The 72,089-nt window shown below is 36.4% G+C and overlaps 4 protein-coding genes across 6 annotated transcripts; 2 read left to right on the forward strand and 2 right to left on the reverse strand.

Annotated features, from left to right (window-relative positions):
- Nucleotides 1-26,917: 26,917 nt before the first annotated feature.
- On the reverse strand, nt 26,918-28,881 carry LOC109010507 (transcription factor MUTE). 2 transcript variants are annotated; one of them, XM_035692721.1, is made up of 3 exons: nt 28,734-28,881; nt 28,251-28,649; nt 26,918-27,056 (listed from the first exon to the last, which is right to left on the reverse strand). In XM_035692721.1, exons 1-3 carry the CDS (start codon nt 28,827-28,829, stop codon nt 26,985-26,987), a joined length of 567 nt encoding a protein of 188 aa, XP_035548614.1. In that variant the 5' UTR covers nt 28,830-28,881; the 3' UTR covers nt 26,918-26,984. The 2 variants fall into 2 exon arrangements, with proteins under 2 accessions (XP_035548614.1, XP_035548613.1); XM_035692720.1 differs by lacking the exon at nt 26,918-27,056 and having other exon boundaries at nt 28,111-28,649.
- Nucleotides 28,882-34,117: 5,236 nt separating this feature from the next.
- Nucleotides 34,118-38,204, reverse strand: LOC109010483 (dual specificity protein phosphatase 1-like). 2 transcript variants are annotated; one of them, XM_035692722.1, is made up of 7 exons: nt 38,024-38,139; nt 37,244-37,390; nt 36,979-37,114; nt 36,730-36,765; nt 36,322-36,442; nt 35,726-35,871; nt 34,118-34,346 (listed from the first exon to the last, which is right to left on the reverse strand). In XM_035692722.1, the coding sequence occupies exons 2-7, from the start codon at nt 37,349-37,351 to the stop codon at nt 34,327-34,329; spliced, it is 567 nt and encodes a 188-aa protein (XP_035548615.1). In that variant the 5' UTR covers nt 37,352-37,390; nt 38,024-38,139; the 3' UTR covers nt 34,118-34,326. The 2 variants fall into 2 exon arrangements, with proteins under 2 accessions (XP_035548615.1, XP_018846884.1); XM_018991339.2 differs by lacking the exon at nt 36,730-36,765 and having other exon boundaries at nt 38,024-38,204.
- A 9,450-nt stretch (nt 38,205-47,654) lies between these two features.
- Nucleotides 47,655-49,201, forward strand: LOC109010482 (probable aspartic proteinase GIP2). The gene has a single exon (XM_018991338.2). It carries the CDS (start codon nt 47,767-47,769, stop codon nt 49,060-49,062), a length of 1,296 nt encoding a protein of 431 aa, XP_018846883.2. The 5' UTR covers nt 47,655-47,766; the 3' UTR covers nt 49,063-49,201.
- Nucleotides 49,202-66,840: 17,639 nt separating this feature from the next.
- LOC109010500 (NDR1/HIN1-like protein 10) lies at nt 66,841-67,425 on the forward strand. Its single transcript, XM_018991358.1, has one exon. It carries the CDS (start codon nt 66,841-66,843, stop codon nt 67,423-67,425), a length of 585 nt encoding a protein of 194 aa, XP_018846903.1.
- Nucleotides 67,426-72,089: the final 4,664 nt, after the last annotated feature.

Raw genomic sequence — 72,089 nt, forward strand, 5'->3', positions numbered from 1 at the left:
GAATTGGAAGTGATGTTTTTAGAAAGAAAAAATCTTATTACAAGCAAGTTTGTGCATCAATTCGTGCACCAATATTGATATGTAATACATATGTTTAACGAAACGATGTGAATTAAAGATGAAAATAATTTTTATGATATAGGAGATTTTTTTCTTCTCTCAAAAAATTTTTTTTCATTTTTTTTAAATAAAAAAAATATCGGTACGCGATATGGTCCACAAACTCGCTTGTATCTAGCAAAACCCTTTTAGAAAAGGCATGGAAAACAAAGGGGAAAGTTCGGCTCTACCCAATTGAAGGTGGGTGAGACCCATAAAGAGAGAAATGTAATGAAAAAGACATTGTCCAAGTTTTTAAGGTCACTGTTTGTTAGGTCCATCTAACTATCTAAGTTCAGGCTGGCTTGTTTAATTTACTGGGTTTGGGCTTCACATCATTGGGTGAGGCACTATCCTCTCTCTCTCCTGTCTTTTGAATTCTTTTTTTTTTTGGAAAATTCCGTCTCGTTTGTTTTTTCTATACTTCTCATCTTATGATTTATATAATCATTATAATTTTTTTACAATTTTATACAAAATAAAATAAATAATTTAACTTTTTCAAATTCTAAAATAAAAATAATATTAAAAAATTTATTCTAATAATATTTTATTCAATTTTCAACTTTTATCTTAATTCATCTCATATGCGAAAGCAAACAACAGTGATCCCTAGTTTTGCTCTCTCTTTTTGTTCAATTGTTTATTTTATTTTATTTATTTATTTATTTTATTTTTTAATAGTTAAGAAAGTAACTATTAGTAAATTTATATTTTTTCTAAAAAAATTTAAAGATATTTAACAAATATTTAAAAGAAAAATGAAAAAAAATACAATTGCAATGGTGAAAATTTTAAAGGAGCAAAATAAGGAGCAATTCATCACCTTTTTTTTTTTTTCCTACATTATATGAGATTTGGTTGTGTTTGGTTGGCAAACATATCTCAAATTATCTCAAACTAATTATTGATGAGATTCATTATTTTTTTTAACTTTTTTTAAGCTAAACATATCTCAACTTAGTTCATATATTCAAATATAAAACTCCACATATTCACATTTAAAATATCTTAACAAGAGTCATAAAATACTAATATTCATAAATCAACTAAATAATCTAACGTCACCTTAACATCAAAATGCACGTCATTCCGTACGTAGGCCAAGTTCAGACAAAGTCTGATCGACATGATTAGTGGCTAGTGACGATTCATTAACCAGAAATGCTATATACAACCGTGTAGGGGAACCCTCGCGGCATCGTCTCCCACGTGGCAAATAAAAACGGCGTCATTTTATTTTTGCTTCATTTTCCTTCGTTCCCCCCTTTCCCATTCGATGTGGCTTATGGAAGGAGCCAACGTGCGACCTGGGGCAAAACTCCACCACTCACTGGAGCAAACGAGCCGCGACAGGGCTGGATGCGGCGAACGATGATGCTTGTGATGGCGGAGAGAGAGAGAGAGAGAGAGCAATGCGTGAAGGAGAGAGATGGAGAGCAACAATGGGGGAGTTCGGCGTGGGCTTACCGAGAGGGAAGGAGGTGTGTAGGGGCACTCAGGTGGTGCTGGGCGGCTGAGGTGAATACGCCAGCGAGCTGGACTTCACCTTGTCGAGGTTGGTAGCACCTAATGAAATCGGGAGCTAGGAGAATGGGGTGCTCTGTTTCGATATGGTGAAAATAGAGCCTTTGGCGTGATGACCAACGGTGGCTCTACTTGTGGATTTACGGTGGTGGCACCACGAGTGGTTGAGGGGCAGGGTGGGCAGTGAGGTTTGGTGGTTACGGCCAGGCGGCCAAGGGCTGCCGGTTGGACTCAAAAGAACTAACTTTCGGCGTTGGTGTTTCAACAACAATCGCTTGACGTTGCGATTCTGTGGGGGGGAAAAAGGCAGATGTTCTCTAGTGTAGCGGAGGCTTACCATATCGTGGAGGAGCTGTGAAATGTGGGTTGCTGCGGTGCCCTGTGGTGGTGTGGTTTCTCGGGTGCGGTGGTGGCATGAGGTGCCATGAATGCTATGCACGTATGTGCATGGAAGGCTCTTGGTGGAGGGTGGCAACGGTGTGGAGGAGCTAGGTCGCGACTTGGTTGCTGGAGCCCTTGAATGTGGGTTGCTGGACTCCACATAGGGGCAGTGATGACCTTGAGGAGGTATGGCGGCTCCAAGGTAGTTTTCAAGTGGGCGTGGTTTCTATGGTTTTTGGCTTCCAACGATGCAAAGCCGTGAGACATGGGTCATCGTGGTGGAAGATGATGCTGCGGCAAGGATGGATGGGTCGAGGCGAAGGGGAGAAGGGAAATGGTGGGCAAGGTGACAAATTATTTAGATCTGATCCATGAATTTTGGGAGGAGCACGAAGACGAAGAAGAGGAAGAGGAAGAAAGACAGAGTGAAGAAAAAAAGAAGAAGGAAAGATTGAAGAAATAGAGTACGATCCCTTCTACCTTCGAGCTCGTGGCAAACAACGACGTTCCCATAATGCCACATCTGATATGATGCCGTGGAAGTTCCCCTGCACGGTTGTATATAGCATTTTTATTCATTAATTAATATATATACATATATCAATTTCATGATGTCATTCCATACGTAGTTGACTCCAATAATCCATCTAATTAAATTCCATTTTTGTCATTATAAAATAAACAAAAACTTTATGTATAATAAAAAATATATCAGAATACTTGTATCCTAAACGCACCCTAAGATTCAAGCTGAGAAAATCATTGTCTCCTCTTTGGTAAGACTCTCATCGACTCCAGAGGTGGTGTAGAAAACATGTTTCTTCTGTGAAGTCTGGTTGAGTTCCACGGTGAGGAGGGGTGAGTGAGTGATGATGGAGGGTATTGAGGACATGTGGAGGCACCTCCGTTTGACGGAGGAGGAGGATTTTTATATAGATTTTCTTGCTGGGAATGGGGAGGAGGTTTAGAAAAAGGGTGAAAGGAGTCTAATTGGAAAGGTTTGTTCAAAGTGTTTCGTTGGAAATGCCATTATTGCTAACACAATAGTGAGTATATGGAGAATATGCAAGCGTGTCATTTTTCAAGAATCGGAGAATAATCTGTTCGTGATTACTTTCGCAACACATATTGACAAGCAAATATTCTTGAAGTAAAACCTTGGCTGTTTGACAATGTTTTGTTTTAGATCTCACCATACGACGAGGTTTTGCAACTGGGGAAGATTAAGTTTGAATATGAAGTTTTTTGGCTTTAAATTCATAATTTGCCTTTGGGACAGATGATGAAGGAGTGTGGTTGGCTGGTAGAAAGTTGGATGTGGAGGATGATGGGATTGGATGGGGGATCTTTTTGAGAGTGAAGGTGGAGATGCCTTTGTAGAAGGCCATTGAAAGGAGCAGATTCATTAACTTGCAGGGATTGAGGGTGTGGGTACATTTCAAATACGAAAAGCTACCTAAAATCTGCTTTAATTGTGGATGGTTATTGCATGGGGAGAAAGGATACACGTCTGGTAAGGGAGGATTGGTACTGAGGCAAACAAAAACTTACAATTTGGCTCATGGCTTCATGCAGACGGTAATGCGAAAATGTAGGTCATCTTCATTCATGTCAGATGCAAAATATAGTGATAATGGGGGGTGGAAGAACAAGACTGAGACTGGAAAGGAGGGAGGCGAGGCAGAGAGATCCATCGACAGTACGGCTCAAGGGTGGTTGGTGAAGAATTCTGATCAGGGGCAAAAATGGAATAATGGTTGTGATTCAAATGAAGGAAATACTGAGAATCAAGGGATAATTTCAAAGCTTTTGAGAGTGGGATGAGAGTTGTAGAGTTAGAGGGCAAAACAAGTGGTTTCATTTCAAATGGGGATAGAGAGGAGATCATGGAGAGGATTTCAAAAGGTTCAAAAGTTAACTTCCCAAATAATGAGTTTTCAAAGGAAACGTTAGAGGATAGTGGGTGGGAAGGTAGAGATGACATAATGGGTCATGATGGGCTAGGGGAAGGGGATGGGTCCATTGAGGGCCAGGTGCTTCTTAATGGGCCTATTGTTTTTCTCAGCTAATCGATAGTTGAACCAACGATTAATTTGAAGGAAGTGGAAGCAACATTGGACATTTTACTATCGACATCACCTCAGATTTTAAAGCAGTAGAAAGGAGGTGGCAGGTGAAAGCGACGAGCTCGTGAAAAATATGTGTCCCCTTCTGATCAATCTTTGAGTTTATCTGGTAAAAATAGGTGCTTGGAGGGTAGTGTTGAGGTGTTTTCATCCACAGAGAGAATTAAGAAGACTCGTAATAAGGAAGTGCAGAGACATGATGATTTGTCTTTGGATTTTGCAGTGGCTGTTGGTCAGCCCCGCCAAACACTATGAAAATATTAAGGTAGAACTGTCGGGGGCTTGGGAACCCTCGAATAGTTCAAACCTTTGTTGTTTAGTGAAGGAAAAAATGCCCGATGTGATCTTCTTAATGGAGACTAAGTTGTCAATGTTTGTGCTCAAGCGGTTGCAAGAAGACTTAGGTTTGAAAGGTGTATTGTGGTGGAAGCTGTGGGGAGAAATGGGGGTTTGATGCTGTCGTGGAAACAATAAAATCAAGTTGAGTTGGTTAACTACTCACGGAGACACATTAATGTGATGGTTAAGGATGAGGAGTGCTGCTCTAACTGGCTGTTAAACATGTTTTTATGGCCAACCCGGGGCTAATTTGAGAAGAGAGGCATGGATTTTGTTGGGTTCTTTTAGGCCAGAAGTGAGGGGATGGTGTGTGATTGGAGACTTCAATGAAGTCTTGAGAAATGATGAGAAAATGGGTGGAAGGCCAAGAAGTGAGAAGCTGATGGGTATGTTTAGAAGAGTTTTGGAAGATGAGAATTTATTTGATCTGGGATGGAGAGGGGATAAATTCACCTGGTGCAATCGTCATGAGTATGTCTCGTTTACTAATGAGAGGTTAGATAGAGTTGTGGCAGACTCTTTATGGATAACTATCTATGCTGAGTATATTGTGGAAACATTGATTACATTATACTCAGATCATTAACCTATTGTGTTTGATTGTTTGCATGAGAGAAGAACTATTAGAACAAGTCAGTTTCGTTTTAAATATGAGGCCAATTGGATTAAGGAGGAAGGTTGCAATGCTATTGTCGAAACTGAGTAGCAGAAAGGGGTTGTTAGACATAATTGGCTAGAAAGGGTGCAAGGAAAGTTACAAGGATGTAGAAGGGGCCTTTAGAAATGGAGTAAAAATTTTGTACAAGAGAGAGCAATTGCAATTAGAGAGAAGACAAAGTTGTTGAGTCAACTCCAAAGGAATGAGGGCCCAGAAAACATGGCAGAACAGGAAAGGCTACAAAATGATCTTGGTTTTTTGTTGGATCAAGAAAATACCAGATGGAAGCAAAGAGCCAAAAGGCATTGGTTAGAAGGAGGGGATATGAATACTAAATTTTATTATACTTGTATGAACCAAAGAAGGAAGAAGAACACAATAAAAAGGGCAGTAAATGTTGAGGGGAAGGTTTTGACAGAGAAGGGTGAAATTGCAGTTGGCTTTTGGAACCATTTCTCAAACGTGTTCAAATCTACTAATCTTTTAGTAAGGTGCATTGATCAGTGCCTTTATGGGGTAGAAGAGAGGATTACAGATGACATGAGAGAGATTTTAGACAGAGAATTTTCAATTGACGAAGTAGCAACATCAATTCAGCAGATGTCCCCCTTTAAATCTCCTGGGCCTGATGGTTTTTGTGCAGGGTTCTATCAAGATCATTAGGAGACAGTGGGAAGTGAAGTTACAAAAGCAGTTGTGGATTTTTTGAAGAATGGGAAGATGCCAAGGGATATGAATCATACTCATATTGCTTTGATTCCTAAGGTAAATTCATCCAACCCTATTCATGAATATCGACCCATTAGTTTATGCAATGTTTTCTACAAACTGATTTCTAAAGTTATGGACAATCAAATGAAGGGTGCTTTGACTAAGGTTATTTCTTGGAATCAAAGTGGTTTTATACCTGGTAAGGTGACTCAATCTAAAAAAGTTTAGAAAATCAATCCCAAGTAATATTAGGGAAGTCCCAAAGTCATTTCCTCAAGGAACGGTTGGCTTAAATCCCAAACTCGACTACTATAAAAAATTAAAAAAGGTTATATCCTATAACTATTTATAATCACATTCACAATGAAAATTGGTTTTTCCTTCGACATAATCTGAAAATGTTTTTGTTCTTTTTTGGTATGAAATAGTGAAATAACATCGAGTATATTAAAGAAAATCTAAATGAAAGTATGAAGTTGAACTTAATTCAAGGAAGACAACGAGTTAACAATGAAGAAATTATCACTCCAATGCACCTTGGCACCAACGTCACTCTTTTCCGTAAATTGAATGAATTCACTGACGTGCATTGAATGAATTATGGTTATCCTTGCTTAAGAAGCTAAACCACAATCATCAATGTCATCTAGTCCAACAATTCCAGACAATAAATCGAAAGTTATGATGGCTACGCTCTAAGGGGCATTTTATCAAACACCTCATGTGTAAACCATCTAGTTTTCATTCCATCAGATTTTAGAACTACCCAGTAATATTACTCTAATAAGGAATTACAACCAATAATAAGTATAGAAGAATGAAACCAACGAATCTTAAAATAAGTCTCAACAGAATCACAATTATAAATCCAACGTAAATGAAGAAGAATATAGAAATTCAAAGCTGTTATATTAGAAATGATAAATTGCTTAAGACGCAAGAATGAGTCACAAATCTAGCCAACAGGTCTTTGGATTCAAACCCAAACTATAAAGATGGGAATGGTGTTGAATTCGGGCGTTTAAGAGTTCGACTGGGAGTAGTCTGCGAACCAAGCAAAGCTGACCCAATTTTTCCCTTCTGATTTCCTTTTCTTTCACTCACCAGGATTCCTTCCAACCATTTGGGACACATGGCTTCTTCGTATTTGCTGCCTAGCCTGGATTCGCAACTTCTACTCATGCTTGAGCTCGGGCACTTGATCGATTGATTCCCAATTTTCTTGAGATTTGTTGGAACTGCATCATGCAGTTTGTTGGAGGAAACTGTTCCATTTTAGGACCTGGAGTGCAGAAGGGATATGGCATTTCATTGAGGAGTGATGGGCTGCTATTAGTTGGACTTAGATAGCTGCTTTTGAGCTTGGAGGAAATCTTCTGCCACTTAAAAGTGAAAAAAAAAAAAAAACTGAGTTTCAAGATCACAAAAGTGCTAAGCATTTTAAAACCTGTTCAAACTACAACAAAAATGGAAAATTAAGAGAAAATACAGTAGTCTCGTAAGACGCAATATTTAAACATGTTTTTGCCTCAAGATGCAATTTAGTTCAAGTCGATTTTCCACGGCCTAATTTCATCAATTACTAGTGAGAAAAATGTGATTGACGTGAATTAAAGTGCAAAACAATTACAATATTATGGCTCAATCACACCCCCAACTAGCATTTTGCTAGTCTTTTAGTAAAATAGTGAAAACGAATTGAACAGAATATTGCAATCAAATAATATTTCACACATAAGCACACCAAACATCCAACTTGAATTCTCAATCATAGTGATGTTCCTTCTCACAAATTCAAGTCAATTTAAGCAACTTCAAGGGATTACTCGGTATCTTTTCCACATTAGATTAAGCTAGGAAGTTCACAATCCTATACCTTAATTCCCTAATTATTATTATTATTATTATTATTATTTTACACCATTGAGCATCTTAAAGATCTTCCACTTAAAAATTGATCATTACTGATCCTCACTACCTTAAACCTAAAGGGTCTAACAGTTTTCATGCTAACTCTGTGTAAAAGCCGTTCATTCATTTATTTATTGACTTCCCGACTCCCAAAGTTTGGGCAACTATTTCTAGCCATTTACTTAGGAAATTTCACTAAGTTGCATTTACTTGCCTCTTGCTGTTGTCTCTTTTTTATTTATTTATTATTATTATTTTTTCAATAATACGAATTCGCACAATGGGGAATCGAACTAGGACCGTGCGCCTAACCCACACATTCCCAAGTTCGCCCTTACCCTTGAGACAGACCCGTGATAGGCTTCCTTCTTCTCATGTTAATTATTTTTATAGCACAACTCAGTAGTCCTGCAGTGTACTTCTTTCTATTCTAATCAGGTGGTAAGTAAATGAAAACAACTATGAGATTTAAGGTAAAAGAATAGCTCTCTCCTATAATGCTTTGCCCTTCATCCCATGAGAATTAATTCTAGAGTCATTCTCAACATACTTCCAAAACTAGTAATTAGAGAAGTTCTATCACCATCCATGATTCATCAATGTCAAAACTGAAATCGCATGAAGGAAAGGTTGTCTATCATGCATTCATAAAGTTCAATAACAATCACTATCAAACTATGAATCAACAATTTACTCAGTCAGCCTAATCACATTAAGGCTCTAAGCATGACAACACATGATTGAAAAATGCAATTCCCTCCCACCAACAGAACAATGTAGTGTCCTCAACGCTAACAGAGAAGAACAGCAATGTAAAGAGAAACATAAAATGCAAGGAATTAAACAAAGAGAACAAAAAAAATTAAAATAATAATAAAGAGAATCAATAAAAGAAACAACACTCAAAAGTCACAAGGTGTCTGGACAAAAAGAGTTTCATCACCTAGATCATAAATGGAAATAAAAGGCTTAAGGCCTTGACCATTAATAGTGAAAGAGTTACCACTCTTAGGATTATGAATTTCTATCACCCCATTTGAATGAATTTTAGTTATAACATAGGGACCATTCCAATGAGATTTCAATTTACTAGGAAATATTTGAAAGCGAGAGTTGTAAAAAAGAACTTCCTGGCCAAGTGTGAAATACTTGGGATGAAATTTTTTATCAAGTAAGATTTTCATGCGTTCCTTCGCCAGCTGAGCGTTGTCATAGGCATCTCGACGAGCTTTATCCAATTCAATGATCTGCAATTTTCTCAACCCTGAAGTTTCATCAAGTGACATGTTAACATGTTTTACAGCCCAAAGAGCTCGATGCTGAATATCAACAGGTAAATGACAAGCTCTACTATAAACTAATCGATAAGGGGACATCCCTATATTAGTTTTAAAAGCTGTCCTATAAGCCCACAGAGCATCAAGAAACTTAACTAACCAATATTTCCTATTAAAATTGACACTTTTCTCTAAAATGGTTTTGATTTCTCTATTTTTCAATACAGTTTGCCTATTTGTTTGGGGGTGATAGGGGGTGGAAATCCAGTGTGTGATACCATATTTCTTCATGAGTGTAGAAAATGATTTGTTGCAAAAATGAGAACCCCCATCACTAATGATAACTTTGGGCATACTAAAGCGAGCAAATAGAGATTGTAAAAATTTTAGGACAACATGATGGTAATTTATTTTGCAAGCGATGGCCTCAACCCATTTTGAAACATAGTCTACAGCCAATAAAATATGTGTTTTCAAATAAAACTAGAAAATGTCTCATGAAGTCTATTCCCCAACAGTCAAAGATTTCTAAAGTAAGAATAATGGAAAGAGGCTTTATGTCTCTTTTACTAATAGATCTCGATTTTTGACAAGATTCACAAGCCTTATAAAAATTGTAAGCATTTTTAAACATGGAAGGCTAGTAAAAGCCGCTTTACAAAATTTTAGCAACTGTTTTCTTTGCTGAAAAATGACCACCACATACACCCATATGACAAAATCTCAACACAGAAGAAAACTCATCATCATGAGTGCATCTTCGAATCAATTGGTCTGAATAATATTTGAAAAGGTACAGATCATCAAAGTAAAAGTGTCATACCTCAGAGAAAAATCGACGCTTATCTTGGATGGACCATTTAGAGGGCATTTGCTCAATCACCAAATAGTTGACTATGTCAGCAAACTATGGAGCTTTTTGAATCGCAAATAGCTGCTCATTCGAGAAACTATTATCAAGAGGAATGATGATGTTTAAAGCGGAGGATGGTGGCAATCTAGAGAGATGGTCAGCCACCACATTTTCGACTCATTTCTTGTCTTTAATGGTATGTTGAACTCTTGAAGTAGTAGAATCCAGAGGATCAAATGCAGTTTTGCATTTTTTTTAGCCAACAAATACTTAAGCATAAAGTGGTCAATGAAAATAGTAACAGGGAACTAAGAATGTAAGCTCGAAATTTATCAAGTACAAAAACCACTATAAGCAATTCATTTTCAGTAGTAGTGTAATTTTTCTGGACATCATTTAAGGTCATACTGGCATAGTAAATCAAAGAGGGCATGTTTTTCACACGCTGACCCAAAACAGCCCCTAAGGCATATTCGCTTGCATTAGTCATGATTTCGAAGGGAAGATCCCATTATAGTAAATCACAGAAGCCATGTTATTCACACGCTGACCCAAAACAGCCCCTAAGGCATAGTCGCTTGCATTAGTCATGATTTCGAAAGGAAGATCCCATTATAGTAAATCACAGAAGACATGTTATTCAGATGTTGACCCAAAACAACCTGTAAGGCAGAGTCGCTTGCATTAGTCATGATTTCGAAAGGAAGATCTCATTATAGGGGTTGCATAATGGGGGCAGTGGTAAGCGATTCCTTAAGCGTATCAAAAGCTTTTTAGCACTCATCAAACCAAACAAATTCAACATGATTTTGTCAAAAAATGCACAAAGGTTTTACAATAAATTTGAATCCTGAATAAATCGCCTATAAAAACCAACAAGACCAAGAAAAGAACGAATATATTTAACTGTCATAGGGATAGAAAGTTTAGATATTAATTCAATTTTTGCCTTGTCGACTTTTATACCTTCAGAAGAAACAATATGACCTAAAATAATGCCATGAATAACTATAAATTGACATTTTTTCCTATTAAGCAAAATATTTTTTTCTTTGCATCTTTGAAAAACACAAGCTAGATTATGTAAACAACTAAAAACAGAGAAATTATCTATGAATAGTTCACAAATATCCTCAATTATGTCAGAAAAATACTCATCATGCATAGTTGAAAAGTAGCTGGAGCATTACACAAACAAAAAGGCACTCTGGTAAAAGTGAAGTGCCAAAAGGAAAGGTGAATGTGGTCTTCTCCTGGTCTTCAAGTGCTACAACAATTTGGTAATAACTAGAAAATCCATCCAAGAAACAGTAAAATGCATTATCAGTCACACGTTCTAAAATTTGATCAAAAAATAGTAAAGGAAAGTGATATTTCTTACTGGTTGAATTAAGTTTTCTATAATCAATACGCATCCTCCAGCCAGTGACCATTCTAACTGGAATCAATTCATTTTTCTCATTTTTTGACAACAGTAAGACCAGATTTTTTTGGTATTACTTGAGTTGGACTTACCCACTTACTGTCTGAGATGTGGTAAATGATATCCACTGCGAGCACTTCTTTTTTGAAAACATCGTTCATAGTCAGGTTGAGCCTACGTTGAGCATCTTGAACTAGTCTAGCATCGTCTTCAAGATGGATTTTGTGGGTACAAACAGTAGGATCAATACCTTTGATGTCGGCTATTTTCCAACCAATTGCCCCTCGATGCTTTCTTAAGATTTCACTCAACTGGACCTCATCTTTCTGATTTGACTTTGAAGAAATCACCACAGGGAAAGACATATTTTAAATCTTTAGGAAGTGGTTTCAATTCCAGTTGGGGAACTTCTTCCACCGAAGATTTAAGTATGTTTGGTGGTGGTAGAGTTTCAAACTGGGTTTGCCATTTTACACCTGCAAATTATACTTCAAGTGGTAGGGAAGAATATGCAAAACAGTCCAAAACTTCAAGGATATTTTCATCAACATGGTCAGTTTTTTCATTAAGTAAAAATAAAGATGTCTGAAAAATAAACTCATCATTAGAAAAAAGAAAATTTGAGCAAATAAATTTTGTTGGTGTCAAACCCTCTACAACATTCAAATCATATGTGTCATCAAAATGATTCGGCATTTGCAAGCATTGAAAACGTTAAACTCAAGTGCCATGTTCCCAAAAGTAAGTTTCAGAACTCCACTTCTATAGTTAATCAAAGCATTTGACGTAGCGAGAAATAGTTTTCCAAGGATGACAAGAGCTTGAGAGTTGTTGACATTCAATTGCTGCATATCCAAGATTACAAAGTCAATTGGATAGTAAAATCTGTCAACTTGCACAAGCACATCTTTCACAACTCCCCTCCGTCTCTTGATTGACCTATTGGCTAACTACAACATGAGTGTAGTTGCCTTTAACTCTCCTTGCCCAAGTTGCTCATAAAGTGAGTATGGCAACAACTTCACACTGCTGCCCAAATCCAGCAAGCCTTTGGCAATTCAGGATTCACCAATCATGATGGAGATTGTAGGAGAGCCCGGATCTCTATACTTTGGAGGAGTCTCACGCTGAATGATCGCACTGACTTGTTTTGTTAAAAAGCCCTTCTTCTTCACAATCAATTGTCTCTTCATTGTACAAGTCTTTCAAAAACTTGGCATATGAGGAAATTTACTGGATGGCTTCCAACGGCGGAATATTAATTTTTACTTGCTTTAACATCTCCAAAATCTCTCTTTGCTGAGTAGTCTTGGTAGCTGACAACAATCTCTAAGGGTATGGTGCTGCAGGGATATACTCCTTCCTCAACTCTTCAACTTGCTTACCACTTCGAAGTGTGATAACAACTTTCACTGGTTTAATGTCTTCATTCTACATTGAATGCACTTGTGATTGCTTGTACACTTGCGGGTTGGGTTGAGCTTGAGCCGGAGATTTACCCTTCTTCAAATTGTTCAGAGTGGTGGTCATTTTGCTCAGTGTGCCTTTGATTTCACTAATGGCCTGAGAATTCTGACTGTTGGTTGCAGTTTAGCTTGCCATAAATTGCTGAAAGGTGGCAACCATCTGAGCAACTGTATCATCCAGTGATTTCTTAGGAGGTTGAAAAGATTGCTGATATTGAGCCATGGGAATTTGTTGAAAATTACTCTGAGGAGAAGCAACTGGTTGACTTGATTTCCTTGATCATTTCTCCCTGAGAAATTAGGGTGAATCCGCCATGTTGGAGTATAAGAGTTTGACATTGGTGGATTCTGAGGTCGACCCACCCAATTTACACTCTAAGGTTGCTCTATACCATTCTCCAGATACATCGACAAAGTGGGACATTCTAAAGTTTTATGACTTGTATCAGCACACAAAGCACACACTTCTTGACCTTTACTTTCTCCAAGTCCATAACATCCAACCTTCTAGACATGCCTGAATATCAATGTCATCTTTCAGTTTATATCACCCTCCACCACTTATTGCTCTCAATGGTTGAGCTGCAGTTGATTTTCTATCAATCCTTGTAGTCCACTGCTGAGCATTTTTGGCTAAGTAATCAAGAAAACCGAGTGCTTCCTTTGGCTCCTTATTGAAGAAATCCTCAGTACACATTGTATGAAAAAATTGCTTCGATTCAGGCATTAAAGCAATGTAGAAATAATTCACCATTCGCCATGACTCAAACTCATGATGAGGGCACATGCTGACTAGCTCTTTAAATCTTTCCCAACTTGCACGGAAAGTCTCATTAGCTCTCTGCATGAATTGGCTGATTTGTTCCTGTAATGATTGAGTTCTCTGTACGGGAAAAAACTTGTGCAAAAACTCTGTTTGCATTTCAGACAAGCTAGCAATAGAATTGGGCCTAAGAGAATTAAACCACACTTTAGCTTTGTCTTTCAATGAAAAAGGAAAAAGACGCAATCTAATCATCTCATCATTGATAGCACTATGCATGAATGTAGTGCAGACAAGTTTAAAATCAGTTAAGTGCTGATATGGATTTTCAAATTCCATCTCATGAAATTGAGGTATCACTGACATCATACCATGCTTGATGTTAAAATTCTGTGCATGCTTAGGCAATATGATGCAAGATGGTTGTGTGGGTTGTAGATAATCCCTAAGTGTCCTCGGAGCTTGTTCAGCCATGATGTTAATAAAAAGAAATTTCTAAATCAGTCACAAAACAAAAATCAAGGCTAGAATCCAATTCAACACTTGGTACAGTACTACTTGGACTATGATTCACGCGATACAACCTATTTGTGTCGTCCCTAGCCCATGACATCAAACATTGCCAAGAATATAAAACAATTCCAAGACAACTAAAGAAAGATAAATTGCAATATCATAAAAATAATATCAAGACAAACAAAGGTACCAAACAAAAAATTTAACGCTAATGTAACCAATAAGCAAGAATAAGAGAAGAATCACAAGGCAAAATATCATGCCCTAAATGAGTGCAAAGGGGGGAAAAACTAAAGAAAGGAATCTAAAGAAAATATAATAGAAGAATTTGAATTAAACTAGCCATTCTCTGGCAACGGCGGCAAAAGCTTGACTCAATCTAAAAACGTCTGGAAAATTACTCCCAAGTATAAGAGTTGCACCAAGTAATATTAGGGAAGTCCCTAAGTCATTTCCTCAAGGAACGGTTTGCTTAAGTCCCAAATTTGATTACTATAAAAAAAAGAAAAGAAAGAAGGTTATATCCTATAACTATTTATAATGACATTCACAATGAAGATTGGTTTTTCCTGTGACATAATCTAAAAATGTTTTTGTTCTATTTTTTTGTTTTGTTTTATGAAATAGTGAAATAACATTGAGTATGTTAAAGAAAATCTAAATGAAAGTATGAAGTTGAACTTAATTCAGAGATGGAAAACAACTAGTTAACAATCAAGAAATTATCAATCCAATGCACCTTGTCATCAACATCACTCTTTTCCATAAATTGAATGAATTCATTGACGTAGATTAATGAATTATGGTTATCCTTGCTTAAGAAGCTAAACCATAACCATCAATCTCATCTAGTCCAACAATTCCAGACAATAAACCGAAAGTTATGATGGCTACGCTCTAAGGGGTATTTTATCAAACACCTCGTGTGTAGTGTGTAAACCAACTAGTTTTCATTCCATGAGGATTCAGAACTACCGACAACATTACTCTAATAAGGAATTATAACCAATAATAAGCATAGAAGAATGAAACCAATGAATCTTAAAAAAATTCTCAACAGAATCACAATTATAAACCCAACATAAATGAAAAAGAACACATAAATTCAAAGTTGTTGTATTAGAAATGATAAATTGCTCAAGACGTAAGAATGAGTCTCGAATCCAGCCAACAGGTCTTTGGATTCAAACCCAAACTATAAAGATGGGAATGATATAGAATTTTGGGCGTTTGAGAGTTTGGCTGGGAATAGTCTACAAACCAAGCAAAGCCGACCCAATTTCTCCTTTTGATTTCCTTTTGTTCCACTCGCTGGGATTCCTTCCAACTGTTTGGGACACATGGCTTCTTCGTATTTGCTATCTGGCCTGGATTTGACTTCTGCTCATGCTTGAGCTTGGGCACTTGATTGACTGATTCCCATTTTTTCTGAGATTTTTTGGAACTGCACCACGCGGTTTGTTGGAGGAAACTATTGTGTTTTAGGACCTGGAGTGTAGAAGGGAATACAACATTTCGTTGAGGAGTGATGGGCTGCTACTAGTTGGAATTAGATAGCTACTTTTGGGATTGGAGGAAATCTTCTGCAACTTAAAAGTGAATAAAAAAATAAACTGAGTTTCAAGATCATAAAAGTGCTAAGCATTTTACAACCAGTTCAAACTCCAACAAAAATGGAAAATTAAGAGAAAACACTGTAGTCTCATAAGATGCAATATTTAAACATGGTTTTGCCTCAAGATACGATTAAGTTCCAATCGATTTTCCACTTCCTAATTTAATCAATTACTAGTGAGAAGAATGTGATTGACATGAATTAAAGTGCAAAACAATTACAATATTATGGCTCAATCAGTAGGCTAATTATTGATAACATAATGGTAGCCTATGAATTACTCCATACAATGCAAACTAAACAGATGGGAAAAGAAGGTAGCGTGGCCATGAAGTTGGACATGTCAAAGGCCTATAATAGGGTAGAATAGGACAACCTAGAGGCCATATTGTTAAAGCTTGGCTTTAGATTGAACTGGACAAGATTGGTGATGGAGTGTGTTAGATCAATAAGTTATTCTGTTATTGTTAATGGGGTATCAAGAGAGACTATTTTACCTACTAGAGGGTTGAGACAAGGTGATTCTTTGTCTCCATATCTATTTGTTATCTATATTGAGGGCTTTAGTTCTTTGTTTCAAAAAGTTGAATCCAGAGGGGCCATTAAAGGGGCAATAGTTTCAGGGAAGGTATAAGGATTAATTATTTACTATTTGTTGATGATTGTGTGATATTTTGTAGAGTTAAACAAGAGGAATGGTGTATGTTAATAATCTTTTGGCTCATTATGAAAATGCTTCAGGCCAAACTTTAAACAAGCAGAAAACTAGCATTCTCCTTAGTTCTAATACAAAGGTTGCAACCATGGATTTCATTTTGCAATAGGCTAATGGGGTGATGTGCAATAATTATAACGAGTACTTGAGGCTTCCAATAGTTGTGGGGAGGTGAAAGTATAATTCCTTTCAAGGACTGAAGGAGAAAATATGGAAGAGAATTAACAGCTGGAAGACTGAGCTACTATCCACTGCAAGGAAAGAAATACTTCTTAAAATTATTTTGCAAGCTATACCTACATATACTATGAGGGTGTTTAGATTACCAAGGAATTTATTTAAGGAAATTGAAGCAATGTTGTCTCAATTTTGGTGGAGTCATAAGAGATCAGAGAGAGGCATTCACTAGAGAAGTTGGGAAGAGCGTGTTGAAAGGAAAGGAAGGCTTAGGCTTCAGAGATCTCAACTATTTTAATAGAGTTTTGCTTGCTAAGTAAGGGTGGAGGCTCTTAAAGGAACCTTCTTCAATGTTGGCTTGCATTTTTAAGGATAAGTATTTTTAGCATGGCGAGTTGTTGGAGGTAAAACTGAGATCTTGTCCTTCATTCATATGGAGGAGCCTTTAGTCAAGCTTGGACTTGGTTAAGAGAGGTCTTGTGTGGTGGGTGGGGAATGGCAAATGTATAAGAATTTGGAAAGATGAGTGGTTGTCTAGGCCATTGGTACAAACACCAATTAATACTCTTGATTCTGAAGCAAGAGTGATGTATTAATTGATGGTGATAAGAAGATGTGAAGAAAAGAAGAAATTGCATCTGTTTTTAATGAGGAGGAAGCAAAAGTAATCTGTGCTATTCCAATAAGAAGAAGGGAAGCAGATGACATGTTTATTTTGGAAGGGTTTAGCTAGGGGACTGTTTACTATAAAGAGTGCGTATTATGAAGATTTCATGCAGAACAGACAGAAGCAAGGAGAGTCTTCAAGCTGCATGAAGGATGAAGAACATTGGAAAAAGATATGGTAGATGAGGGTTTTAGGGAAGATAAAACAATTGGTGTAGAAAGCTCTAAACAATATTTTACTTACTAAAGGTAATCCGTTTAAAAGATAAGTGATTGATGGCAGTTTATGCCCAATTTGCAGCAGCAGATGTGTGGGGGTGGAGATGTAAGCCTTGTTAAGAAATGTCAAAGGAATTTTGCTAATTTTGAGATGCTGTGGTATGCATTATGCAAGAGGTTAGACTTGGAACAATTGGAGTTGGTCTCAGTCATTCTTCACATATTATGGTCAAAGAGAGATGCTTTTGTTTTTGGAAACAAATTTAAACACCCTGCAACAATTTTTGAATTGGCTATGGCTGATTTGTGTTCTTACAAGCAAGTGCCTCAAAAACAGGCTGGTATAACAGTAAAAGATTAGATAGGGGAAGGATGACAGATGTGGAGGCCATCAACTTCGCGTTATTTTAAAGTCAATTTTGATGCTGCTTATGATAAGGGGAATGAAAGGATGGGTATGAGTGTTGTTATAAGAGATAGTGAAGGGAATTTGCATGTTGTTCTCTCTGCTCTAAGGGATTGTGTATCCTCAGCTTTTCTAGCTGAAAGTCATGCCTTATTTAGAGCTATGGAATTGTGCAATGAATTGGGTTTTAGTCAGGTCGAATTAGAAGGTGATGCCAAGACAATTATTGGTGCTGTTAACTCAAATCTAGATGATAACTCCTGGATGGGACAAGTAATAGCTAATATAAAGTAGATGATGGATTTGTTTCCTTGATGCAGACTTTCTTTTATCTATAGATCTGGTAATAAGATTGCTCATATGGTAGCACAATTGGTTATGAAAGCAGATTGTGAGAGGATGTGGTTAGATGATGTGAGATCCCTAATTTTCATGTGTTTTAGTTATTTATTATTTATTTGTTTGTGTTATTTTATTAATGTTATTTTTAATTTATTTTATTTTTTGGTTGGGCTGTGTGTGTGTGAAGAGAAAGGCCCAATCGTGTGACTGAGGGCCCAACTCATGCTTGAAGAAAGGAGCCCAACTCCAGCTGTGTGAAACGACGCCGTTCTGGGAGAACCTGGTAGGACCCCATTCTTTGTGGCCCATGGCCAAGCCACTAGCCAACATCCATGCTAGCCATGCCCATGGCCCATGCCATGGGCCAGCCTAGCCCACCCATGAGCTCATGCATGTCATGGGTTAACTTGGCCCATGCCAACTATGTTATTTTTTATTTAATTATTTATTTTTCAAGGGACCTATTGGGGGTTTTCAACTTTTAATCCTTATAAATAGAACCCTTAGGTTTTGCATTTACATCTTTTGGCAAATTCCCTAGTGGGTAGACAATTTTGTTCTTGAGATCACCATTCGGTGCTAAGGCACTTGGGCTCTTTGGGGTGCAATACGTGAATCCCTTAAGAGAAGAACACACCTTGCAATTCGTGAATAAGTGTGATTCAATCTAGCTTGTTCTTGCAACTTGGTGCAATTCGTGAATCCATATTGTAGTTCTCTTTGTTATTTTCAAGTTCATCAATAAAGAGGTTTATTTCATCAATGTACAATTTGTGAATCATAGTTGAATTGGCTATCTTTTGTTCACTTTGTCTTGATTATTTATCACTTGTACGTCGTGTTCTTCATTTGTTCTTAGTGTTCATCCATTTCATTGCTCATTTGATCCATTCCATACCATATACTCGACCACCATAGTGTTTGTCATCCTTTCCATAAGTTTGTCTACTTTTTATAAATTGTTCCCTCCATACACATTACCCTAGCCGAAATACACATAGCCTCCACTCCCACATACACCATTCGCCCAACCCTAGTGTTGCCCTACTTTCCATATTAGTTCACATTTCCATAATTGCCCTTCATCTATCATAGTCATAAAACCCTAGCCACACCATCCACTTACCATATCTGGCCATCCTAAAGTCATCCACCATAAACCCTAGCCGCCCACCTCAAGCCCTATAAGGAAACTCATTCCTTTTAGGAGTCTTGACTTCCTCTAATTCAAATTCAAATCCATTAATTTAAAGAATTGCAAATCCTCTTCAATTCCTTAAATCACTCTTTCTAAAGTCCTTCTAGTCAACTATTGACTTACCATCTCAATTCAAATTCGAATTTCCAATTCCCTCCAAGATTCCTACAACTTAGGAATCTTCCCTCAATCATCTCTATCTACCAATCCTAGCCAAATTCGAATTCCCTTCTTCCCTCAAAGATTTCCTTCATCTTTCAAACTTCCATATCCATTTCCAAATCATCTAAAATCTAGCCAACCTTCCAAAGACCAAGTCAATCCAATCCCTTCATCTTAACCACCCAACATCCAAAACCCTAATCCCACCTTATCATTTTGGCAACCCTAGCCAACCGAACCCTAGCATCACTCTTGCATCTCATTCCCAAACCCTAGCATCATCCTAAACTCCAACCCTAAGCCAACTCTTGCAAATCTCGAAATCCACCCTAGCCACCCTACAAAACCCTAGCTACACTACACCATATCTACCCTAATCACCATCTAAGTGGCCCAAACATCAAGGGCAACCCTTAAGCCATTTTCATTGCATCAAACACCCATAATCATCTCTTAGAACACTCCTATTCCATCATCTTGGTACTTCACTCAAGAATAAGTCTAGCCACTCACATTGATTTGCTTTAGCCTAAACACTTAGCCTACCCAAGTGCATCATCATTCCATCTCTCAAACACCATCCTTTTATGGAAGGCCAAGCAAGTTGGCAAGATCACTCGGTCTTCATCTTCACCAAGGCAAGCTCGTGGACCTTAGTGTTAGGGACAAGACCGGGGTCCCTAACAGAACCCTTTAGGGTTTCATCGCATTCCCTCATGCGCCGCACAATCTTCTTCCTCCTCCTTCTTCTTTTCTTTTTCCTTATTCTATTTTCTTCTGGGTTCTTCCTCCTCCATCTGTTGCCGACGCCAATTCCTCCTCCAATCAGACCATAGCCACACAATGCAACCCACATCAAGCCACCACCTTTTTCTTTCCACCTCCTTCTTCCATGTTTTACTCCATGTCATTCGGTATGCCGCCTGCCGCCGCTCCACTCATCTGCACCATAGCCATTCTCTCCTCCACGGCTTGCACTGCCGGTTTTACTTTCTCTACCCATGAGACACACAACCAATTGCTACCGCTCTTTAAGCCAATCATAGTGGGAAGTTCCAATGGCCTAACTGCCATACTCGACCTATAAATTGGCCACAGGTTTCTTCAATTAAACCTTCCATTTAATCTTCCTCCCTCTCTTGTATAAGCTATTCCCATCTTGCTCCTTAGTGTATAATTATTGTTCTGTGAATCTGGTTGTAAGGCTGAGAGTTTTAGAGTAGTTTTGTCATGCACCTCCGTGAGCTCCGTCCTATGCCACCGTGTGCACCATCACGACCCACCATAGCAAAACCCTCTCTTCCATCTATCTAACCCTAGACCGAATTTTCCCTGAGAAAAATTAACCAAAACTGCCGCTGTTTTGCCATTGAATCACTGTTGCTGCCATTGTGTCGCCACCTTCATTTGTACGATCTTCTAGAATTTTTCCTTCTACGTTGTAAGTAATTCTCCAAAATGCGATCCATGAGTTTTAAAACGTCATTATTATAATTGACGTTATTTATAAATTGTTGGTTTGAGATAGGCCTTGGGACACTGAAGTATTGGGATTAAAATGCAGTTGATGTTAGATTTGGGCTTTGGGCCGAATTGGAGGATGAGATTACGCGTGTAGATGGTTGTGACATTGTGTATTTTTAATTGTTATGATTTTATATAAATGAGCAATTTACTATGTCATCAAATATTTGTTGTCATGAATATTTATCATCTTTAATAAATTGTGCTATGGAGTCATGTTGTTTGTTTGAAAATTGTGATTGCTGGTATTAATTATGTGGGTGCGTGTGTATCACGATCCCACGCCGAAATGGAGCATTATCTTGGTGGAGCTCCTTTGGTCACTTGGGAGCGTAACAGACTGATGTGATGTCCCTTGAGTTGTCGCAGGGCGAAGACAGGAATATATGAAACTGTAACGCTCTCGTACTGATTTTGTGGCCTTTTGCTGGTGTGGCTAGAGGATGCTTGGCCATCGCTCAGGACGCAGAACTAGGCATCACTCGTTACGAAGTCTTATCCACAGACGTTATTCGTGATGTGACGGTGAGAACCAGGGTCTGTAGATGGTCCATAGGGGAAACCGTGGTGCATGCATAATAAAATAATGGATATGTATGGGCCAAATGAGATTTTTGGCGTGAGTTATTAAAAGTGAATTTTTGAGAAAAAGAAATGGATTTGTTTCCTTCATATTTGATCGTATGTGGACATGTTGGCTGTAATAATATGTTTTAAATTCTTGGATGTGGTTTTGGTTGATTATTTGCTGAGATGTCATAATCTTATTATGGTGTATTACCCTACGGTTCTGTTTTTTGGTACTGTAGATTTTAACGCAGAGGCCGAGTATGAACCTGAGGGATCGGTTTCGCCAGAGGCATGACTTGCTGATATGTTGTTCGGCGATATGAGATTTGTTTTCCTGATGTTATGTTGTTTTATTGTAATTATCTGTCGAATGACTGTATAACTATTGTAAAGAGTATGTTATTGTTTTGAACTTTCTGATACTTAATAAAGAATGATGTTTTTATTTCTCTGATACGAGTATTATATTGTACACTTATTGCATGTTGTACACACTCTGAGAATTTGTCGTTGGGGTGCGGATCCGTGTGGTCATCATGCTGGTGTCACGAACTCTACTAAAATAACACGTAGGGGTTGAGAGTACCACATATGTGGGCCTGACGAGATTATTTCTATTATCTTGGGAGAAAACCTATGTAATAGTTAAAGTTTCTATGAAATGAAGTTTTCCTTAAAAAAATTTTTTTATGTGTAGTGATTTTTGCATATTTTATTGATGGGATTGGCTGCATTTTTTTTTAATATAAAATAAATGTTGAGTTCCGCCACATCATTGAAGTGCACAAAAATATACAAAAGTGATTGTATGTAGCAGAATTTTAAAATAAAACCTCTTGACTATTAAACACTACTAATTACGAGGATGGATGTGTTATACTGTTTAGACTTTGTTATAATGTAATATGATCTTTAGGCCTGATTTATTTTCACAAAATTTTGAAACTATCTCATCACATCTCATATCGTCTCTTCTCATCTCAATATTTAAACACCATTTAAATATAAATATTTTTTAATTTCAAATTTTTTAATTTTTAACTTTTTCATAGAATCATTACCTGATTCATTATAACTTTCTAAAACTTTCAAACAAAATATAAAAGATAATTCAAAATTTTTCAAATCCCAAAACAAAAGTAATATTAAAAAATTATATTCTAACGCTATTTTAATATTATAATTTTTTTATTCATTTTTTCCCTTCTTTCTCAAAATCCTATAAAAATCTTAACTCAAATAAATTTTACTATTATTCTCAAATTATCTCACTAGTATCTACATATTTATCTTCTCATCTGTATAACCAAATGAGGCCTTAATTTTTATGTGGTTTTTTTATTTATTGAGATCAATCTTATTGGGTTGTAATTTATGTAAATTGGATAAGTGTTTATAAGTTGGATGTGTTTAATTATTAGCTTTGGTACGTTCTTCTTCTTCTCTTTATTTTTTTTTAATTTATTTTTTATTTTTTATAACAAGATGTAATTTATTCAACCGAGCATGATTACATAACAAAGTTAGATCATACAATCTGTGAAACACTAACTGGAACAGAATTCCACCAAACTGTTAAGCTTTCTATAGTCCATGCGTATTTTGCCATCTTGTGAGCAGCTTCATTGGCCATACGCCTAGTATGCTGTTTAGTGGCTCTCAAGATCTTCTTAATCAAATCCTTAACTTCCTTGATCAAATTCCCTAGCAAAGACATTGACTCACCAGTAGCAAGAATCGCATCTATTGGGCAGGTTTGGGGGGTGAGATGAGAATTTTGTGTTTTGTTTTGAAGTTTAAAATATTATGTTTTAATATTGTTATTGTTTTGGGATTTGAAAAAGTGTATTGGAATTTGAAAAAGTTGAATTGTTTATTATATTTTGTATGAAGATTAGAAAAATGTGTAATGATGAGATGAGATGAGAATTTTGTGTTTTGTTTTGGTTACCAAACTTGCCCTTAGTAGAGAGTCACTTTCCACTATATGATCCAGTATTCCCAAAGGATAGCCTAACTAAAACCCCCTCAGAATTGCTAATAGCTTGATCTCCATTGGGTCAGTCACCTCTTATTCTTTTTTGTTAGCAGCCATTAGGACTCTTCCTTTCTCATCTCTAAGAATAATCCATACTCCTGCTCTACATTGATCAGTGAAGATAGCTCCATCGACGTACAATTTCAAGGTTCCGGCAGGGGGAGATAGCCAGCCACATCCTGAGTTATGGTACATTTTGATAATTTTGCAGAAGAAAAAGGTTGGAATATTGTGGTTTTTAGCCACACAAGTAGAAGTCATATTGTTTAGTATTATTTTAGTTCTTACGATCCACTTCAATATCCATTATTGTTTCGTTTTGACAATTCAGGTTGGCATTAAGGAATTGCAAAGGTAAAAAAAAGAACAATATTATTATTAAATGCTCCAACATCAAGAGTAAGTCATCTCCAAGAGTCACATAATGCTGACGAACTACTTAGAAGCGAAGAAAAAGGTTATAATAACTTTTACTCTCCTAACTTCATTATCTTAAAGTGTAGTCTTGAAGGAGAAAAAGAAAGAACCAACGGTTTTGTGCCGTGAATATTATTGTTTCAAATTACAAATTAGAGAGTGGAACAAGTCATTTATGTTATTATATGGTCGTTTGTTACAACAGTTTGTAGTTGATATATACGTTAAAATTGAGACATCAAGATTATAGTATTTTCTTTTGAAACAATAGGAAATTAGATCAGATGTGTATCAAGGTATTCTCGATAGTATTTCAATTGGAGAAACTAATGTCTCAAAAATTGGAAAACATATTATTTTACCTTCATATTTTATTGGAGGCCCGAGAGATATGCGCAAAACATATATGGAAGTGATGACATTAGTTCAACGTTTTGGCAAGCCTGATATTTTCTTAACTATGACATGTAATCCAAGTTGGAAAGAGAGCTTAGACGAATTGAATCCAAATGAAGAAGTTCAAAATTGCCCTGATTTAATTGCGCACATCTTTAGAGTAAAATTAGAGGATCTAAAAAAAGACTTATTCAAGCGAAAAATCTTTGGTCAGGTTGTAGCATATGTTTATACAATTTAACATAAAAAAAAAAAGGATTTGCCACATGTTGATTTCTTAATTACACTATAAAAATATTGGAGAATTTATGCTCCTTAATCTTTCAATAAAATTGTTTTAGCGGAAATATCATATAAGACGAAAAATTTACCTTCATATAAAACTATTGTTATACATATGATGTATGGTCCTTGTGGAATACTGAATCCAACTAATATATATATGAAGATATAATTGTCAACAATTTAGATGCATCAAGAGTATCCACTTCAAGCAGTACCCTCCAAACAGTAACAAAGATTTATGATATTACTAAGATTTTGAAATCCACGCAACCAATGAAGGTATAATTTTATTCCTTAAAAGTAAATTATTGTTTTATATTTAAATTTCTTTTATTCCTACATTCAAATAATGATGAATTTCATAAGTATCTATTGTTAAGTACCATATTATACATTTATGTCTTCCTTTTTCATGTAGAGACCAAGATTTTGGGTTAGAGGAATATTTTCCATACTTTATTTACATCAAATCTTTTACTATATGTCCTGTGCAAACTGGAATAAAGGAACTTGAATATAACAAGAAATTCATGTGCTATAATTGCAAGGACATAAGTATTTCACACCCAGGTAAATATCTTACTTCATAATTGTAATTATCTTACATCATAGTTCAAATATACTAACCATTAATATTAACCAATAATAATCATTTTATTAATTGTAATTGTCGAGCCTATCTGGAAGTAGATGATAATGGTGGATCTATAGCAGTTGTCGCTTTTGGATCAATAGCAAAAGAAATATTAGATTATACAACCGTTGATCTCCTGGAACACACAAGCGAGGTAAAATGTACATTCATAAATCTATTTAGAAAAAATAATACATTACTTCTTTATATCTTTTCGTTATTACAGGAACATCTACCATATAATTTACAAAATATTTCAAGTAAAGTTTTAGAGAAAGAATTGATCATCTTTCTATGCACAGAAGTAAATCAACTCAGACAATTGCATCAGAAGAAGCTCAATATCATCTCCATCAGTCCTGTAACTGAAGCAACAACATTAACGCTCGGAATCTCTTGTTGTCAAACTTTCCGCTATTGTAACTATATACTTAAATAGAACACTAACTTGTATATAAAGTCAATGTTTCTCATTCACTTTTTATTATGTTTTTTTTTTTTAAACTTTTGTAAATTTATAACCTTCTTTAAATTTGTTTAAGTTTTTTTATTTACCTTCTCATTTCTCATCTATTACCATTTTTTCTTTCTCAATTTGTGCCCTTACTAGTGCAGTTCTTCTATGTACAGTCGTTAGATACAATCGGTGTGCAGTCATCCATGCCACGTCAGATTTTAAATGAATTATTCCTCTCTCATCAGCTCTCTCTCTCTCTCATCAGCTCAATCTCTCTCTCTTCTCAACTCTCTCTCATATCTCTCATCAAGTATCTTCACATCAGTCACATTTACATGCCGTTTGCACCAGACACTTATAACAAGCATTTTATGAAACACTGAACATGTACTACGATTGATCACGTTTGTAGTACATACAATTATAGTCAGGTACGTAACACGTACGTACGCCTACAGTATTAATTAGTAAGTATCCTAGCTAGCTGCAGATAAATTCTTGAAGTACTAGTACTGCATGCGTGATACAATTACTCGGGTATAACAAAATTTTAGTACAATTAATTACGACGAATTATTAACTAATGCGGTTATATATACACAAACAAGTGCCATGTACGTACTTATAATTTGGAACCCATTGATTGCGTACGTTTGGCACAACCAAATTCATGGGGGGCTGGCCGGTAGGTGACATGATCATCATGAACGTACGTACGTAATACGTTTATCATGACTTGATCATTATAACTTATAGTTAATAAATATTACGTCTCGATCGTACATTTCTCTGACCAATTATATTATATATATATATACCAGTACTGGCACTGCATCATGATTCATGCATGTGTTAATTATTATTAATGATGATCAACTTCATGAACTGCTACTGCGATTCTTTGAGCTATAAATATATATATATATATATATATATATTGTATATATGCAGCAAACGGTTCTGACTAATTCCGACATTTGTAATTAAGATGCATTTATATATATGCGTATTATAATAATTTTTAACAGACCTTGAAATTTATAAACTAGGACGACGGACGTCATGACCCAAAACAAACTAAATCTCGTTTGCATAAATATTATTGGTACTGTCTCATGAGCAGCAGAAACTTCGTTGAACTTCCACTGCTAGTTCTTCCACACTCAGCTGACATTCAAGCCCTATCTGCAATTCATGTATAATCAGAAGTCCAAAGATTATTGCGATTTATGAATGCATCATGCATCATGTAAGTACTTCTACATGTGTACTAATTCATATATAATTTATGGACAGAAAATTATACAATTACGTACATATATTTATAATTATGAACAAGAAAATGTAATTAATTACGTGCTTACTATTCATGTACAGAATTAAGCTAGCTGTATATATATATATATATATATATATATATATATATGTAGCGAATTAAGCTAACTGTATATATATATATATATATATATATATATATATGTATGCTGAACATTTTCGTGTTCGGACTTTGGAGTACTAGTATTAATATTTAATTATGTGATGAAGGCATGCTACATATATACATATATATATATATATATATATATATATATATATACAGAGAAATGAAAATCATGTGAAACGATAATAGTAACTCTTGAAAACCATTTAAGAGGAATGGTTTGACGGATTAAACATATATATATATATATGTATATGTATCCAATTATCCACTAAAGTTCATTAAATCAAACCTATGATCGATATTACTAGTCATGATCGATCGAGTTTGTATTAATACTGGGCTGCGCATAACATGATCACCTATATATAGCTAGTCCAAATTAAGCGCGTACGCCAGCTTTTAGTGACATTTTAGAATAAGTAACATTAATTATAATATTCCATCGATTTGGTGATTTAGTTCCATGTCTCAACACGATTTTGCGTGTCTAACCAAGCATAAATTAAGTGTCTTAGTGTTCTATTTGAGGCATGTTTCCACAGCATATATATATACGTTCTCAGGTAGCTTAGCTATAGCTAGGCAATTAATTAATTATAAAATCCATTGTTCCATGAAGGTATGCGGCCAACTGCATGAAGCTCAAGAAAGCAAAAGGCATTCTCCCATAGATATATTTTGATCATTTCTGCCTCCAATTGAAATAATAGGAACCTAGCTAAGAATGCTAAGTGAAATCTCCTTCACAAGTTCTCAACAGATTCTGGACAATTAATATAATTTGACGTGTAAATTAGTGAGTTCTGTTTCACCGATCATCTTAATATTGTTGGCTTAATTTGTGCCCTAGATGGCGAGTAAGAATTATTAAGATCAGTGGTTATAAGTGTGAATACAAATAAGTTTAAAGATAAGAAAGTAGATTTATTATATACCTTAATGACAAAGGAGTATAGAACAGTATCCTCCATGCTACTGATATTCAGATGAAGAACCTCGAACGAAAGCCTTTCCAACACAGTGACTATCCTTACGATTTGTCCAGGGATTCTACGTGAGACAATTTTCAAGACCACGTTCGATCCTGAAATTTTTGCTTCGATATCTGCAACTGGAGAGTTGCAGCATGCTCCTAGTTCCTTAACATTTTCAAACCCAAAGGTACTGCTATCGAACTGAGGGGTACTTGGCTGCAGTAGTAGTACTGGTCTGGGGCTAGGAGCAGGGCCAGGGCTTAGACTCTTCCTTCTTTTCTTGGACTCCAAAGATTGTAGAACTTGGTGCAACTCCTTGATAAACTCTATAACGCCACCTATTATAGATGCTTGATCTCCCTAAACATCATTGAGCATTAAAACCCTAAGTATCGAGAGAGAGAGAGAGAGAGAGAGTGTGAGAGAGAGAGAGAGAGAAGTTACCCTTTTGATATAAAAGCATGGGGTTAAAGAGCGTAAAACTTTGAGATGCTCATTCATCTGTCTTCTCCTGTTTCTCTCCACAGCTATGTGAGACATGTTTCTGGTGCAGGCTGCAACCGACCTTTGTTTCCCTTTAAGCCACAGCCACTTTTCCTCCTCACGAAGGCGATGTCTCCCCCAATTTATAAGACACGATATATATATATATATATATATAAGCTAGAGGTAGAAAACTAGGACTTGGTTCATATTAAATGATATATGTTGCAGTCTCGTGAGGTTGTTTTTAACCCTCCAGCTTCCTCTCTCTCTCTGTCTCATATTACGCGTCTCACGCTTATTATCTTGGGTCAATTACGTGGCCCGTGTTAATTCGGAGGGATTTTTTTTGTTTTCTCTCATCTTTTTCCATGCATGCTCATTTATCTGCTCCTTTAATTTCCTAGCTCTAGCATGCATACCATCATGTTCACCTCTTCAATGTCACTCACCAAGCCAGCCGTTTATTGTATCAAAATCACTCATGGTTTCAAAATTCGTGTTTCAACTTCTTAATTCGCTGGATTTGTTTGGCGCCATATCGCATGCATGCAATCCGGAAAAGTTGTATAATTTTTAAAACGAGCTAATTAAAACTAGCATGGTGATCCATCTTGACATTGTTAAGAATATGATATAAATATTAAAGTCTACATTTTCTGGCCATCATCTTAAATTTTTAAGCCAATTGATGATTTTATATGGTATTAGAGCAGACGTCCTGAGTTTGAATTTTACTTAACACTTCATTTTATATAATTAAATATTTCAAATGTTGGGATCACTTATTGAGAGAGAATCTAATCAACATGTGAGTGAAAGTTTAAGAACATAATATAAATAATTAAATATATATTTTTTAATTAATTTAATCTTTTAAGATAAGTGATAATTTTTCATGCAAGCAACATATATATAAGACCTGCGAGCCTAGTTAAAATAATACAAATGAAGTACTGCTTTTATTTCAGAACGAAAACAAATGAGAAACTAAGAGATTGAAAAATGCCTTTTGCTTTTAGGTAGGCATGTAGAATATGCATGTCACAACTCACCAAACTTGTAACATTAATATAACAGTTGTGCAGAGACTTTATTAATTAACAGCTAGCTAGCTAGCGTGTTCTTACATTAATTGCTTTAAAAATGCTATTCATGCCATATTTCAAGGGTACTATAATGCAAACTGATCTTTTTTCTTTTTTCTGTTTCCCTTTTCTTTTTCTTTTTTTGGGAACAAAGTAAAGGAAACATGTAGCTTGCATGCATGAGAGTTTGTGGCCTTAATTTATTGTGTAAAAGTACATCCTTTGATCTTTATATTTTGCAGCTATGCTAGATTAGCATATTGGGTGCAGGCTCTTGGGAAAGGATGAGAAGCACTCATGTACTAATCGATAAATATTCCATCTCTATAATGAACAATAATTTCGATACATATTTAAGCTAGCCCACCACATCAATAATATATATATATATATATATATATATATATACACACACACACATACATATCTTCATATATGGCTACTCCTATTGCACCTATTGATCATCACAATCTTACTATGTTCAATAGGCATTTTTAAATCAATGTAACTTCCCTTGTTAATGAATATGGTTCAAAAGAAAATCGTAATAAGAGAAAAGCTTATCATGCTACTTTTTATGCTTCTGAAAAATTACGTGTTAAACGAAAATAGAAAGAAAAGATGAAAGACCTGCAAAGGCATATACTTTTCTTCGATTTTGTTGAAAATTACTATGTTTCAAAAAATAGTTTAAATGTTGTTAAAATTAATTTTGTCAAGGAGGAAGTCTCTGATCATATAATCAATAATATTTTTAGTATAGGGAAACCTATCCCACCATTTTGTGAATGAATAATGGACTAAAATATCACCATGTCTCTCATAGTTCCATTCCATGATCCAAGGAATCTTGCACCATTTGCAGAAATGGAGACAATAAGAAAATTTGTCCATATTTCTGTCCAGTTTAGAACAAATAGCATTGTAAAAACATTTGAATGCTCTAAGTAGTGGATCAGGAAAGTTTTCAGGAATATGATCAAACTGGTTCCACCATGTGAGAAAGCAGAATGGTAGTTTTCCTTTAAACATTTTATCAAAATTGAGAAACCAGGAATGACTCATATCAGGAACTTGGAAGAACATGAATCTGTTCCAAGCATTAATGTAGTCATAATAATTATAAGAAATATCTGTATTAGCATGTCTTTTAAAAGTAAAGGGGTTGGTTCTCCATTCTTCTTCTATTATGACTCGGAGAATATAGGTACTGTGGTAGATCAATTTTGTTTTATCAGTTTTGCCATAAATGAGTTTTATGACAATTGAATCAATTTGGACTAAGAGGCTGGAATAGAATTGAAGATTTTTTGTGGAATCTTCATGGATCTAGTGAAAATCAAGGGAAAGTAAGATGAAGCAATTTTAAAAGAGTCTGTATATATAGACCGATTTGGTTCAGTGTAGAATAGATTGGTTGAATGCATCTTCCATATATACTCAGTTTTGGACTTGGGAAGTAAATACTAAGTAGCCGGCGCTAAAGCAATGGCTTTGACGTATGGATCATATGGGGTAGAAACTGTTGAAGCAAAAGGAGGTTGAATTATTTTGCCAAGAGTGGTAAACCTATTTGCAAGCTCTATGGGTAAAGCAAGTGAAGTAGGTTCATTCTTGATAGATTTCCTATCTGGAATGGGTGGTGGAGCAGTTGTCTATTTTTCTTTTTCTTTTTTCTTGCTTATGATTGGGAGCCTGCAAGAATTCACGGCTAAGAAAATCAGAAATAGAATTATTGGATCCTTTAGTATATTCAATTTCAAAATAAAAAATGCTTAAAATATCTTGCTATTAAGCAAAAAAATATTTTGATGCAATGTTTTCAACATCTTTTTATAAAACATATTTGGCACTCCTGCAATCAATGCGAAGTAAAAATTTCTTATTAAGTAGATCACTTTGAAATTTAGAAATACATAGTACTATAGTTAAAATTTCTTTTTTAATAGTACTATAGTTACTTTGTGTAGGATTTCAGGCTCCGGAATGAAATCGAACAATTTGTTTAGATGAACCTGGTGAAACAATTTGTTTCAGAATGCCACCATAACCAATGTTAGAGCCATCAGATTATTAGATAGGACCAGATAACTGGAAATGAGAGTAATAAGAGTATGCACAGTTAATAAGAGCAGCCGGCAGTAAAACCGACCATATGCATGTATGCAAAATACAAAATACTGAAAATAGATAGACACAAAAATAACAATTTACATTGAAATATAAGCTTAATAAAATTACAAGTTTTGAACTTACAGAGAACTAAGTGGAAAGGGTGGAAGGTAGATAGAAGAAGAGAAGGAAGGTGAATTAGAGAGTGGATAGAGAAGAAGTTCCGAGAGAAAGTTTTGCCCCTTCTGAGAGCAAGGTTCTCATTTTATAGAGTAAAAGCCGTGAGTGAACATTCATATGAAAGAAAAATCATCATTATGTTTCCAAATTGCGGGGGCATATGCTTTTGGCATATGATGATCAAAACATGACAAAATAGACTAGTCAGTCTTGGACGTCAATCTTCCTTTGTCCTGTAGTGTCGGTAACAGAGCAATGGATCATTCATCGTCACATAATCTTAGGGTACCTTTGAAATCATGTCCAAAAACATTTGAGTAAGGATCAGCTATTGATTTTTTATCTTCATCAGAATTGTCATTTTCTTAGTCCGTTATTCCTTCACAAAATGGTGGGATAGGTTTACATATACCTAAAATATTATTGATTATGTGATCAGAGACTTTCCACAAACTGCACCGAATCTGCAGAATAAAGAAGAATTCCCTACTATCACACACGGTTCTGTTGTTCTAACTGGATATCCCCAAATCTAGGCACTTGCTTCACCAACGGCTTCACAACGAGGGAAAGCAACCAGTTCTTCCTCCACTAAGAAATTCTCAAAATCCAAAAAGAAGACCAATGTTCTTGAATGATTAAGCAAAAATGATTTAATTCAACTTTTTAAAAGATCCTTAGAAAATGACAATTCTAATGAAGAAAAAAAAATTAGAAGCATCATCAGAAGCCTCAGTAGCTGATCCTTACTCAGAAGTAAAGGGGTTGGTTTCCCATTCTTCTTTTGTTATGACTTGGAGAATATAGACACTGTGGTAGATCAATTTTGTTTTATCATTTTGTCATAAATGAGTTTTAAGACAATTGAATCAGTTTGGACTAAGAGGTTTGAATAGAATTGAAGATTTGTTGTGGAATCTTCAAGGATCTAGTGAAAACCAGGTAGAAAGTAAGATGAAGCAATTTTAAAAGAATCTATATACACAGACCGATTTGGTTCAATGTAGAATAGATTGGTTGAATGCATCTTTCATATATACTCAATTTTGGACTTGGGAAGTAAATACTGAGTAGCCGGTGCTGAAGCAATAGCTTTGGTGTATGGATCATATGGGGTAGAAACTGTTGAAGCAAAAGGAGGTTGGGTTATTTTACCAAGAGTGGTAAACCTATTGACAAGTTCTATGGGTAAAGCAGGTGAAGTAGGTTCATTTTTTATAGATTTCCTATCTGGAATGGGTGGTGGAGCAGTTGTCTGTTTTTCTTTTTTCTTACTTATGATTGGGAGTCTGCAAGAATTCATGGGTAAGAAAATTAGGAATAGAGTTTTTAGATCCTTTAATATATTCAATTTCAAAATAAAAAATGCCTAAAATAACTTGCCATCTGGTAAAAATATGTTTTGATGTAATGTTTTCAACATTTTTTTCTAAAACATATTTGGCATTCTTGCAATCAATGCGAAGTAGAAATTTCTTATTAAGTAGATCACTTTGAAATTTAGAAATACATAGTACTATAACTAAAATTTCTTTTTTAATAGTACTATAGTTACTTTTGTGCAGGATTCCAAGCTCCGGAATGAAATCGAACAATTTGTTCGGATGAACCTAGTGAAACAATTTGTTTCAGAATATCAACATAACCAATATTAGAGGGATCTGTTTCAACAATTTTGAATGAGTTAGAAGTGGGAATACTAAGACACGGAAGAGTTTTGACGTGTCTTGATTTTTCTACTAAAGCAATATGAATTTCTTTCCAAGCAGGAGAATTTTTCGAAGACCATTGCATCTCATGTACAAGCAAAACTCTACATTCAATAGCCGGGGGGCCAATATGCATAAAACTACAGAATAATGCTAGTTTGCTTGATGTGCCGCAAAGAATCATAACCTGATTCCTCTCTCTCTGTTTCTTTTACTGATTTGAAGTAACAAAAATTGAAGTAAAAAAGATTCAAGATCAAGCACAAAGACAATATCCCTCTTTGATATGTAAAATGTCCAATAATTAGGTCTATCAGAGTTCAATCGTACCTATTTTGCAGTGCATTTCAAAGGCTAATCAAGAGCATCTGTTTCTATAACAGCTGACCAGTTCCCTACAGGGAAGATTACATCTCATTCGGTTACAAACCAAAAGCAATCTGTAGTGCTTGGCGTCTCCTCATTTCACTGTATATTCTTCTCATCTTCATTTGACACATGCGAAACAAACATAATTTCCAGTCACTTTAAAATTAAAAAGAAAAACAAATAGCTAATCAATATGCGTTAAAGCACGAGCAGTAACAACAATTTGTATAGGCCATGCAACAAACATAAGTGTTGGGAGCGAGAAAACTGGCAATGCTAAACACCATCTTTAGGGCCACAACTTGAGACAAAGACAATAAAGCATTCATCAAATGCAAGCATAAAAATTCACCATTATTTCAGATGATTTCTTAGAACATAAAGAATGTTTGAATTATGTATACTATACATCAACTCTCTATATAATCCTGATAGAATTAGAGAATAAGCACGAGGCATTGTCTTGAATTCCTCGCATTCCCCATATACCCACCGAACTCAAAATTTATTATTCATTTTAAATTTACTTCATATATGAAGGACTTGCAAAAATATCCAAAGATTTGAGAACTTCCCAAATGGGAGAATGCTTGTGCAATGTGCAGCAGATTCTACTTATTCTATTTTCAAATCTATGAAAAAATTGAAAAGAAAATTGTCTGAGAGATAAAGGTCTTGATTATAGAAGGTATTTTAGGCAACTCCAGTTCTCTTTAAAATTTTATACGGATGGTTTTAGTTTTTCTTTTCTTTTCTTCTTCCCTGTACCAAGCCAAAGAAGGTTAGCAGCATGTGAATGGTTTATTCATAGGAACCACTTGCAAGAATTGAGAAAAGCTAACCAACCACTTCGTCGTGAACAACCATCTCAACAGCCCAAAATGAAGTGCTCAAATGTGCTCATTCTACTCTGTTAGGGGTTTTTTTTCCTAACCTGTTATGTTGTGCTCCTAACTGGGGAGTGTCTTTGTGTGAAAGTAAAACAACCAAGTCCCATAATTACAGGTACTACCTTTTTTTATTTTATTTTATTTTTTTTCAGGTAGCATAACAGAAGGAACACGACTACTATGGAGGAGCAACAGGAGTGGCGAATTTAGCAGGGAGTTGCTAGTTTGCAGAATGTTAGACAACTATATTTACAAGTTCTAAGCATTTTCTTTGAAGCTGATCGAGGATGTTAGACATAGAATTTAAAGCAAACAAAAAGGTTTGCCAGTTTATCCAAGAACATTCTTTGAAATAGAACAATTACCTTATTGCAAAAAGTCCTCAGTATTTTGAGATGATGAAACAAGAATCTATGCTTGGTTTTAAAAGATTCACTGGGTTAATGGTAACTTCTAAAATTTAGTAAAGTTAAAATTCTCAGAAAGTTCCATGGCTAAAGTACAGTGATTACCTTCACCTCTTCAAAGTTTCATGTGGATGCCAAGAAAGATGAGACTGTGACATAAAATGTAAATAAAATAATACTTGTTCAAAAAAAACACACCTTGAAGAGATTTCTCGAAGTCCCTTAATTGTGAAATAAAACCAGAGTTAGGCCCTGCCTGTGACCGTTTGCTCTTCACATGCTCCAGCGCTTGAGATAGGCTCATTCCATGCTTTTTCATTAGATAGGCAACAACAATGGTCACACTGAAACCCGAACATGCAAAACCTAAGTTCCAAGTAATTAATTACAGCTTTTAAGAAAGGTGAAAGTTCAAACATGATCACAGACCAAGTACAAGCGAATTCTTTGTACATAGTATGCTTCCAAATTGCACTTATTTAGTGAAGCAAAATATGGTTCCTTTTGAAAGGTAGATTTTACAAGCCTTCTGATGCAAAATAATATTAATAATAATAATAAGTAAAATAAGGCTTGAATCAGGAAAACACTATAATATTATAACCACTAAAACTAGCAACATTGTATGAGAAAAAGCACAATAAAAAGAAGAGAACATACTAATTAAAAACAATGAAAAATAATGATAGGGCCGTAAGTTTCTGAGTTTTTTACAAGCCTTCTGATGCAAAAAACCACGGGCAAGAAGATGACCCTGAAAGTGAGTAGCCTAGATAGGGTAAGGAAAACTCAACCTTCTGGATTTTCCCACGAAGCAGTGAACCAAAACACCACCACCCAATCTTTTAGCTTCATCAATAAAATCAAAAGACTCATCGAAGTACTGTTTTATATCTGTGTCTTCTCTGTCGGTGACTACGCCGAATTACAAAAATAAATGAATTCAGTTCTAGAAGCTCAACAAGGTTCATAACAATGATAAGCATCAATAACTTCCATGTCAAAATACTTAAATCTTCAATGCATTAAAACCCTTCTAGGTGGCAGCAATACAACTATAGATGTAAATATTTAGAGAGAGAGAGAGAGAGAGAGAGAGAGGGGTGTTAGTGAAACTAAAGTAAGATACTATTGTCAGGATGTATAGATGTTTTTTTAGTATAAATTTATCAGTATACATGACAAACACAAATGGAAATCACCTTCAGATGCAATAAATAGTAAAAAGATCTTGGTAGCTACCTGACAAAAATTGTTAAGTTAGACACAAGGAGCAGTCAATGGAGTACTCTGCTCAAAGAACAACAAATTAAAGAACAAACGGAGAAGAGGAAACACGAGAGCCTTCAGGAGACAGTCACTAGTGTGTGTGTGTGTGTGCACGCACAAACACACATATGTTTGAATATTTTTGAAAGATACACATTTCCACAGAAAGAAGAAGCTTATACCATTAATGACTTTATATACAAAATCATTTGGATGTGCAGGTGATAATGAACTAGCCACAGTAAGTATGTGCGTCACATTCAAGCTTTTCAGTGCATTCTTGTTATTCGCAGCTCCGATAGAACCCAAGAAAAGACCCTGACAAATGAAAGAGATAAACACAAAGTGATCTCAGCAGCAAACACCACATTAACAGAGAGGCAAACAAAACCAAGATGATAACAGTAACAGTATTAAACAGGGTCATGGAGTCAAAATTTCAATCACCTCTTCAATTTTGCATGGAATATTATCCTCTTTAACGCATCTTGTCACATTCATAACTCGCAAAAGCACCGCTAATTGTTTCCTGACGGACTCATCAAACTGATTCATTGTAGGAAGAAACTCAAACTCTTTCTCTTCTTTTCCCCCCTATGAAACAGGCATATAGTTACTAAAGAATGTGAGATTCCTCAACAAGTTTCAGGCATAAAAACACCAAGGAACTTCGTGTTTCTCCAACGGTACCTATAATTAATGTGTCTCATAATTTAACTTATGAAAAAGCAATGATTCTCTATTCTATCAACACCACTCAGAAAGTGATGTAAGACTGATTTGTGCTTCCTCACTGGATGCAGAATACCATATCTACACTTCCAAAATCCATTATCATTTTACGTCAAGAAAGTATCTTAAAAACAATGGTTTGATTAAGCCAAGGAGAAATCATATATCTAAACACGCGTGCTTGCAATCACAAGACTTTATGATATAGATACCGAGCTACCATGGAGAATTGATATCTTTTTAAAATTCAGATAAAAGAGAAGGAATTGAAACTAGCAATCTAACTCAAACCAGCAATAACAACTCAACAGAGATCATGATTCACATCGAACAGGCCAAACCAATACCTGGGTAGTTCCCAAAAATCCAAAAAAACAAAAATTGCTTCTCAATTACAGTAATACTAAGATCGTATTAATCATATAAAAGACAATAATCAGCAGATTATAGAAATAAGAATCAAAGGGGAAAGAAAAGAAAACACAACAAACTTACGGAAGAGGCTCTGAATTAAGCGAAATTGGAGCCTGGGAAAGACCGAATATTCCGGGTTAAAATTTCTTCCTTTGAGTTAATTTATGGCCGCTATTTTAGCAAAATAGTTATGTTTTTTTTTTCTTTGTCGGCAATATCCATGATTAGAGCGTTGGGCCTTGGCATTGAATTTGGGCAAAATACGTGGCATCCCCACTTCTTTGAGTTAAGAAGATTATTTTGATAGTCAGATAATAAAATGATACATCTGTAATTATTTTACTAATAATGTAAGGTATAAATTTTAAATCGATAAATTTTATATAAGTTTTTATAAAAAAAAAAATAGATTTTATTAGTAAAAAATAATTTTTTTACACTTTTTTTAATATGAGGTCTATTTTTTTTTATAAAAATTTACATGAGATTTGTCTATTTAGAATTTGTATAAATTATTTATCTTATTTTATAATTATTTTTAACTTATTTTATAATTAATTAATATAATTGAAATTTGTAAAAAAAATAGTTCTAATTTTTCATAATAAATTCATTTGAGAAGATTTATTTACTCTCAATCCAAACATTTTTACACTAGAATATCTCAAGTATTATTTTCTTTAAAACATCTTACTTTATTTCCATAACAAGGAAAAACGACAATTTTTTTTTTCAAAATTATAAAAGAAAAAAAACCTTCTAATAACATTTTATTTCTAAACATAATTTTAATGTATCCCACCATTTTTTCAAATTCCAATAAAAATATTTTAAAAAACTTTCTTGATCCACGCATATTTTCAATACATTAGATCACTTCATAAAACTACACTAGAACCCATCTTAAAAGTTTTCTAAAAAGTTTTCAAGATTTACAAAAAAAATCCCACACCCAAACATTCTCATTTTAGGATATCAGTTTGCCGTTGCAAATTAGGAAATATTTCAAGAATGAGATAAGATTAGATAAAAAATTTTGTAAATAGTAATAAGATAATTTGTTTTGTAAATAGTAATAAGATAATTTGTGAATAATAATACATCATTTAAATTAAATAATGCTTTTAGAAAAGACATAAATGTGGACCTCTCCTACACATTTATAGTTGGCAAATTAAAGCCCTGTGTGTTTGAGCTCTCTCCCTTTTCAGTCAAATGGAGATGAGCTTCAATGTTGGATGACATTTTAATTCCAAACCCAATATTACAATAATATTAAACACATATAATAGCTCATTCTTTCCGCATTGGAAGATGCTACATCTACTGATGAGTTCCAATCAAATGATATGCATTCTTGCCTAACAACGCAACAAATTTCATACCCATTTCTTATTTACCTCAAAATGTAATTACACATGAAAATCATTTTTGTCTTTTGTAATATTCCCAAGAAACAAACGAAAAATACCCAATATTACCAGTTGGAACAGTGGAAAAAAAAAAGGTGAAACACGAGTAGTCCTAAAAGTAGGCTGAGCCCACAAAGTTACAAACAAGCCTCACCATAACTACAACAACCTGCCCTTTGTCTCCTTTCCCTACCCTCTTCACGATTTTGGATCTCTTTTTCCCACGAACTACACCTCTCGTCTCTCGCCTTTGTCAAAGCATTTGCATTCGGTGTCGTAAAGCATGTTTTCTCCTATATTTTGAGAGAAAGTTAAGAGTTTTCATCCAAAACCCTCCTCTAGCTGAATTCCTAAAATGGGGATCAACTACTTGAATGCTACAGCGGTTCTCCATATTTGGAGATCCACTGTACATCCCCAAATATGATTTCATGCTTTCCTCGTCGTTGGTCCCGCATCTCCTTCTCTTTGACAGTTGGGTGCCCTTGTCGTTTTCGCCCCTCCCTTGCATTGCAGCCACCATCGACGATAGCCTCTTCATTAGAAATCAATGCAAGTCCTCATCCCATTTCGGTTTCCTTTGTGACTGGATTCCTCCTTCTCTCTCGCACATATTGATCTGCTCAACTTCCTCCATAGCTGGACTTTGTGAAAATCGGGATCCTCCATGGCTGGCCACCAAGCTTCTCTGTCGCATTTCATTTTTGGGATCCTCCATGGTTGGACTCCATCCTTCTCTCTAGCACAAATCCAACACTAGAATTGCTTACCCATCTGTATGCTTTGTAGTGAGATTTGTTCTTGCTTGTGATTTTTTTGAAATTTTCTTGCAATTTACATACATGTGCTTAGAGATTGAGATTTGCTATGCATTGATTTGGGACTATTTGGTGCACTGAATTGCTTGCTCGAAAAAAAATACTAGCGTTTTACAAGCCTCTGCTGTTGGATTGCGATATGTTGTTGTTGTGATTTTGGTGATTTGGTACATTGATTTGTTCTTGTTTGTGCTATTTTCATATTTTTCTTGCAATTTACATACATGTGCTTAGAGATTGGGATTTGCTATGCACTGATTAGGGGCTATTTGATACACTGAATAGCTTGCTTGAAAAAATAACCCTAACTTTTTACAAACCTCTATTGTTGGATTGGAATATGCTATTGCTGTGATTTTGGTGATTTGGTACACAGATTTGTTCTTGCTTGCGATGTTTTTGGATTTTTCTTGCAATTTACATACATGTGCTTAGAGATTGGGATTTTCTTTGCACTGATTTGACGCTATTTGGTGCATTGATTTGTGAACTGCTTACTCGAAAAAAACTCCTAGCTTTTTACAAGCCTATGCTGTTGGATTGAGATTTTCTATTGCTGTGATTTTATCTATTTTGTGCACTGATATGTTCTTGCTTGTGTTGTTTTCAGATTTTTCTTGCAATTTACAAGCCCGTGCTCAGAGATTGGGATTTGCTTTTGCTGTGATTTTGTCTTTTTGGTGCTCTGATTTGTTCTTACTTTCTCAAAAAAAACTCTAGCTTTTTACAAATACTCTAATCAGTGAATTAATCTGTGGGTTTGATTTTTAATTAGAAACTAAAAAAAATTAGTTTGTAGCTTTCTTTGTTCTTCCTTATTTGTTATTGCTAACTCAAAACCCTAGCTTTTTTCGAGATTAAGATTTTTGTGCACTGATTAGTTGGGTTTTCAGTGCTCTGTTTGCATTGAAATTGGTTTTGAGGGGGTTGCTTTTGCGTTGTTTGTGCTATTGCTATGTTGTTTTTACATGTGTAGTACTATTGTCAAAACTGTTTTTACATGTCTAGTGCTATTCCATGGTGCTATTTTGCACTGTTGGTGTGCTATTTTTGCACTAAGATTGGTATTCAAGAGTGTTGTTTTTGCACATAAATTAGTATTGATTTGCTATTTTTGCATTGAAATTGCAACCGTGGGTGCTGTTTTTGCATTGTTTATACTATTGTTGTGTTGTTTTTGCATGTGTAGTGCTATTGCCAAAACTATTTTTGCATTGAATTTGCTATGTCACCAATAAGAAAGTTGGCAACCAGTCTAGTGAGCATGTTTTATAATTTAATTCCCCAAGGAGCATGTTTATGCTGATTTCCATGTCTTTTATCACCCTTATCTTTCTTTTCATTCTGAATTCCACATCTGTTGGGTCCTTTGTAGTGTTTGATACAGATCAATAATTATTTCTCGGAGAGGGGGGTGGGGGCTTGCATGTCTACTATAAAGTTGTGATGATGGTTGTAATTTGTATTTGGGAGGAGGTTAATTCACAAGTGTTAATGGAGCCCAATCAATATGGCAAGGTAATCTTAACTCGAATGACCATGTTGCATTTTGTGATAGTTTTCGTTAAAAGGCAACTGGCGTTTAAGGTTTTGCAGCATTTCGAGGTTGGGCTCTTGGCTTACGCATGCTGTAAATAGAAAAAACCATTCTGAGCCCCATGAAACACACATACGGTATGCGGCACTGGATGTGAATGCTCTTATTTAGCATGATGATTTTTGCTGATTTTGCAGGCTATTTGGATTTGCTTTGGTTCTTTGTTGGATTTTGTAAATTAAATTTATTGGTGTTATGTTGTGATAGAGAAGTAATGTCGCTCAGTATTTTTTGTTGGATCAATCCCCTCGGTTGTGATGATGACAAAGCCTCGTGGGGACACATGAAACTTAGCATATACCTCCATGACATAGTAACCCGAAGGTCAACAAGTAGTGGTAACTTGTTGTTGCAGCCATTCAAGGGGCCAAATTTCCTATATGTTGTCATTTGGTTCCTGAGTCGGCTAGCAAATTGCGTTCTCTATTTTTCTTATTTGGTGTGATTTTGGTTGTGTATCTCTCGACTGTGATGATCACACAAACTGAGTTAATGGTTTGGGTATGTTTGGGGGGGTTCACAAGAGAAATTTGAGTGTCAAGAATGAAAATGCTCACTATTTGTCTACAAAGTTGAAACAAAACAAAAGATAATGTTATTCATTGCCTGAGTCAAGTAGTAGCACTAGCAATATCTCACGCTCAACAAACTATTGTCAATATGAATACTTAGTATGCTATTGTGGTATTAAAGCATTTCGACGAACTGCTCATACTAAGGATAATGAGGGGTGCTGATTTCTCGGTTGCGTAAACTATGAGGTAATTTTGTAAATTATTGATGGTTTGATTTTTATGAATTATTGTGGTACCATCTCATTTACAAATTTCAATACTTGTCAATTGCGCAGGCTAGGAAGGCTTAAGGGTTTTTCTTTTGGTATGATCTTAAAATACAAGCATATGGCCAAAAGACAATTCACTGATTAAAAACCAAACTTCATAAGATACAAGCCTCAATGGACATCCAAATCGTTAGACATCGAGTAGAAATTGATTTAGATAGGCGCAAGAGAAAACGGGAGAAAACGAGTTTGATTATTGTGATTTCAATGTCGTGGTTATTTGCTTTGGCAATTTATTTTAGAAAATTCTGAGCAATCTTATATTGACATGTAATAAACTTTTGTGTTTGGTGTATGGGCATTTTCAGTGTATGTAATTATAATATTTTTTCTTTCACAGCACTTACAATTTATGTTTTTGTGAATGGGCAATAGTAGTACTTGTATGACGATATTTATTTGTTACAAATACAATACCGTTATTATTATTTATACCATTACAATTCTTATCATTTATTTATTGGTCACAAATAAAATACTCACTGAAAATGTGAATATTAATTATTTTTAAAATTGTAATAATTTTGTCACTATTCTCGTATCAGGATAAAAAAAATAAGATTCGTGTTCAATAATTAAATTTATGTAGAAGCTAATATTATTTAACCTAGGAAAAAGACAAAAGAGGTAGTAGTTAAGATTGTAAATGAAAGTGAGAGAAAAAAATAATAAAGAAATAATAGAGAAATGATATTTTAATAGAATAAAAAATTTATAGGAAATGAGATGTATGAGATTTTTGAAAGACAGTTCTTCTATATACCACCGACATGAGTAACCGTTGGGTAACCGACTGACCACGCCAGCCGTTATATTATTAAAAAAATAATTAAATAAAAAAAAAGACAAAAACAACACAGAGGGAATTAAAAATTCTTTATTCATCTCCTTCATCTTTTTGTTCAACACCTAGGAGGTAAGCTCATCTCTTTCGTCTGTTGAGGTAAGTTCATCTTCTTCTAAGTCTATCCTCATGTCCTTCATCTTGCTGTTCAACACCCAGGAGGTAAGTTCATCTCCTTTGTCTGTTGAGGTAAGTTCATCTCCTTCTAAGTCTATCATCATCTCATTCATCTTACTGTTCAACACCTAGGAGGTAAGTTCATCTCCTTCATCTTGCTGTTCAACACCCAGGTTTATCTCCATTACCTCCATTAATGGAGGATAGACTTAGAAGGAGATGAACACCCATGAGGTAAGTTCATCTCCTTCATCAATTTGAGAGAGTGCCGTCGTCGTGGGTCTGCGTGTTAGGGACCTCGATCGAGTCCCTAAACACTATGTTGTCCACATCTAGGTTCTCCTTGTGTTGATCGAATGTTGTTCCTCTTTTGCTTGGATATTGTGCAATAATGGCAATGATGATAATTTTGGTGAAGTGAGGTTAAGTGTTTAGGGTTGGGTTGATGTATAGGATGATGGAAAAGATGATGAAGTGAAAGAACTCCAATGCATGAATGGGGCACACAACAATAGTGGGCACTAGGGTTGGTGCCACTTTGGTGTATGGAATTAGGGTTTGGATGATGATAGGGTTAGTGTTAGACGGTTTGGAGTGGGAAAGGAAGGTTTCCGAAATGGAAAGAATGCTCTTGGAAAGAAGGTAAGTTTCGAGTATGGCTATTATGGAAAGAATGGTGGTAGCCAAATATGGTAAGTTGACTTCAGCTAAGGCAAAAGTGAAATAAGGAAAGAATAGTGATAGCTGAATATGGATGGGAACCAAATAAGGTAAGTGTATTTCGGCTATGGCAACTTGGATGGAGTAAGGTAATTTATAGAAAGATTGACAAACTTATGGAAAGTATGACAAACACTATGGTAATCGAGTATATGGTATGGAATGAATCAAATAAGCAATGGAATGGATGAACACCAAGAACAAATGATGAACACGATAAACAAGTGGTGAACACTCAAGAACTTGAATGAACAAAAGATAGATAATCAACTATGATTCACGAATTGCACATATATGAAAATAAACCTCATATATTGATAATTGAAAGTCACAAAGATAACAACAACTTTGATTCACGAATTTCACAAAGTTGCAATAACAAAATAAGTTGAATCACACATATTCAATGAGTTGCAAGTTAGTGATCCTCTCTTTGGGATTCACGCATTTCACCCAAATAGCCCAAGTGCAACGACACTGATTGATTATCTCCTAAACAAATAATCTCCCTTTAGGGTAACTGCCAAAAGATTCTAATGCAAATGACTAAAGTCCTATTTATAATGGTTACAAGGTGGAAACTCCCAAAAGGTCCATTGAAAATAATTAAATAAATAAAATAAGAATTAACTTAAAAAGCAATAAATAGTAGGCATGCGCCAAGTTGACCCGTGGCATGCATGAGCCTATGGGTGGGCCAGGATGGTACATGGTCTTCGGTCAGGTCCATGGTTGGTGGGCACGACATGACTTGCTGATGGGCATGGCATGGTGTCATGCAAAGCCTGCTGATGGTCTAGGCAATAAGTAATGCGTTCGTGCTGCATGGCCCAGGCAGGTGGCCTGAGCGTTGGCTCTGCATGGCCTAGGCTGGTGGCCTGGGCATTGAGGCTGCAAGGCATGGGCTGGAGCCATGCGCTGGATGGCATGCCTGGTGGGCATGCTACTGGCCTTGCCTGCAAGGCACGGGTTGGAGCTGTGCGCTGGATGACATGCCTGTTAGAGCATGCCACTAACCTCATTGGAGTGCAGTAGAGTGTTGTGCGACATAGGGGCATGCGCATGGGCTTGCGGCATATGGATGCGCACTGGGCCATGCGACGAAGGGGCATGCGCATGGGCGTGCGCTGGGTTGCGCATGGCCACTAACCTCACTGACCTGCATGCTGGGTGCCCCGTGCATGTCAACGCGTGGGCCAAGGCATGCATGCATGCTGGGCGCCCCGTGCGTGTCACTGCATGGGGCAAGGCATGTGTGAAGGCTGGGCATGGTGCTGTCCTTGCCTCTCAAGGGTAGTGTTGAGGCTTGTCCTGAGGGCTCTTTTCTAGGGGTTCTGACATTGCGCCGGTGGTTGTCGTCATGGGTAGCCAAATCTGCTGAAGGTGATCGTCATCGTGGGTAGCCGAATATGCTAAAGGTGGTCATCGTGGGTAGTCGAATCTCCACTGGGCAACACCTCAACATAGTAAGGCTCAATTACAAGCTTGCTTCCGTCAAACACCGTCTCCACATTATACCCATTTCATATAACATATCTTGATCTCTATAAATCACTTCATCAAAAACAAAAACTAGAACAAAAAACAAAGAAAACGCAAGAGATAAAAATGTAAAGAAAAATGTCTATTTACAACCAGTCACGTCAGAAGCGGTGTCCCCGCAGTTCCCCTGGCCAATTGCAAATAGACTTTTTCTTTAAAAGATTAGTAAAATTTAGGATAAAATTTATAGAATGATGTATTTGAATTAAAATTTAGAGAATTTTATAAGGAATAAGATGTGAATGCTTTCACACGATGTGAAATTTGAGAGAACTAAGCAGCCAGAGTTGTTGGGTCTCTGTGTGCGAGCCTGATTGTGTTTCTAACGGCCTAATTTGATGGGAGATCCAGGGGCGAAATCCCTTGGTAAAATCTTTTTGAGTCTTTTGATTCTTGTTCCTACTTGATCAGCTGGCTAGGGTTTATTATATGAAAAATATTAGTGGAGTTACTCAAATTTATCACTCAATCTTATCGTTTATATATTTTAATTTCTTTTATTTATTTTATTACTTAATTGTTAAGGAAGTAATTATTAGTCAAATTGTATATTTTCTATTTTTTTTCTTAATGATTAAGAATGTTAAAAAAATATTTAAAAAAAATCAAAAGAAAAAGAACAAAAAATTTATAACTAGCAGTACATCCAACATTTACCGTTGGGTAGCTTGCTAGCATGATCCTTATTTTATATTGTATTATTCATTTGTACGGTCATCACATTGTATTTGCTTATTGTATGAAAATAAATCTTCTGACATTCTTTGAATATATTCACGTTGTTAAATCATATAAATATTATATATATTGTGTATAATTGATTTTATCTTTCTATTTTACCTTTTCTTTTATGGTTCGTGGCATCCATCTTCGCACCATTTGGAGCATGTATCAGCTCCTACAGACCATTGAAAGATAGAACACAGATTTGGACAAAATGTGAAAGAAATTTATAGATCTAACTTATTTCATAAAATTAATTTTATAAGAAAGAATTATTTATTTTTTATAAACATATTCAAGACCTTATTCACAGGTAATGTGAGATTATTATTCAAAACATATACTTCCTCACGTGCAGGTCAATATTTTTTTCAATCTTTGTCACGAGATAAGTAGTATAAGTTTTTATTCGTCTTGTGACAAACTCTGATACCATAAAATAATTTATAGACCTAACTCATCTAATAAATTATTTCATAAATCCGATTTTATAAAATAAATTAAGTCATAAATTTCTTCAAAATGTGCCAATTAACGATCTGGTGCTGCAGAGCTGGAGCGGTGATGGAGTTTTTATGGTGCCAATTAGACGGTGAACATCGAGGAAAATGTGCTATATACCTTTGACAAATGGCAACAACTAGCCCTCACGTGGAGGATAGTGTCTACTGTCTACTTTTTCCTGATTTAGCTTTCCAACTTGGGCTCACCCTTAAAAGGAAAAAAAGAAAAGTCTTGAAATTTGCTTCGCACAGAAAATGTCGTAAGAGCTTGATCATGTCATAATATAATTAAGTAATTAAATTTACTTCTTCAGAATCCTAGCTTAGAAGTATTTTCAGTTTTGAGCCTCTCAGCCAGTGCTAAAAACCGCAGCCGCTCTTGTGCGCTACTAGTCAGTCTACCACGTTAAACACACACAAAATTCATCCTTAAAAAAACCACGTATTTTGATATCCCAAAAATCTAGTACGACTGATACTTATCCACTATGGGTTGCCTTTATAGTGGGCATGACACCTAAAAGAGTCAAAAGAAGATAGAATCTAGTCAGCACTTATCCACAGTCCACGCCCCTATTTTAGCATTCCCACAACTAGTCAATCTTTAGCCGGCCGCGGCGTCCCCTCGCAACATCCACTAGCTGGCGTTCAAATATTCATTTAAATCAACCACTCTCTCGAGCCAGTCCGCAGATTTCGTTTCCATGGCTTGCACGTTTCAGTTCCTTCTTCTTGGTTCCTCCTTTTTGTACCTTACCTTCGTATCTCTAGCTCAGACTTTTCACTCCGCCAACGCTCTGGTCTTCCCCATCACTAAAGATGTCAATACCCTCCAGTACGTGACCACAATTCTTCATGGCACTCCTCTTGTTCCCATCAAGCTTGTGGTTGATCTCTGCGGCCCATTCCTCTGGACAGATTGTGCCTCCAGATACGCATCTTCTTCTAGCCGTCCGGTCCCTTATCGCTCGATCAAGTGCTTAACCGCAAAAGCCCATGTTGTTGGGAGTAAGAATTGCCTCTCTGGTGCCCAGAAGTGTGAGATTTTCCCAGAAAACAGGATCGTACGACTGGGCGCACGAGGAGAACTGGTAGAAGGCACCATAGCCATCCAATCTGGAGATGATTCAAAGGCCGCAGGCCCGACCGCCACCGTCTTCCAGCAATTCCTGTTCTCCTGTGCGCCCACGTTCTTACTGAATGGCGTAGCTAGCGGTGCCAAGGGGATGTTAGGACTCGGAAGGACTCGTATTTCTCTGCCGTCACAAATCTCCTCGGCCTTAGGCACTCACCCGATATTCACCATCTGCTTATCATCATCGGAGGGCATCATGGTATCCGACCAAGGGCCTGATCATCATGGGTCTATTTTTGGCCCCGAAATCTCAAGGTCGCTAACGTACACACCCCTTGTCACTAACCAAGGTGATAATATGTTATCAGAATACTTTGTTGGCATCAAATCTATCAGCATAGAAGGCAAGAGGCTATCACTAAATGCATCGCTGCTATCATTGGATGGAGAGGGCGTTGGAGGGACCAAACTAAGCACTATTGTCCCCTACACCACGATGGAGAGCACAATATATGCCACATTTATAGAAGCATATATCAAGGCTGCGTCTTCCATGAACATGATTAGGGTGGCATCTGTGGCACCTTTTAGGCTTTGCTTCAGCTCGAAGGGAATCGAGAGCGGGCAGTCGGGACCAAAAGTGCCAGTTATAGATTTGATGCTGCAGAGTGAGATGGTGAAGTGGAGGATATTGGGTGGAAATTCTATGGTCCGGGTGAACAATGAAGTGATGTGCTTGGGATTTTTGGATGGAGGTTTGAACCCAAGGACTTCAATTGCGTTGGGGGGATATCAGTTGGAGGATACTTTGTTGCAGTTTGATTTGGGTAGTTCCATGTTAGGATTTAGCCAGTCTCTGTCGATGATGCAAGGTTCTTGTAATTCCGTCTTCAAATTTGACTCCAGGCCTATAGAGTCGTTGTAAATGATTTTCTGTCTCCAATCTCTTGCAATATGGGGTTGGTAGAAATTCTTCTCCTAACCCACTAATTTTTCTTGTATTAATGCGTGCAAACAAAATATATAATGCTTTAAGTTGTGCATGATGGACCAGTTTGAATTAAGTTATATTCTTAGAAAAAGTTATATTGATTACAAAATTAGGAAACTTGTATTGATCAGATTTTCCAATTCCATTGCGTTTGAGTATGTAAGATTGATGACAACTTTATTCTGCATCATTAATACCACATATGAATCCATATCCATTAATTTAATCTAAAATCTGTAAAAATAATAAATACATGAAAAACATTATATAATCATTTTTTCACCCTTCCTTCTCTCTAAAAACTCTCTGGAAATTACCCATTCACCCTAACAAAACGTCCACAAGAGTGTTGAAGAAAGCCGTGGCACCACCCACCCTTTCCCCTTCGATCCCCTTGTGAGGCCATCGTCCATAAGCTTTTCATTCATCGTTTTGTTTTCCCCAAAAGGGAATAGGCTCAATGTATTGCTTTATAGAAAGTTTCCATAGGTACACACACAACATCATTATTGGTTTTAGTCCAAGATTGTATTGATCCACTGGTATTACTGTAAGCGAAAATGATACTATGGTCCTCAATTTCACCAATCATATATTTTATTTTATTTTATTTTATTATTTAATATTTAAAGTAGTGACTATTAATATATTTGTATTTTCTTATTTTTTAAAAATATTTAAAGATATTTAAATTATTTAAATAAAATTAAAAAAAAACAATTTAAATTAGGGACACGCTCAATTGTCAAATTTGGGCTGCATAATAACACTACCCTTACTGCGAGTGACACCAGATAGGCGTCAATAAACAAGGAAAATAATAGACTGAAAGAGTCTACTGATGTTTCTTACGGAAATGTGTTTTATTTTTTAACGTTTATGTTTATTTATTTTTTAGTTTTGTGGTTTTAAATTTTCCTATTTTTAACACTGTAGATACAAAAGTTCAATGACTTTTCTCGCACTACAAGAGATTGTGTTTTTAGACATAAAAAATTTTGTCTCAAAAAATATAATTTTCGTCCCAAATTATATTTAGAGACAAAAAAATTTCATCTCAAATTTGACTCGGAAAGATTGTCTCAAAGATTTTTTAGAGACAAAAATCAAAATTATTCTCAAAAAATTATTTTTAGAGACGAAATTGGGCGGATCCAATCGAAACCGTTCGAACGGATAATTTTTTTTAGACGAACCAATTTCGTCTCAATATATTGTTCGAATGAAATATTTCTCCGTCCGAACCGAGATCTCCATTCGAACAATATGAAATATTCATTCGAACTAATGTCCATATTTGATCATGTTCGAATGAACGAAGTGTTCGAACAGATTTTATGCGTTCGAACTAATAAATTTTTCAAACAACTTGTGTTCGAACAAAAATTATTTATGTTCGAACAGAAATTTTATTTTCGAAAATTATATCCGTTCGAACGGGGTTTTGTACATAACTGTTGTTCGAACAAATAATTTATTGTTTGAACGTCCGTAATTCTCTTTTGTCGTTCGAATGGGTTAGCTTTCACTCGAATGTGTCTGTTTTGGTTCGAATGTAATTACAAATGGTAATTTACCGTTCGAACTGTATTAATCAAACAGATCAAAATTTAATTAAAAATATCATATTAATATTAGACAATTTGTAATTCAAACATCAATTGTTCAAATGTTTTGGAACATCATAATATAAATGCAATGAAAGAAAAGATAAATTTGAAGACTATGGTGGTGGCATACAGTTTTGGAACATCATTGACTGGAATTGTTCAAATATTTTTTTGTTATTCAACCGCATCATCTCTTCTAATCTAGCCTCCAAATCCGCTGCTTGATCTAATCAGGTCAGCAACTTTTGTTCCTTAGACCTCAATTGTTCTATCTCAAGTACTGCTTCCTCCAATTTCTTAGTCTTGTCGTCATTCGATCTGACTCGAGAATAGGATGATGATGATGAGGATGGTTTTATGCAACGTCCTAAGCCCCTCAAATATCCAGAACGTGATCCAAGAACTTGAGAAAGGATCTAAGCATCGTTGACAGATGATGCATCAGATAGATCCGCAGCAGTTTCCTTAAGAGATATCATCTTGTCCTACAAAAACAAAAACATTAAAGTTAGTATAAGTAACAAAAATATTATGTGACAATAGAATTAAAAAAACTTAAACTTACATAATTTGCCTCGGCTTCGAGACTAGCCCAAACACCATCACGATTTTTATGTGTTTTAGCATACAATTGAGTCAAATCATAGTCAGCAAGACTTTATTCTTTCTGCAAAAAGAAAATTTATATTAGACCTTAAATCAGAAAATGTGTATGATATGCTAATATTTTATGGGAACTAAAATAACTTACCATTTTATTAGACAAACGATGGAAAGATCGAGAACCTGCATGATGATTTATCTTTAAATTTGATCTATTTGTTTTGTTCACAGTACTCCTTTGCTAAAAAAAATATTAGTCTATATGTTTAATACATCTGTGATATACTATTAAAAAAAGATAGCAGCTATATTACCTGATAAGCAGGATCTTCAAACATATCACAAATTTTCTCTCATTCGTTTGGTGGAATTGCTTGGAATGGATTTTGACGCACCTCTATTATAGTACTGAATTTCTTATAATGTGCATGGCATCGACCTTTGTACCTCCGAAATGCATTTGACATCAGTTCCTCAACTATTAATCGATCCTCTCTTCGGAAAAATTAAGCTCAAACTTATCATTTCAAGAATTATAAACAATTAGTATAAATACAAAGTAATTTGAAAGTAACATGTTATATACTTAATTGCTTAAAATGTAACTTATTATCAAACAACGGTTTTTTATGTGATCTTTCACATCTTGGGAAACTTTAGACCAAGAGGATGTAGCAATCGATGCATAAGTGCAAGTAAGTGTACCAACATAAGAAGGAAGCCACGTTGCCGAATCTCCTGAGTCACCGGTGTGATCATCAGGAATATCAACCTTGATTTTACCAACTTTCCTTACTTTCTCTATGCAGACACCCCTCGTAGTGCCTCTACCTCGACACTTGCTTACAATAGCTATATATACAGTAATTAAAGCATAACTTTTTAATTTAATTAATTTATTTTATAGATATATTACTTAAATTGAGAATAAAATATGATATGTTAATTTGATAAAATACCTTGTTTTGGGCTTGATGATGTTGGCTCACTATTCATGACAGGTGAACCACACGGGAAGTCAGTAATAGATGGAGATGACACACGTGTTGCTTTGCGTTTGGGAGGCATATCTATTTGAAATTGTAACAAATTATTATTCAAACAAATGTTATCATAATTTTTATATGTTAATATTACTTACAAAAATTCATATTTGAAATTCATTCACTATCCATTTTGCTGGACCAGTCGCTCTCATCCTCACTAGACACTTCAGTTGATTCATCTTCTTCCCATACTTCACCCTCAATTACTTCGGGTTGAACATCTTCTCTACGCAATGAGACCATATCATATTGGCTTAGATCAACTAATAGATTGATGCCTACTTCATTTTCTTGATATGCTTCTTCATTTGCTAGACTATCAACTTCTTCATGTGGTTCATCTGCCTCTGGAATGTAATCATATATATTTTTTGGTACAAACTTCTCCACCACCCGCCATGGGTTTCCGTACTCCGGATCATCTAAATAAAAAACTTGATTCGCTTAGCAAGCGTGAACGAAATGATTGTCCTCATACTATGTGCTCACAAAATAATCATCGTTACGCACTCGCAACCTAGGATTTGAGACATCCCACCAATTACATTTAAACAACAATACCATATATCCCCCCACTTGAGAGACTATCTTTTATATCCATATATACTCAGTCCTAAACTCTAATGTTAGTACAAATTTTGGTAGCATTTCCCTACAATTCTCCAAGTATGCTAGTCACGATAAGTCGTCAACCCTATTAATGGGCAAAGAAACTTACAGACCACATATCCAAAAAATGTAAGGAATCGTTGAACCAAAATTTTAATTGATTGACACAAGAGTTTAAACTGAATATATCTGCCGTATAGATGATAGAATCTCAAACTGTCCACTTTGGACAATTCAAGAGTTATACCGAAACATTCTTTAAGAGAATATTTGGTCACAACTCTCGAACGGGTCTAAAGTTTATACAATATAAAAATAACTCTAAAATTCAAAACTATCCAACTCCAAATACAATTATACAATAAAATCACATTCCAAATCACTTTTTGTATCCCTTCCATCAAATAGTAACTATGTTATATCTATATTTTAAGTTTCTAATTTAATTTTAGTGCATAATATTTTGAAATTATATTTAATTCTTTTTATTTTATAATTAAATTTTTTATAAGTATTAAAAATTAATTTAACTATTAACAATTAGTAACTATGTTATATCTATATTTTAAGTTTCTAATTTAATTTTAGTGCATAATATTTTGTAATTATATTTAATTCTTTTTAGCGTTCAAATAAGATTCTTATCGTACAGGGTCCCGTTCGAACTAACATTATAGCGTTCGAACGGGACTAACCCAGATTACAGATACGAAACAGAGACAAAATATTTACCACAAAACACAATTTTCACAATCACAATCTCATAAAATGTATATTGACAGAGTGCCCATTTTAAATGGGATTGCACAAACATAAATATAGCAAAAAATCTTAACATAATTAATTAAAAACTATAAATTATCAAAAATCTAAAAATTATAAATATTACCTCGAATTTAAGCAATCCAAACAAAAGTATCAATTCACAATACCTACATAAGTATAAAACACATTATGAGAAAACCTAAATCATGTGCAATAAACTAACATTAATGAAACTCGAAATACAAAAAAAACATAGAACAAAAAAAATAATACCTTTTATAAACCTCTCATCTCTCTCTCAAGAATCCCTTCTTTCACTAAGTCTGTTCCTCTCTCTCTCTCCACAACACTCTCTCACACACAAAATCGTCTGCCTCCAAATAAATTTCATCAATTGTGAAAATGAACTGGAGGTTAAGGTATTTCAATCTGTGAAGTCCCGCTCGAACTGGACATTTACGCATTCAAACAAGAAAATTTTGAATAGGCGCCAAATTTGTCGCGATGTATTTCACGTTCGAAGTTGTAATTTTGTTGTTTGAACTAACAAATCAAAATATTCTTTGGAATATAAAATATAACTTACTATATTTTAACTTAGTACCTTGTAATATAAAATATAATAAGTATAGTTATAGTAACTTATAATGGTAACTAGTAACTATGGTAACTATAGTTACTAGTTACAAATACTTATGATAACTTGTATAGTTATCATAACTCATAATACTTATACTGTAGTACCTATATTTATATTAATTATATTAACTTGTATAGTTATTATAACTTATAATAGATATAGCTATATAGTAACTATATATAATACTTACATTGCAGTTATATAACTAGTAACTATAGTTAGTGTTATAATATTATATAAACTATATGAGTATAGTTATCATAACATATATATAGTAGCTATATAATTAAGATATTGTAATTATATATACTAAGTACTTTGTATGTACTTAGTATAATAGAATAAAAATATTTATAAATAATATACTAAATATATTAATTAAAAGTATTATAATACTATTATAAGTTTTATTTTTATACTTTTGCACTTTGTACTATTAGTATTATTATATACTACTATTAGTAATATAATTATAAATATATTAATATAATAACCGTTCGATCGAATATTTATCCAGTTCAAACGAGACGCCATGGTCATTATAGATGAAGTTTGAATACAATTCAACAAAACTCTCTCATTGGAACCCGCAACTGCCGAGAGCCTTCGAGTTTTCCCCTTACCTCCACCGCGAAAACCGCCGTAGAAACCCCATATTTGAACTTCTAAGAGGTATGGGTCAACTCTCCACATCTATTGTTTAGTTTTTTAGACGAATGGGTTGTGTTTGGGGGTATGGATTTCGTATCCGAAATCCACCCATTTTGGTGTATTCCGTATAAATAACATCAAAATAACTGGTAGAAATGATTGGGCTTCACTCCTTAATCATTTATACTGATTAAAACAAAGGATAACATCTAGATAGGAAGTTTTTCAGTTCAGGGCTGAGTTGACTCAGCCATGCTGTTTGGCTTCTTCCCGTTTGAACTAACTCTAGTCCAGTCGAACGCTTAGTTGCCAAACAGCATTATATCTGTTTGAACAACATAAATTCGTTCGAATGAACAAATTTTACCAGTTCGAATGAACATAACAGTTTATTCGAATAGATTTGACTAGTTCGAACAGAATATGTCCCATTCGAACGAATTATTTCAATTCATTTCAATACACTATAATTCTTCAATAATATAATTTAAATATTATGGTTAATTATATTCTTACATTCCTTATGGTTAAAAAGTATATCAATGGCATTTAGTGGAAGAAAACGTGCAAGAGATCAGCCCAACTAAAATAGTGGATCAGCAGCTCATCCTCAGGAGACGAGGCCGATACTTGTCAAGCGTTCAATCATTTTGTCTGACTTCTCCGATCTTTCATAGGAGGGACGGAGCATACAGTCCATCTTCACTGAGTGGAAATGGATACCGATCTGTGAGCAGCGAGGGACTGCATATCTAGAGATGGTCGGTGAGTTCTATCGTGCCATGCGAGAACTTAGTGCTGATGCTTTGTTCTACACCCTATCGGTTCGGGGAGTGAGTATTAATTTCTCTTCTCGCATTATTGCTGAGTTTCTTGACATCTTGCGCGTGGCTGACGCATATCCTGTAGTGGCTACACGGGGACTAGCGGCTGCACCATCTAATTCCAACACACCGGCCACATCCTCCACGCTAGCCCCAAATGTAGATTCGGATGCTAGTGAGGATGGTAGTGAGGATAAGGATCTATCTGATGATGGTCTCACAGACGATCAGGTGCATCCGCTAGTGCGAGATCCATCGGCTCCTCCATATGATGGGAGCAAGGTGATCCGACAGGCCGATCATATATCATTTTTTAGAATGCTTAATTTGATTGTTGGCTATAACATCCAAAAAAACACAAGACTGATTTCGGGATCGATCGAACCAGATTTTTGTTGCGGATAACACAGGGGGATCCCATTGATCTGGCATTTTATTTATTCCTCCGCATTTGATCAGTCACAATTTTCTAGTGGAGATTGTCTACCATTTGCACTGATGATATCTAACATCCTACTCAGATCAGGGGTTATAGTGTCGGCCACTGAGAGGAGGTCGCCATAGATGGGGCCCCTTAACAAGATCACATTTAGCAAGAGCAAGGGAAACTTGCGGAAGGCTGCACTAGAACAACCTAGTGATCCTCCCACAGATCCAACTTCTAGTAGTGCTGCTGCTGTTGAGAGACAGCCTCCTGTGGCTACTTTGGATCAGGTACGGGCTCTATTTGTGCAGTTCGTTGGGCGCATCATGGAGAAGGTTAGGGATCTAGAATGATCTATTAAAATATTGCAAGAGGATGTTGATCTACTAAGAACCCAATGATCGTTTTAGTTATTATTTTGCTTTTTTATGTTGTATTGAATATTATATATTTGAGATGTAATTAATGTATGTTTTTTATTTTTCGTGTTTACTACTTTATTTATTTTTTTCATTTTACTTGTTGTTCATGATAATATAAAAAATGATACTATATTTAAAGTTATATTTATATAAATTTAACATAAAAAAAATCACTATAAAGTTTTGAAGTTAATTACAAAAAATTAATTTATGAATTTATAAATATTTTAACTCACTACAAATCATAATATATAATATATACACATTTTTATATTTTGAAAATGATAACAAATTAATGGGAAAAATATATGCACAAATCCATACTAATAAAAAAATTAATTGATAAAATTTCCGTTCAAACAAATAAATTTAAGTTCGAACAGTTATTAACTTTTCCCGGAAAAAATAAATTAATTTCCCGGCCAATATTATTATTCGAACAAATTTTATACTGTTTGAACGAACATTAATTCCATGCTCGAATCTATTTTGTTTCGTTCGAACGAATTTCGTAGCTCAGGCATTTTTTGACATGAAATGTAAATTTCGTCTCCAAAAATGACTTTTAGGATGTACTTAAAAACGTCCCAAACAAATTTCGTCCTTAAAAGTCAAATTTCTTGTAGTATCGGTGGGTAGCAGCATCCTCAAAACAATTGACTACCTACAATACTATTAAGTACCGAAATAGTTAACTTTGCTTCTTCCAACGAAACCCTAGCACACCTCTCGCTCTCTCTCTCTCTCTCTCTCTCTTTTCTCTCTAGAACAGCCCCTTCAAAAAATCCAGACCAGAGAAGGGCCGAATTTGGAGCTTCAGCTCCTCCCTCTTCTCTCTAGTTTTTCTTTTAATTTTTTTTTCTAGTTTTGTTTATTTTTTCTTTTAAAGTAGGACGAAATGCCGATCTATTGTTATCCGAAACCCTGCAACCACCACACACCCCACTGCAAGATTCCCAAAGTGCCGATTCTTCAGACAGGAGAAGATCCTTCGGCCAATCGAAATAAGAGTCCCTTGACTTACCGGCCTTCGTGCCAGGTTGATGTCTGCGATGCATTGGCTAAGGATCAGAGCCCTCGAGCTTTGCCCTAAACAACAACCAATCGAAACACAAGCCAGTGTCTTGGCTGGAATTGCCGACCTTCGCGAGGTACAAGCCCAATCCCTTGATTGGCCACGAAGGAAATTGGCTAAGGACCAGAGCCATGAGCTTTATCCGAATAACAACCAGTTGGAACATAAGTTCCTTGACTTGCCGACCTTCGTGCCAGGTTACTGTCTGTGATGCATTGGCTAAGAATCAGAGCCTTCGAGCTCTACCCTAAACAACAGCTAGTTGGAACACAAGCCAGACCCTTGGCTGGACTTGCCAACCTTCACGGGGTACAGGCCCAGTCCCTTGATTGGCCACGAAGGAAATTGGCTAACGACCAAAGCCAGGAGTTCTACCCGAATAATAGCCAATCGGAACATAAGTCTCATGACTTGCCAACCTTCGTGCCAGGTTGCTGCCTGCGATGCATTGGTTAAGGATTAGAGCCTTGGAGCTCTACCCTAAACAATAGCAATTGGAACACAAGCCAGTCCCTTGGCTGGACTTGCCGACCTTCGCGGGGTACAAGCTAAGTCCCTTGATTGGCCACAAAGGAAATTGGCTAAGAACCAGAGCTGTGAGCTCTACCTGAATAACAGCCAGTCGGAACCCTTTATTTGCTGACCTTCGTGCCAGATTGCTGCCTGTGATGCATTGGTTCAAGATCAAAGCCTTTGAGCTCTACCCTAACAATAGCTAGTCGGAATACAAGCCAGTCCCTGGATTGGCCACGAAGGAAATTGGCTAAAGACCAGAGCCATGATCTCTACCCGAATAACAGCCAGTCGGAACCCTTGACTTGCTGACCTTCGTGCCAGGTTGCTGCTTACGATGCATTGGCTAAGGATCAGAGCTTTCGAGCTTTACCATAAATAACAACCAGTCAGAACACAAGCCAGTCCCTTGGCTAGACTTGCCGACCTTCACGGGGTACAAGCCCTGTCCCTTGATCGGCCATGAAGAATTAAATAAAGGCCAAAGCCCTCGAGCTCTCCCTTGACAAACAGATGGATAAGAAGCAAAAGAACATGAAAAGCGGGGGAGGAAAGCAGCAAAGGAAACAAAAACGCAACCATGATTAAACAAAATAGAAGGTATATTCATGTATAAGTGTTTCATTACATTAAAAGCCCATGTAGGCTTGAAAACAAAAAATGGGAGCTACAATTATGGAGGAGCATCTCGGAAGGCTAGAGGCATCTGTTCTCTAAGGTCTTCATATGGCGATAAGATTTGCGGTCTGGAGGGAGTGTTTGAAGGTCGAAGGTGTGAAGGTCAGTCTCGGGGTTCTCCTTCAGTTGATCTCGTAGGCGCTCAAGACCCTCTCTGTACCAAAAATCCAAGCTTCATCACCAAGGGTAGGAGCCAATCTAAGTTAAGACTCAATGAGATCCACCCACTGCCTAGCAGCATCGAGAAATGTCTCCAAATGAGTAGTCTCGAGTTGGAGCCGCTGAGGAAAAGTCCTTAATTTCTACGTTGATATTGTGAGCCCAAAATACTTGTGAAGCAACCGAGAATGCTCCCCGACGGCGTGCCTCTTCTCTCTCGCCAATGTCTTGATTGCTTTCTTGTACCTGCTCAGCTCTTCCTCAATAGGCTCAAATTGGCACTCCAGCCTGTCGACTTCCACTTGGGCGTTATCCTTCTCGGTGAGAAGCAGTTCGAACCCCTTATTAAGGCCATCGAGCTCCTTCCTAGCAAATATCAGCTCTCGGGCCTTCGACTCAAGCTCAAGCTCCCTTTCCTCGCTCCTCAGATCTCTCAACTGGATCTCTTTATCCTTCAGTGTGGTTCTCTAGATCCTTCGTCCTAATCTGGTGACTTGCCCGCTTATTGGGCCCCATGGGGGCCGAGCAGCCCCTGGCCCTTCTCGTTTGTTTACTCGTTGTCGAAAATAACCCAGGAGAGGCAATCGTCGCTTTAGCATTTGTTGGAGGAGATTCTGTCTCAGGAGTAATGTCGGGCAACTGAAAGACTAAACCCGCACTTCGCCATGAGGCAGGCTGGGCCGCCTTAAGACTGGACCCACCTATTGACCCTCAATGGGAAGGTAAATAGGAGATGTTTGACTGTACTGCAAAAGTAAAATTGGTCAGCGTAAATATTCTCTAATCACAAGTGTGAAATTTGAAAACTTGAAGTGCGGCGAAGATCAGAGGCTTGGAGTTTGCTTGAGGAGATACGATCCCTAGAGTAATGTTGGGCAGTTGAAAGACTGAATCCGCACTTCATCATGAGGCACATCGGGCCACCTTAAGACTGGACCCACCTGTTGACCCTCAAAGGGAAGGTAAGTAGGGGATGTTTGATCATACTGCAAAAATCAAACTGGTTAGTATAAATAATCTCCAATCATGAGTGTGAAATTTGTAAACCTGAGCTGTTTTGCTGGGGTGTGGTGATAGTCTAAAGCGTTACTCATTGGCGTCTCATTTGATGGAGATGGAGTTGGGTGAGTGTCTGAGGTTTTATCTGTTTGGCGTTCCATTGCAAGAGATAGCATCCCAGGAGTAATGTCGGGCAGTCGAAAGACTAAATCTGCTCTCCACAGGAGGAGAGGTCGAGATGCCCCAGGCTAAGCCAGCCTCTTTGGTCCCTCGGGGAAGTAAGTTGCCGGACAGTTGAGGAGCTGGTCCGCTCTTCACCATGATGGAGGTCAGGATATTTTGCCGGGCAGCCTAGAGGCTAGACCCACTCTCCTTCGTGAAAGAGTCCGGGCCACTAGGTGGTTAGACCCATGACTTTCATGGGGAGGTAAGTGTCAGGTAGTTTGGGACTGGACCCACTCCAGTCAGTTGACATCACGGGGAAGGTAAGCGTTAGGTAGGCTAGCACTAATCCCGCTCTTTGTCCTAGTGGAGGTCAAGGTAAGTTTTCGGGCAGCTGAGAGGTTGGATCCGCTTCCCCATCTTGGGAGAGATAGAGCAGCCTTAAGGCATGACTCATCCCTTTGTGTCCTACGAGGAGGTAAATTGCTAGGCAATTTGAGACTTGACCCACTCTCGCCTATTGATGCTCTGGGGAAGGTAAGTGTTGGGCAGCCGAAGGCTAGGCCCACTCTCTATCACGAGATGGATAAAGTAGCTCCTAGGCGTAACCCATCCCTTTGGGCCTCCAAGGGAGGTAAGTTATCGGGCAACCAAGAGGCTGGTCCTCTTTCCTCCGTGAGGGAGGTCGAGTCGCTGAGAGGGCTGGGCCGGCTTGTTGATTCTAGGGGGGAGGTAAGCTGTTGGGAATTTTGTGACTGGACCCACTCTCGTCCGTTAATATCGTAGAAAAGGAAAGTGTCTGGTCATGCTGGTGATGATCCCGCTCTTCGTCATGGTGGAGGTGAGGGTAAGTTGTCGGGTAGCTGAGAGACTGGACTCGCTCTCCTCCGTTAGGGAGGTCGGATCCGCCTATTGACCCTCACAGGGAGGTAAGCTACCAAGCAGTTTGAGATTAGACCCACTCCCCTCCAGTTGATGCCACAGGGAAGGTAAGTGTCGGATTAGGTTGGTGCTGATCCCACTTTCCATCACGTGAGGGATAAAGTAGCCTTTAGGCATAAACCATCCCTTTAGATCCCGTGGGGAGGTAAGTAGGAGAGGCACTAGTCCACGTGCATGTGAATGCCAAAGAGTTTATTTTGATCGAGAAACATTGAGACGTCTGAATGATATCCAAGCAGGGGTGTACAACTGGTGTTGCGCACTACAAGAATCAATTATGTTAGTAAAAACAAAATCTACATAAGTTTTGAGACAGAAAAATTGGGTGTTTAGCTATTGTAACCGATTTTTGGTTGACCGAAAATGTCCGATACTGGTTGTTATTTCTTATCTTTCTTGCTCTTCTTCTTCTTCTCTCTCAATTTTTATTTTCTTTTTTCAATTTAATCAGTTTACTGCTGGGGAATTCGTTCGTCCTTAACTGTCTTCGAAGTGATGTGGAGTTAACCATTTCTTAGAAAATTTCCTGATCATCTTCTCCTCGAGTCGTGTACTATGGGCTAAGGGTGGGTAGCAGGTCCCCGCACCCCGCCCCTCCCATGCCCTCATCTGGCCCCCCTAGCGGGGCTGGGCAGGGGTGAAAAAGGCCCAACCCCACCTCGTATTTTCCCTGCCACGCACTTATATGTTTTATTATATAAATATATATATTTATATACTTATACTATACATATTTATAAATATTTATTATGTGTACTATATATAAATATAGTAATATATAATAGGTAAAACTTTTAATTAATATTTTGTGTAAGTTGTAGTGTAGTATGGTGACCTTTTTATAAACTGCCAAGGCAATACAAGAGTCTCACATTGCTTAAGTGTGAGACTTCTATTGTGAAGACAATCTATAAAAGTGTCATCATACTACACTATAATTTACACAAAATATGGACTAGAAAATTTAAAAACTACATAGTTTTTAAATTATATTCATATTTATAAATTTAAATTTATAATTTGGGTCTAAAAATGTGTTTTTGATCACTTTTAGACCTAGGAATAATTTTTCATGTGCCTAGTAGACTGTAGTTCATTATTGAAGTGGGCGGGGGGCGAGGGTGAAAACCCAACCTCCGGCCCATGCAGGGCAGGGGCATGGAGGCTAGGGGGCTACCCCACACCATGTATATATATATATATATATATATATATATATATATATGTATATGTATATGCATATGCATATAAAATATCTGTGACACATGGTCCGGCACAAATGAAATGTTTCAGATATTTGCTGATGCTTTTGTAGCAAGCATGCAATTGTGGTCAGTTGTCAAATTGAGAATTTTTTTTTTTGCAAAGTTTATTAATATATATATATATATAATAAACACATAATTGATATAAAAACTTACATTGATTTTTAAGCGATACACAAGTAGCATAACTCTTAAATTAGTCCGTTCAGAAAAGTGAATAAAAAAATTAAAATTGCTAGCTGTAGAACAACGTTGGCATTGTGACTCTTTTGGTTTGAGTTCATTTGTCCACTTCAAGACTTGATCAAGCAATGCATCAATATTTGTCTCTAGCTCTTTCTAATTGTACTTTTGGGGAAGTCCATTTAGATGATGAATGGTGCTTCCGAACAAAGAGCAAACTAATTTCAATCAACACTAGAAAGGACCAAAGAGACAAAATAAAAAAGACGTTACTAAAAACGATGACAACAAAACAAAAGTAAACAAGAAATAATCAAACAATCATTCACACGACATAAATTTACGTGGTTCGACAACGTACCTATGTCCACGGAGCTGCAAATGATTATATTATGCTAAGGATTCATAAGATACATTTTGTGGCAATTTTGCACTGTTCAAAATGGCCATACTGTTTAAAATAAACATATTTATAGGATTACACGGCGAAAATCCAAATTTTCATTTTTTTGCGATATTCGCTCAAGTAGAGTGTCAAGCGCGCATGCGGGCATCGAGTGAACTCTCTGTCTGGTTTTGGCTCAAGCACAGTGTCAAGCGACTGTCAAGTGAACTCTCTGCTTAGGATTCGCTTGAGTGCCGAGTCGATCAAACTCTTTGCCTAAGCTTCGCTAGAGCCCACTGTCGAGCGAGACTCGACCGAACTTTCAGTTGTCTAATCTTCGCTTAAGCCGAAAGTCTGAAAGTCAAGTGAACTTTCTGCCTATCGACCAAAGCCTACGCTCTATGGCACATGTCTCATTGAAAATCCACTAAAAAACCTTAAAGAATTATTACCGAGTCAGATCATCAAGTCTAGCCACCAAAATAATAAACCAGTCTCCTCAAACCTAACAAAAGGGTTTTAATGTTTGAGAAATGATTTGTACAAATCACATACAAGTCTTTGTAAAAAGGTAGACTCCATCTAAAAAAAGTGGAAAAAAAATTATTTTTTATTAGTGAAATTCATATTTTTACAAATAATTTGTATGATACTTATCTAGGGGTGTAACCGGTCCGGTCCGGTCCGGTTTTGGACAAAATCTAGGACCGAACCGGTATGTACCGGTTTTGTATTTTTCAAAACCGATTACGCCCCGATTACCCTCCTAAACCGGTACTTCCGGTTTTACCGATTTCCGGTCCGGTCCGGTCCGGTTTTCCGGTTTTTTTTAAATGTAAAAAACATATAATAAAGTGTTAATTCTTATTATAAAATATTATTAAAAATTTAATATATATATTATGCTTAAAGCATATGATCAATTAAATTTTTATCTTTAAGATTAAACTTTTATTTTATAAATTATAACAACATTATCTTATATATAATTATATTAATAACATATGATCAAATAAATTACAAATGTTCATATTTAAGATTAACATTTTATGATATTATTTATAAATTATAATATAAAATTTTTTCATATATGATATATAATTATATATATTATATATAAAAATTTAACATATAATTATATATTATATATATAAATATTTTGTATAATATATAAATTAATTTTTATATTTTTTTTTTCCAACCGGTCCGGTTCGGTCCGGTCCGGTCCCAAAAACTACAGAACCGGAACCGGACCGGAACCGGCCGGTTTTCATAAAATAGGAACCGGTTCCGGACCGCACCGGTTCAAAACCGGACCAACCGGTCCGGTTCGGTCCGGTCCGGTCCTGTTTTTCGGTTTCCCGGTTTAAATTTACACCCCTATACTTATCTATTTGAGGTTTGTACCTAGCATTACTCTGTTTGTTTTAAGTGAAGTCGATGGGAATGAAATCAATCAACCTCAAGTTTATAATGGTGGGAGAATTGTAAACCATCATGGACCTGTGACCAAAATCTGAAATCGGAAATAGTACTATTTCGGGCCCAATGAAAAGGAAAATGACAAATGATTTAGAAGCAACTTCTACTTTGTAAAACGGGGCTGATAAAACTGTTAAGACCTGCCTCCCTTTTATTCTGCATGGCCAAGAACCAAATATCTTTTAGTATGGCTAGCTACTTGTATATCAAGATGCTTGGAAGAGCCTTGATCGTCCTCGAGAAGTTCAATGTAACAGCCTTGATAGTTGATAGTTGATATAAGGCCTTCTGCCACGGCTTTGCCATTCTTCTACATGTACTAATTTCACACACGCACAGCACATGCTAATAGTTAAGGATACATACAATTAGAGTTTTACGTACCTGGCGTTGCAACAAGAACTACTTTTGCTCTGTAAGTTCTAAGCCATGTCGACTTGTACGTGCATGTTTAAATTCGCCTTCAGACTCATGATCCTCCTCTGGGGCCTTGCGCTTTTGCTCTTCTGGCTCATCTTCCTTCGGACGGAGGTGAAGTTCCACGTGACAGAGGCCTCGCTCACACGGTTCGATTACACCACCAACAACAGCTAGCACTCTTAACTTCAACCTCACGCTCAAAATCAATCTCAAGATTAATTTCCAACAAAAGGACCGGTATCTTCTACGAGCGGATCGATGTCATTGCTTACTACAACAAAAAATAGTTTTGTACGGGGGTTTGACTCCCTTTTATCAAGGACACAAGAATACGAGTATTTTGAGGCCAACATTCCAAGGGCAGCAACTCTTATCACTTGGGGCTCGTGGCCTTTCAAAGTTGGAACTTGAAAAGAGTTCTGGTTCATATAGCATTGATGTAAAGCTCTCTGTTAAAATAAGGATCAAGTACGGTAAGATTAAAACGATGGCTCGCAACCCAGAAGATTGATTGTTCCTTGGAAGTGCCTCTAAGCTCTAATGGAACACTTCCTGATCAAGAGTTTATGTTAACTGACTGCCAGAATGTGAATTTCTTTATTGCTATTAATTAAACGCTGGATCGGATTGGGATTAGTTATTCCCTATGATCTGATATTGCAGTCCAAACATGCAATCTTTTCGTTTCTTTGCTTTTTTTTTAATAAAAAAACCACCTCAATTAAAGAACTGAGCATAAAATTTATGAACTAACTATATATGCATGAATGCATTACCAAAATCCTTATGCGTTTTATGTTGCCACTCGATCGAGCTAACAGTAACAGACATGAGTAGTTAGTATGCGTCAGTGAATCAGCAGGATTAAGGCACCGTCGTAGTTAGTTTTATAATTTCGTTCTTTTCCACATGATCCTTATACAACTGGTGATATTGAAGGGTTCGATCAGGTCCCCTGCATGTCATGTTCGGATGAAAACCCGCGACACTGATCTACATCCTTTTCTTTTCGTTTTTTCTCCTTGTGTTTGACATAGTACATGCACTATGCGCAAGTCTTTTTGTTATCAAATTCTGCATGCGCCTTGTACCCAATCATGAAATTCTTGTTTTACAAATAGATCTTGTAAAAATAGTCTTATAAATTGACTTAGTAGTTTAATATGGTATATCCAATTGAAAAACTATTTTTATGCAATGTAGATATGATATATTATATCAGGCTATATATAAATTTATTCAAGCCGATTGTTTTATAAAAGGGTGCTGCTACACCCACCGAGAGGGAAGGCAATGGGCATCGGTAGTCACCGAACCGTCAAAATTTTTTTTTTCTTTTTTTAAACATTTTTTTCTTAAAAAATACAAACTTATTAAGAAAAATTCATTAACTATGAAATAAAATAAATATAAAATAAAAATACAATCGGAGTTTTGTTGGTGGTAATATCTTTCCCATTATAAATTAATCTTGTAAATCTATAACTTCTCTAACATAAATCTACCGGCGACCTTGGATCGCCCAAATATATCATTAATTCTCGACAATTTCAAGACGACGGCCTTGATTTTAGGTCTATGGCCATCGCTTTGTCTTTATCTACAAGTGCTATTGATTGAACACTAACTAGTAGAAGTTAAAACTCCTCGGTTTTACCCTAATCGTCCTCGAGAAGTTCGAGGCAGCAGCCTTGATTTTAGGCCTTCGGCCACGGCTTTGCATTCTTGTACAAATACTGATTTCACACATGCACAGCACAGCACATGCAAAGGATACAAGAGGTTTACGGCCTGGCGTTGCATGCCTTCCAACAGGAATAGCTCTTTCTCCTTCAGTTCAAACTTCTAAGCGGTCATGAGTACTGGTAGGTGCGTGTGTAAATTTGCCTTGTTGCTCCTCTTCCTCACCGCCCTTGCGTCTTTGCTCTTCTGGCTCATCTTCCTTCCGAGGGAGGTGAAGTTCCACGTGACCGAGGCCTCACTCACACAGTTCGATTTCACCACCGCCAACAACACTCTTAACTTCAACCTCACACTCAAAATCAATCTCAGGAACTCCAACCAAAGGGTCGGTGTCTTCTACGAGCGGATCGATGCCATTGCTTATTACAACAAAAAGAAATGGTTCTGTACGGTGGGTTTGACGCCCTTTTACCAAGGACACAAGAATTCGAGTATTTTGAGACCGGTTTTTCAAGGGCACCAATTCTTATTACTTGGGGCTCGCGACCTTTCAAAGCTAGATTCTGAAAAGAGTTCTGGTATATACAGTATTACCATAAATCTCTCTGTTCAGATAAGGGTTAGATACGGTAAAATCAAGACGATTTCGTACGAGCCTCGTAAGATCAAATGTTCCTTGAAGGTGCCTCTGATCACTAATGGAACAACTGCTCAAGAATTTATGTTAACTGAGTGCAACCAAGTGAATTTCTTCTAACATTCTTGATCAGACATGTAAGTCACTACAAGAAATATAGGCTATTGCGGTGATTTATTGTTCGTTGGAAATAATTTCGCCGCATTAAGTCATTTTTCTTGACGATTTGAAGGTCAACGCAACCTCCAGACCGCATATTTTAAGTTTTACTTTTTGCAATGATTTTAACAACATTTGCGGCGTAAAAAATCGCTGATAATAGTATTTTTACTTTTGTGGTGCAATAAATCACAATTGTGGCGTTAAAAATCGCTGCTAAAGATGATAAGTAAATGAAAAGTAAGTTGCGGCGGACAATTTCGCTGCAATTGACCTTTTAATGTTAAGGGCGCCAAAATGCAAGAAACTATCAGATTTTCCCCCCATCCCTTGTTAGCATTTCGACCGTGCACTCCCAAATGCCAATGTCAGGTCCTTGTTCCCCAACTTGTTCTTCCTCATTTCTATCTACCTGAGCAAAATCTACACAAAATTTATTTGCTACACAGCCGCCCCTTCCATTGAAATCCACCACTAACAGCGGAGCTACTCCACCCCGACCTGTAGATTTTCTGATCACTAATGGAACAACTGCTCAAGAATTTATGTTAACTGAGTGCAACCAAGTGAATTTCTTCTAACATTCTTGATCAGACATGTACATCACTACAAGAAATATAGGCTATTGCGGTGATTTATTGTTCGTTGGAAATAATTTCGCCGCATTAAGTCATTTTTCTTGACGATTTGAAGGTCGACGCAACCTCCAGACCGCATATTTTAAGTTTTACTTTTTGCAACGATTTTAACAACATTTGCGGCGTAAAAAATCGCTGATAATAGTATTTTTACTTTTGTGGTGCAATAAATCACAGTTGTGGCGTTAAAAATCGCTGCTAAAGATGATAAGTAAATGAAAAGTAAGTTGCGGCGGACAATTTCGCTGCAATTGACCTTTTAATGTTAAGGGCGCCAAAATGCAAGAAACTATCAGATTTTCCCCCCATCCCTTGTTAGCATTTCGACCGTGCACTCCCAAATGCCAATATCAGGTCCTTGTTCCCCAACTTGTTCTTCCCCATTTCTATCTACCTGAGCAAAATCCACACAAAATTTATTTGCTACACAGCCGCCCCTTCCATTGAAATCCACCACTAACAGCGGAGCTACTCCACCCCGGCCTGTAGATTTTCGAGTAAGTAAAGCCCACGAAATCGTCGTCTTCACTCGCATCAGCTGAGGCTATACCAATTCAAAGTGCGATTTTTGAGACGCCCTAAGCCGTCGTTCGTCAGCATCGTCGGCCCTTTTCCTGTAGTAGTGGGTTATCCATCTCATTTCCACCCCGTCGGCTCATCCACTCGGTTGGAGTCGATTTTCCAACGTAAAATACTCTGTTTTTTTACTTCATTTTCTTAATGAAACCGTTTAAGTCAAGTAGAAACCTGAGTGTTTTGCTCATTTAATTTGTGCATAAATTGCCTATGTGTTTGTGTATGTCTAATGTAACTGTGGAATTCTTATACTTTATTTTAAAATCAATACAAACAATCCTATGTTAGACTGACTAATAAACAAATGGTGTTGATTTTGTGGATCTTATGGATTCCACAGTATCCATAACTTTTTATGGATCTTATCCTGTAACCGCACCCGTTTTCTCCCTCTTCAGAGCTGGGCTAAACGGCAGTCCGATGCAGATTGAGCACTATAAGCTCTTCTTCCCACAATTGTATTCCCTGCCTCAGTTGGATGATAAGCATCCCAAAAATAATACTCATTCCTGTTTTGGCATGGAGTTTGATAAGGTAGACATGTGATTTTCCCATTGTTCCTCCCTACACTGCAGCACCCAGCATTTATTACCCTGAAACCTGCAAGTAGTTTGCCTAATTAATGCAACCATGAATACCTGAAACCTGCAAGCTAATCCGGCCTCCCTGCACCATTAAATGAAATGACAATGAAAATGGGGGCAAGAACCAGTAGGTACCAGTTGCCGCCCAGTTTCTTCTCTATTAATTCCAGCTGCTGCTGATGCATAGTTCACTCATTTCAGTATTTCTTGGCCTCTTGCACTCACATAGGGAGGTATGTAATCATCGAAGCCTAAAAGCTCAGCTGTAGATGTACCCAATAAAAACAGTTCTCTCTTTTTTTTTCTTTCACTGAATAAAATCAATTCAAAACTAGAAACAAATAAATCATCAGTAGGGAAAAAGGATGTCTAGTTGGGAAGTACAGATATTCTCAGGGCTGTTAGACAATTTGACTTTTCCATGGCCTTTTGATTAGCTTATTGGAACTCTTTTCTTTCGCACTTTAATACAACTAATGGAAAATGTCTTTCTCTGGGAAAAAGCATAATCTCGGGTTGAATTTTCAGTGTTCGGCGCCCTTTAATACGAATAATTTAATATTTCATTTTCTAAAGACAACATAAACATAAAATTCACGACACCTTTACCAGGGAACTGCCTTTTTCATAATAATGATGAGGCTGATAGTTGCTACTGTGTCTCCATAGCAATAGCTACCTTATGTTGTAAGAGTATTTAGCTGAATTTTCCATAAATAACACTTTAGAAGGCAGCCACATATCTGTCACAAATTGGTGTAATAAAGGTGTCGTGAATCATACTTATATGAAAGTGAAGTTCCACGTCGAATAAAAACAACTGTGAGTGATACATGCATGCATACACGGACACACACATCTATATATATATATATATATATATATATATATATGATTAGGTCTAACTTTGGAGAGAAATTAAACTAGCTCACCAATAACATCAACAATGGATTTTGCATTGGATGAAAAGGTTCCGGTGGGTCCACCCACGATCGTCTTAATTATAAGGTTACTTCGATCTTAGATAAAAAATGACTAAAAAAAAAATCAGTAGATGTTGATCTTCTTTAATTAATAGCTAGATTTTTCAACAGCTTCCAAAAACTCTATGCAAACTAATACTTGTCCAAAAACTCCATGAAATTATCAATTGTCTCAAAAGCTTAACTAATAGAAAAAGATATATTTAATTATTTGTATTATATTCTTTACACTTACATCTCGTTATTACCATACAAGTATTGAATTATGGTTAAAATTTCCCCATGAAGCAAGGTGCTTTGAATCCCCCGATTAGAGTTATTTTTCTCCCTCAAGTTCATGTATTAGAATCGTGTTTAACACTGCATTAGAAAGTTTTATCATGATCCCCCACGTACAATTTGGGTCGGGGACAAAGCTAGCCCAAGTCATGTACAGTTTTTGTTTTGGGTTTCTGCGGTCCGTCCATTGATCAGCCTATGAGATACTTTATATTGGGGCTGCATGCCTAGCTTGATGTCCATTTCCCTAAAGTGGACTTTAGTTCTTGTGTCAATAACTTTATCTGTCCACATCTGCTCCACTCCTAGATATCTAATGGCACTGAGCCAGATCTCAATGTCATAGAGGTAGTTGAAATAAATCTTTTGAAGGCTAAAGACAAAAACATTAATAACGTATGTAGTGAACTGTGAGACCAGTGACCCTTTTTTCGCTATATGTAACTTTCTTCAAGCAAAATGAAGTTGACATAACATGTCTCTATCATAAGACAAAAAGGGGATGTATATATATATATATATATATATATATATATATATATTTCATGTGCAATTCTCCAAAATGCAGCAGATCATTCATGAAATTCCAGTTCCAGTCTGAATAAATGCTGCACAATTTCCTGTGCAAACTAAAAAAGGAACTAGATTTTCTTATTGTGTGGAGTATTACACAAAAAGAAATCTTTGGAGAATATCTCATCACCTTAACCCGCAATGTTGCCTGCATATTTTAGACAATGCCAAGAACGACTGCATATCATTCCAATAAAAAGAAAAATCATGAACACATTGGTGGGAATCCAAACATCAGAATTATGTAAGTAAAATGTCACACAGATTTGTTGAAGGGTTGTGTATAGGGCCGGAGTGGGCCAAGGTAGCAGATTTGTAGTTCGCTTTAGCCAATGACTGGAGTTGGTTGTTATTGCCATTATCCACCAAGGAGTCCCCAAATATGAAGTAGCAAGGTACTTGAGGCTCTGCTCCTGCCAACTTGCACCATATATTCAACACAAAAGCCAGCACACAAATCACCATCATTTTTCTTAAGCTCCCTCGCCATTGAAACAAGCTGTAGAAAACAAAATAAAACAAAAACTCCGAGGAACTAGATGGGATCGTATAATACCCGATTAGGTGTTTATTATGTGTGTTTTTGTGAGGGAGAGAACTAGTAATTTAAAAGCTAGGTATATAGAAGTATATATAGTGCAGGGGAGAGAGACATTGTTTGGATTGAAGGCTTGACCATGGTTTTGCTTTTACAATTGAGGGAGTTAGATAGAAGCATTAACTTCACGCGGATGTAATGTGGGACTGTGTGGCAAAGGACGGCACTGACACAGTACCTCTCTTTGCTCTTTTAGCCCTTGCATGTGGGTTTGCACTGGATTACACTATGGGATTCGGACTTTGAAATTTGTTGTGTGTTTTTGTTGTGTGTTTAAAGTGATTTAATAGAAAAAGGTCTTGTCGGTACCCCATAATCTTGCAACGAGGGCCATCTATCTAGCTATATGCAATCACAAATAAATATGAAAAATGCAAGAACAACAAGAAATTTT

This window comes from Juglans regia, chromosome 7 (assembly GCF_001411555.2).
Source record: "Juglans regia cultivar Chandler chromosome 7, Walnut 2.0, whole genome shotgun sequence".
In the NCBI taxonomy this organism is placed as follows: Eukaryota; Viridiplantae; Streptophyta; class Magnoliopsida; order Fagales; family Juglandaceae; genus Juglans; species Juglans regia.

What these genes read in the sequence shown, in the direction of transcription:
- LOC109010507 (XM_035692720.1), bottom strand. Translation starts at nt 28,829, where the DNA reads ATGTCTCACATAGCTGTGGAGAGAAACAGGAGAAGACAGATGAATGAG. An exon ending in CATGCTTTTATATCAAAAGG is followed by an intron (nt 28,650 to 28,733) that starts GTAACTTCTCTC and finishes AATGATGTTTAG; the next exon opens with GGAGATCAAGCATCTATAAT.
- LOC109010483 (XM_035692722.1), bottom strand. Translation starts at nt 37,351, where the DNA reads ATGAATCAGTTTGATGAGTCCGTCAGGAAACAATTAGCGGTGCTTTTG. An exon ending in TTCCATGCAAAATTGAAGAG is followed by an intron (nt 37,115 to 37,243) that starts GTGATTGAAATT and finishes TTCATTTGTCAG; the next exon opens with GGTCTTTTCTTGGGTTCTAT. An exon ending in CTTCGAGAAATCTCTTCAAG is followed by an intron (nt 34,347 to 35,725) that starts GTGTGTTTTTTT and finishes TGTCAAATGAAG; the next exon opens with ATGAGAAGAATATACAGTGA.
- LOC109010482 (XM_018991338.2), top strand. Translation starts at nt 47,767, where the DNA reads ATGGCTTGCACGTTTCAGTTCCTTCTTCTTGGTTCCTCCTTTTTGTAC.
- LOC109010500 (XM_018991358.1), top strand. Translation starts at nt 66,841, where the DNA reads ATGAGTACTGGTAGGTGCGTGTGTAAATTTGCCTTGTTGCTCCTCTTC.